Source organism: Ovis aries, chromosome 1 (assembly GCF_016772045.2).
Source record: "Ovis aries strain OAR_USU_Benz2616 breed Rambouillet chromosome 1, ARS-UI_Ramb_v3.0, whole genome shotgun sequence".
Taxonomy (NCBI): Eukaryota; Metazoa; Chordata; class Mammalia; order Artiodactyla; family Bovidae; genus Ovis; species Ovis aries.
The window spans coordinates 271,757,966-271,829,270 of NC_056054.1; the positions used below are offsets into that span (position 1 = coordinate 271,757,966).

The following is a 71,305-nucleotide window of genomic DNA, read 5'->3' on the forward strand; positions in this document are numbered from 1 at the left end:
AGTTCTTTCTGTGATGAGACCTCAAGAAACCAAGCTTCATTAAGTCCTGAGACCAAGTATGTGATCTCAGTTGGAAGACTGTGGGTTTCGGCTGGGTTTCAGTCCAAGCACTGTGGGTTCAAGTCCCAGTCTGAGGGGAATGGTTTCAGATTTGTGGTCCTTCTATACCTGTTGGGTCAGACAAAGAGACTCAAGAGGGGCCAACTCCCTTGCCAGCTAGAAATAGTCTTTGCTTTTCTCATTTTGACAGTCTTTGTTTATTTCCACACATGTTTAACTGTTTTGGTTATTTTGACCACCACTTTCGTTGTTTTTTTTAACATGTAATGTAGTCTGCTACTTCTCAATTGATGGCTTTTTTCCTCACCTATCTTCACAATTAAGAATTCACTCTCAACATGGACTTAACAAAGCCTCTTTGCATCTCCAGTCCCCTTAGCTCACAGCCCTCTTCTGACCTGGCCTCGTGGCAACAGGCGTCCCCTCTTCACCTGTCCTCTACACAGTGGCCACAAAGATGTTCCTAGAATGAGAATTGGCTCACCTCACTGCCTTGACCCACCACCTCCAGCCCAGTCCCCACCTCTGAACCTCTTACTTAGGAGACAATAGCTTAGTCTACATGAATTTCATTGCCTTGTGTGTAAATCTGCATTAACTCCCAAGAGAAAAGTGAGAGCTTCATAAAGGGTAAAGTTAACAGGATCATGGCTGTTTCTGCATAACAGTTGATGCTATCATTTGAAGCCAGGAATGGAGCGCTGGACCAAGTGCTGGGGTTCAGATCTGCCTCCTTGGTTCCCCAAATCTGACATGATGGGAACTCGAAGAAAGATGTCACAGTGTAACCGAAGTCAGACTTCCCTGGGAGGGTGGCCTGTCAATGGGCATTACCCATGCATCTGGGGAAAAAGCCAGGATGAAGAATCTGCCTATAGGAAGAGGAACTAATATTCAGAACATGCTGGCGGCACTTTCACTGGTTAGAGGAGGAATGGGGATGGAGCAAGGTGATCTTGAAATTTGTGACAGTTCCTTTCTGCTGTTGTAGCTACCCTGAGCAACTCTTTTACCACCCACTGCCAGAAGCCTTCCTGGGTCTCTTTGCTCAGAATATAACCTTGTCTGAGGTCAGGTGGCTTCTCAGATGGCACCAGGAGTAAAGAACCTGCCTGCCAATGCAGGAGACATAAGAGATGAAGGTTTGATCCCTGGGTCGGGAAGATCCCCTGGAGGAGGGCATGGCAACCCACTCCAGTATTCCTGCCTGGAGACTCCCATGGACAGAGGAGCCTGATGGGCTACAATCCATACGGTAGCAGAAGAGTCAAACACGACTGAGGTGACTTGGCTCACACACTCGCTGAGCTCAGGAAGACCCTTCCTCTGAGGTGGCACTAAGAGTGAGACCTGCAGGAAGGGCCCCAGTTAGAAAGGAAGACTCTTGTCCAGGATTTCCAGCTTTACTGACTGGATGGCTGCGGGGTTCTGGTCTACCACTTCACGTCTGAAATCGCAGATAGAAAACTTTTAAATGTAAAGGATTAACTTGGCATATTAACTTGAGTGTGCATTAGTCAAATTTGGTTCTCCAGAAAAAAGAGAGAGGAATTTCTCTGTGGAAGTTGTCAGCCCAATCAAGTCCTGATCAGAGAGGAAGGCTTTCAGGACATTAATTCGTTTTCACCCCGTGGTTTACATTGGGCATGCCAGAAACATCACTCATTGCTAACCAAGCGGCAGGTTAAATCAAAATAGTTTCTATTTACACAACTGCAAGAACTCCTTCCGAGAAGGATGAAACAGGCTTTGTTCAAAGTATTTGCTCCAGCCAGCTCTGAGCAAACATTGTCTCATTAATCTTCCCCAGGACAGTAAAGGGAAGCTCGAAGTTTCTTTTTATAAGTAAGAAACAGGCTGAGTGCCCAAGTGGCTACCCATAGCCTGGGGGCTGTAATCTCTCATTTAAAGCAGTAGGTTGATTCACACCATTGTCTAATACAATTAAACCGAACACTTAAAAAATCATTTCTGTGTAGGACAGAACAAAGACCAGAAAAGAATACCTTGTGGTTTCTTCTCAGTTCTCCGTGTTTATTACGTCCTACTAGATTTTCAAATTTCTGCCAATCTAATAGGTTCTCAAATTAGAGACGTAAACAGTCCTACAAAAGCATAAGATCCTACAAAAGCATAAAATCACAATGAGATATCACCTCCCTCAATAAGAAAGACCAACGTCAAAAAGCCTACAAATGATAAATGCTGGATGCTGTGTGGCGATAAAGGGGCCCTCCTACTATTGGTGGAAATTGTAAACCGGTGCAGCCACTATAGAGAACAGTTTCAAAGTTCCTTAAGACACTAAAAGTAGGGTTACGGAATGATCCTACCATCATTGGACGTATGTCTGGAGAAAACCATAATTTGGAAAGATACATGCACCCCAGTGTTCATTACAGCATTATTTACAATTCCTAGGACATGGAAGCAACCTAAATGTCCATCAGCACTTGAACAGAAGATGTGGTACATGTATACAGTGGAATATTAGTCAACCATAAAAAAGAATGAAATAACACCATTTGCAACAACGTGAACGGACCTAGAGATTCTCAAAGGGAAGTGAGTCACACAGATGAAACTGAGCAGGACCCTGTGGGGCTCCTGGGCACAGAAGCCTTCCTGTGTCTTCCACTCCTTGTTTGTAGGGAACAGATTCCAGCCTCCGCGACCTTCTCTGAGTTCTAAAGGGCAGATTTCAACAGTTGCTAATCAGGGAAGGAAGGGTACAGAGAAACAAGGGAGAAGCAACCAGGAGTCAACAGTGTAGACTTGGGGCAGGTCCTGGTTCTACCCCAAGGGATACACATAATGATATCTTTGAGGTCTTTACATATCTAAACCCTGCAACAAATGAAAGATGTAGCATTCTTTGTTCCAGAGAAGAGCACCTGAAATCAGAGGAAAGGAACTAGAGAAACTCATCAAGGGATTATTTCAGGCCGGATTAAGGAGTGCAGGTCCTGCATACACCCTAATCTTAGCAACAGCCTTGAGCCATTGCTGCAAAACTGGTCACCAAATCCTGCCAGGTAGGACGCACGATTTAGAGGGGCACAAGCCTGCTGTGTTCCCCCTTGTCTGGGAAAACAACAAAGCTATTCTTCTCTACTTCACCTAACACTCTGTCTCCGAGATTCTATTTGGCACCAACGCACAGAGGCTGAGTTTTTGGCATCAAAGAGAAACACAAACATCATACGATATTGCTTATATGTGGAATTTTTTTAAAAAAAATAGACAAATGAACTTATTTACAAAATGAAAAAAGCTTATAGACATAGAATACAAACACAGTTACCAAAGGAGAAGGTTGAAGTGGATGGGGGTAAATTAGGAGTTTGGGATTAATGTGTACACACTTCTAGATGTAAAACAGATAACCAACAAGAATGTACTGTATAGCACAAGGAACTATACTTAATATTTTATAATAACCTATAAGTGCAAAGAATCAGAAAAAAATAGATGTTTGTGTCAATGTGTTTATCACTGAATCACTGAGTTGTACGCCTGAGACTGACACATGGCAAATTAACTCTGTGTGTGTGTGTGTGTGTGTGTGCGCGCGTGTGGGTGTGTGTGTGTTAGTCACTCAGTCACATTTGACTGTTTGTGACCCCCATGGACTACAGCCCACCAGGCTCCTCCGTCCCTGGGATTTTCCAGGCAAGAGTACTGGAGTGGGGTGCCATTGCCTTCTCTGTGTGGCAGTTTAAGCCTGTTCAATTAATGAGTTAAACAAGGAGGCCATCAGCCTGATACAGCTTCATGAAATGGCAGCTTCATAAGTAAACTAGAACCTCAGCCTGTAGATGCCTCAAGGTTCTGAAATCTAAAGCTAAGGACAACCAATCAGAAACAGTCAACTTTGCCTCTTGCTACAACCAAGTCTTTAACAGCTGAGACAACAGGGAAGCTCATACTCTTATCGATATTATATATAAAATAGGTAACTAATGAGAACCTACTGTGTAGCTCAGGAAACTCTACTCAATGCTCTGCAGTGACCTCAATGGGAAGGAAATCCAGAAAAAGAGGGGATGTGGTATATAGCTACAGCTGATTCACTTTGCTGTACAGCAGAAACTAACACAGCATTGCAAGCAGCTAGACTCCTATGAAATTTAAAAAAAAAAAGGAAAAGAAAATAATTTAGCTGATTTTACTTAACAAGCAAATTTACTTAACCCTTTGTGAAGCGGACAGTCTCCATCAGGAAAATGTCAAGATGGGGCAAAAGGCGGGAGGCTTGTCCATAATAACGAATAAAAGCTGAGGGCCTGAGCCCGGTGCGGGCTTGGCGCTGGGGAGCAGCTGACTTGAGACACCATGTTTCTGGTCAAGCAGTGTCATTTCAAAAATTCCAAAAGCTGCAGAGGTCAGTGGTCAGCTTGGCCCTCCAGGCGAGGGGTTTGGAGGTTCCAGGGGGGGACTCACGTTATCTTCCTGTGAGGGCCAAGCCAGATGCCTGGGAGCACAGCCAGGTTATGGTCTCTGCCTAACTTTCCCAGTTTTTCCTGAAATTCCTGCTCATCCTGTGTGTCCACCAGTAAGCAACCGTTTAAAAAAAAAAAAGAAATTTATCAAGATGGGAATTTTGTGATAAACTTTGTGATTTAATGACTTTGTAATACATTATTTTTCCTACTGCAACCTCTTCCTGACATTCATTCAGTAAATATTTATGTGTCTGTATGTATGAACTCAGTCGCCCAGTCTTTTCCACCCCTTTGTGGCCTAGTGGACTGCAGCCCGCCAGGCTTCTCTGTCCATGGAGTTTTCCAGACAAGAATACTGGAGTGGGTTGCCACTTATTGCTGACCCAGATCTTCCTGAACCAGATATTGAACCCACGTCTCTTCCTTTCTTACATTGGCAGGCAGATTCTTTACTGCGTACGGCCACCTGGGAAGCCCCCCCAGAGTAAATGCTTATTGACCATCTTCTACCTGCTGTGGAGAAGAGAGTGATAACTCACTCCAATATTCTTGCCTGGAGAATCCCACAGACAGAGGAGCCTGATGGGCTACAGTCCATGGGGTTGAAAAGAGTCGGAAACAACTAAAGTGATTGAGCACACTTGCACCTGATGGGTGAATTAATGCCGGGAGAAACAGGAGCAGGCAGCATTAAGAAGCCTACGTGTTCTCATTCACCATATTATATCACTGGGGAAAACATGGTGTATCTGACTTGGTAGATCTAGAATGTTCTTATGAAAATGCTAAATTCAGTATGGGGTCTGAGCCCTTAGGATACACAGAAGATGGGCATTAACTCTATCAGACAGAAACAAAAGCAAAGCTTCTCATATTACATAGCCCCACAATATTGACCGGATGCAGAAAGCCTGACGTCAGGGTATTAGATGAGTGACTGTCCCCAATCGTAAGTGAGACAGATGAGTGAATGTCACCTATGAGAATATCCAGTTCTTGGGGACTTCCCTGATTGTCCAGTGGTTAAGAATCTGCCATCCAATGCAGTGGGTGCTTGTTCAATTCCTGGTCAAAGAGCTAAGATCCCACGTGCAGAGGGGCAACCAAGCCTACACGTCACAACTGTTGAACCCATGGGCTCTGGAGCCCATGAACCACAGCAAGAGAAGACTTTGAGCCACAACTAGAGAAAGCCCAGCACCACAGTGAAGACCCAAGGCAGCCAAAAACAAGTGCAGAGACATAAGTGTATGTAAAGGCCATTTCAATAGAAGTAAGTCAATAGTTCTTTAAACCACCAATATTTAACATTAGAATTAAACATAGTGTAAAATTAGGTATATATTCTAACTTTTGGCTAGGTCATTTCTCTAGATTTTATAGCAATGACTTCTTTTTTTAAGCTGTCTCATATTGAGCCCTCTCACGAGACAGTAATTACAGGCTCAGGGTTTTTTTTCCATCTATGCTTAATTATAGTACAGCTTTAAAAGCAAGCTTCCCCGATGGCTCAGTGGGGTAAGGAATCCGCCTGCAATCACAGGAGACACAAAAGATTCAGGTTCGATCCCTGGGTTGGGAAGATCCCCTGAAGGAGGAAATGACAACCCACTCCAGTATTCTTGCCTGGAGAATCCCATGGATAGAGGGGCCTGGCAGGCCACAGTCCAGTGGGTCACAAAGACATGACTGAGCGACTGAACTTAGTTTTTTCAGTTTAATCTTTTACAAGCAAAGTGTTGAAAATCTAAAAAGGGAAATGTGAAAATGAGTTATTTTGTAGAGTACGGTGCATTTAATGTCACCTTAAACTTACTCCAAAGTCTCAGTAAGCACGGTAAATATTTAACAATTCAAATTTATGATGGCCATAAAAGCCTTATCAGCCAAATTATTTTATGATATCAAAAAAATGTCCAAAGAAAAACAAGGAACTCAAATCTTAAAATATAGGTCCTTTAGTCAGAGCTGTTTGTTGAAAAAATAAACTTCAAGTCTCTGGAGCTGCTCTTCCTAATTCTAATAACAACTCATTGATTTCTCTTGCAGAGTCCCCTTCCCTCATCCCCAGAAGCCCCTGTACCTTGTCCCCGTGTGGCTGATTTTACATTTTTACAGTCTAAAATGGGGACAGATCACCCCGAGAGACCAGAGGTCGTAGATGAACATAACAGGTCTGGTGCACCAGCTTAGAGATCCCCAGCAGTTCCCTGGACCCCAGTCAGCTGGCGCAGGGGTCAGGCGGCTGCAGGAACACCACCTTCCCCTCCAGGTGGTGAAGTCTTTGCTTGCACAATCCCTGGCGGGCTCATTGAATGAAGGACACCATATGGACTTTTCTGTTTCGTCTCTGTTTGTGTCATCGGTCTTTGATGGAGTCCAGTGACTCACTCCCAACGCAGTCAGGACTTTCTACATCTTGATAACACCTAGATGACTAATGCCTACAACACCTGGGGAGCTCAGAGAAGGCACTACTTGTTCAGACCACACTCTCTCCAAGGGCCTGTCCTTCCAGGAATCAAAATCAAATGTGACAATTAGCAACTATGTCCCCACAGTCCCTGAATGAGAGGAGCTGATCCATTCACACTAGCTGGCTGTGATTAAGCCAAATTGGGGCCTCCTGGGACTGAAGTTGAGGTGTGTCAAATACACCTGTCCAGGACATAAGATGCTCTTCTAAGTGTGACCAACTGACACAGAGCAGCTCATTACCTCTCCTCCTTCCATCTAGACTCGGCTTAAACCACCTCTGCTCCATTCATCAAAGGGAATAATTACTGATAATGTAATGACTCCTCTTACTGTACACAAGGCTACACCTAAGGTACACAGGCTTTTCAGAAAGCACAAAGGGACATTGTGCAAACTGGAGCCCAGTGAGATGGATGGACTAGTAAGCATGCCGTTGACAGCTGTGCTCCGAGGGCCTGTACGGCTTACCTTGTGCTGTGGGTGGCCGCTGCGTTGGTACCTTATTTATTTCAAAACTTGTGCCTTCATTTTGAGTGTGATTAAGTACCTAGGCATTTGCATTTCATCAAAATGATCAAGGAACAAATAAACCTTCTGCTGGGGAGAGAATCTTGGGCTAAGGTAAGAAGTTGTGCATCCGGTCCTCAGTAAGAGCTACTGATCAGCTGTGAGACCTCAGAAACTCACATTGGGACCCTGTTTTCTCATTTGAAATGAAACTGGAATACACCCGAGTGGTGGTTCTCAAAGTGTGTTTCAGGGTGGCTATGGGTCCCTGAGCCTTTTTCCTGGCGTCTGTGAAGTAAAAATTTACATAAATAATTGTTTATTTCACTCTCAACCTTTCACAAATGTCTAGTAGAGCTTTTCAGAGGCTTCATGACATGTGATATGGTAAGGGTTTGAATTCAGAAGCAGATGAGAAAGTCCAACTGTCTTCCGTTAAGCCAGACATTGAGAAGATTCTCAAAAATGTAAATCAGTTGCATGTTTCGTACTAAGGTTTTGTTGTTTTAGAACATAGAGTCACCTTTTATATTCAAATGATCATATAATAGGTTTATTGTCATTTTTAAATAAATAAATATTTCCAACACTTTTCTGCTTCGATTTTTAATATGGTAAAAATGTATAGGATCCACATAAATGATGAATTTTAGAATGCAAAGGTATCCTGAGCTAAGATTTGACAGCCAGTGCACCAGATCTTAATGGTCCTTTGTCACTCATAATTCGGGTTTCCTTGCCTTGTAGTCCTTTCTTTTCTCTTTACCAATCATGCGCTTATGGTCATTTTATTTATTTACATATTTTTGGCTACCCTACATGTGGGATCTCAGTTCTCTGACCAGGGATCAAACCTGTGCCCCCTGCATTGGAAGCCCAGAGTCTTAGCTAGTGGTTCATCAGGGAAGTCCTGCACTTAAGGTCATTTTAATTACTCAACACTTCACTTCCTTGTTATGCTTCTTATTTGTGTATTTGTTGTGCTTCTTATATGTGTATTCCCTTGCTCTTACATAAACTCCATGAGGGCTGAGATATTTGTCAATTTTGTTCATTAATGTATCCCAAGTTGTCTAAAACTGGGGCTAGCACATGGCAGGCACCTGACAGACAGCTCTGGATGGGAGGAAGAGGGGATGGAAAGGAGACAGGGGGATAACCCTTCCAGGATCTGTGTAGTTGACGAGGCAGGTGGCATTATCTCTGTTTTATGGGAGAAACTCGGGCATAAGAAGTGAAAGGCCCTATTTAAGATGCCATGGTGATTGGCAAAGCCCAAACTTCTTTTCATCACTTCTTCTGTCCCAGGGCTCTATAATCTGACCCTGGAAAGCAGCTCCTTCCCCAGTAGAGCTGAGGGGTATCTGAGCCCCCTGGAGTTGGTATTCACAGACAGCCTGGGTCCCATTGACCCCGAAAGATGCTCAGGTCCCCAGGAGAGAACTCAGAGCCCTTTGGAAGAGTTCAGCAGGAAGGTTCGGATCCACACGGTGTGAACGGATCCAGGCCCTGAAATCTACTGAGAACCTTCTGAGTTCAGTGCAGCGATACTGGCCAGGCCCCATTCACCAGCCCTGGCATGTTTCTAGTTATGCTGAATGTGCCCTCTGAGGACCACCCGCAGCTTTGGTTCCTAATAAGTCCATGACTCAGTAAGCACAGCCACAGGCCAGGCCTGGCTGCCTCTTCTGGAAACTTCTGGGAAGGAAGGGATCATCTTGCAACCAGCCAGCCAGGATCCTGATACCCACTGAACTGGTGGAGCCCATTTCAACCTCAACCTCTCCAGCCTGCAAGTGCCTGCCTGCGACCCCTGTAAAAGATCCTGGTGCTCCCTTCACCCAAGGAGGCTCGGTGGAAGGGGACTCTCCAGGACCATAAGGAAGTTTAGTGTCTCTGGGGAGAAACAGGCAAAACTGACCATTACAGCCCAGGAATTAAGATCCAGGAGTCAGCTCAGAGAGCCAGTGAAGCTACTATAAGGCCTGTGTGCAAAATAGCAGAGTTCTCATGACTCAGTTACCTCCTAAGTTGCCCACCTCCAAATACTATCTCATGGGGGACTGGCTTTCAGCAAATGAATCTGGGGGCCACACAAACACTCAGCCCACAGCAATGATGATTCAGAAAGCCCTCAGTGCGTTTCAGTTTACTCCTCTCTGTTTTCCCCTACTCTTGGCTGGACCTTGAGGCTCATGGGGTAGGTGGGAGGGTTAGTGGGAGAGGAGGCTGGCAGTGCAAACAAAAGTCATGCCAAGCTGTTTAGATTTCATTTCAAGAGCAGTGCTCCAATACTTTGGCCACCTAATGTGAAGAGTTGACTCACTGGAAAAGACTGGGAAAGATTGAGGGCAGAAGGAGAAGAGGCCAGCAGAGGATGAGCTAGTTGGATGGCATCACCAACTCAACAGACATGAGTCTGAGCAAACTTCAGGAGATGGTGAAAGACAGGCAAGGCTAGTGTGCTGCAGTCCACGGGGTCAAAAAGAGTCAGACACGACTTAGCGACTGAACAGCAACAAGAACAGTGTATATCATATAATAGCACACCTATACGGAGTCTAGGAAAATGGTATAAATTAACTTATTTGCAAAGCAGAAATAGAGACACAGACATGGAAAGCAAATACTGGTTCTCAAGGGGGTAGGACCTACCCTGGTGACTCAGTGGTAAAGAATCTGCTTGCAATGCAGGAGATGAGGGCTCGAGATGAGGTTTTGATCCCTGGGTCTGGAAGATCCCCTGGAGGAGGAAAGGGTAACCCACTCCAGTATTCTTGCCTAGGAAATTCCATGGGCAGAGAAGCCTTGGAGGCTACAGTCCATGGGGTCACAAGAGTTGGACAGGACTTAGCAAATAACCCACCACCACCAAGGCGGGGACAGGTGGAGGGAGGGATTGGGAGATCCAGATTGGCATGTATACCCTATGTATAAAACAGATAACTAATGAGAACCTACTGTAGAGCTCAGGGGACTCTACTCAATGCTCTGTGGTGACCTGAATGCGAAGGAAATGCAAAAAAAAAGAAAGGATATATGTATACGTACAACTAATTCACTTTGCTGTACAGAAGAAGCTAAAACAACATTGGAAAGAAACTATACTAAAAAAAGAGAGAGAGAGAGAACAGAGCAGGGGAATAACATAACCAGATCAACAGGTTAGGAAGCACAGCACATTGGGCTGCCTGGTGTAGTATTGACTGAGAGGAAGGTGTCAGAAGGAGGGCACCTGTCTGGAAATGATCTGGCTGATGCTATGGTGCTCATCCCTGTTAGATCAGTAAGAATCAGAAAAAGAGACTGAGCGTTAGGGAAATTTCAGAGCTAGAATCCACAGTTTCAGTTCCAGATGGATCTGGAGAGAGCAAGAGACAGAAGATGTTGAGGAATATCCCTGAGCAGCTGGAAAATAGCCTGGGGGAGGGACATATCTCAGGAATGGATTTATTGACAGTTAAGCCTAAGTCCCAACATCACTGAGCCATCAAAACCACCTTGGACCATCTTCCCTGAGTGTTTTGCCAGGGGAGAGCACATTGCTATCTCATTTTAACTCCTGTATTTGTTGTATCATGTTTCTGACATATTTAAGTGTCCTCTTATGTGAAAGAGGAGAGTGAAAAAGCTGGCTTAAAACTCAACATTCAAAAAACTTAAGATCATGGCATCCGGTCCCATCACTTCACAGCAAATAGATGGGGAAACAGTGGAAACACTGAGAGACTTTATTTGGGAGGGGGGGGGGGCTCCAAAATCACTGCAGATGGTGATTGCAGCCATAAAATTAAAAGACACTTGCTCCCTGGAAGGAAAGCTATGGCAAACCTAGAAAGCATAATAAACAGCAGAGACATTACTTTTCTGACAACGGTTCATATGGTCAAAGCTATGGCTTTTGCAGTAGTCATGTATGGATGTGAGAGTTGGACCATAAAAAAGGGCTGAGCTCTGAAGAATTGATGTTTTCAAACGGTGGTGTTGGAGAAGACTCTTGAGAGTCCCTTCGACAGCAAGGAGATCAAACCAGTCAATCCTAAAGAAAGTCAGTTCTGAATATTCATTGGAAGGACTGATGCTGAAGCCGAAGCTCCAATACTTCTGCAACCTGATGTGAAGAGCCAACACATTTGAAAAGACCCTGATGCTGGGAAAGATTGAAGACAGGAGGAGAAGGGGACAGTAGAGGATGAGATGGTTGGATGGCATCATTGACTCAATGATGAGCAAACTCTGGTGGATTCTTTACCACTGAACCGCTAGAATTTCTTAAAAGCAGGTTACCTCGGTGGGAACTGATGGGCTTACTCAGTTCAGTTCAGTCGCTCGGTAGTGTCCTACTCTGCAACCCTGTGGACTGCAGCACTCCAGGCCTCCCTGTCCATCACCAACTCCCGGAGTCCACCCAAACCCATGTCCATTGAGTCGATGATGCCATCCAACCATCTCATCCTCTGTCGTCCCCTTCTCCTCCTGCCTTCAATCTTTCCCAGCATGAGGGTCTTTTCAAATGCGTCAGTTCTTTATATCAGGTGGCGAAAGTACTGGAGTTTCAGCTTCAACATCAGTCCTTCCAATGAATATTCAGGACTTATTTCCTTTAGGATGGACTGGTTGGATCTCTTTGCAGTCCAAGGGACTCTCAAGAGTCTTCTCCAACACCACAGTTCAAAAGCATCAATTCTTCAGTGCTAGAAAGCTTTCTTTATAGTCCAACTCTCACATCCATACATGACCACTGGAAAAACCATAGCCTCGACTAGATGGACATTTGTTGGCAAAGTAATGTCTCTGCTTTTGAATATGCTATCTAGGTTGGCCATAACTTTCCTGCCAAGGAGTAAGCGTCTTTTAATTTCATGGCTGCAATCATCATCTGCAGTGATTTGGAGCCTCCCAAAAAATAATGTCTGCCACTTTTCCACTGTCTCCCCATCTATTGCCCATGAAGTGATGGGGCCGGATGCCATGATCTTAGTTTTCTGAATGTTGAGCTTTAAGCCAACTTTTTCACTCTCCTCTTTCACTTTCATCAAGAAGCTCGTTAGTTCTTCTTCACTTTCTGTCATAAGGGTGGGGGTCATCTGAATATCTGAGGTTATTGGTATTTCTCCCAGCAATCTTGATTCCAGCTTGCTGGAAAAGCAGAAAAGGCAAGTGTAACAGATGTTATTTGTTCTTCAGTAGGATATTTCACCCAATGTCTTAGATTTTCCAGGGCAGTTATACAAAAAGAGTTAATCATCCCTAAGTTATTGTCATCCAGAGGGAGAGTCCTAGTGACATACCGACTGAGTCTTAGTCACTATTTGCTCAAGGACTTCCTTATCAAGGTAATAGGTGACTCAAAGTTGTTAGTAATGGAAGATACTTTGGATAGGAAGGCTTGGGAGTCATAAAGTTCTGAGAGACAGGAATGGTGCCCTGAATTCAGCCAGATTCAGTCACTGATTCACACACTGATTTATTCATTCATTCACTGAAGGCATATTCATTGACACGTAGAACACATCAGAGGTTGTCAAAGGTGCTGGGACATAGCAATGGACCAAATGGACAAGGGTTCTGCTCTCCCTGAGCTTGTGTTTAGTTTACAGGAGAAGCTCTGTCCTGGAGACCAGAGGCGAAGGGAGGAGGAGAGTCTGGTGCACAGGAGGACAGGGACCAAGGATTTCTCAGGACCCAGCAGTGACCCTGGCCAATCTCCACCAGACCATGGGGCTCCCTCTTGGTGTATCTGTAGCTCCTGTTCAGAAGTCTAAGGGGCCAGAGCAGTTCTCTTCCTGACTCAGGAATAGGGACTGGATCAGATTCCAAAGCTGAGGGGCTCAGAGACCCCAACAAGGAGAAACCAGGAACAGAAGAACTGGACAACCTTCTCGTTTTCTTCTAACCTTCAGGCCGTTGATCCCTTCACACCGTTATCAACTTGTAACTGATCTGAATTCTAAGCTCTTATTCTTTTTATTTTAATGATTTTTTTCACATAAATAGGAGATGGTGCCTCACCTCTAAGACTGTTCTTAAGATTTCAACATGTAGTTATCACCATAAACACACATTGGCCCCACTGGCTGGAGTGTTCAAGAAAGCAGTTTCATAAACCTCCTTTTCTCGTTTTCTTGTAGAGAAGGTCAGAGATCCAAATCACTGCCTAATTCAACTTTTTTACCCTTTATCCTATGTTTTCAACGTACTCAAAACTTTCTTACTCCTACTAAGGCCCTTCACTTTCTTAGAAAGCTTCCCATCCCTTAACTTCATCCCTGGTGGCTACTTTCTCTCCTTTCAGTATCTTGTCTCAGGAAAAAAGGTTAGCTGTGGCTAACCTGTTACAGAACCTGTGGCTTCTGTAACACAAACTCAGTGGCTTGAGAAAGTAGACATTAATTCTCTGACAGGTCTGGTGGTCAGAAGTCCAAGATCAAGGTGTCAGCAACTTCTGCGACTTGGAGCAAGTCATTTAAACTGGAAATAGTACTGCTATCCAAAATAAGTAATTTCATAGAAGGTAAGCCCAGGAAAATCATAAAGTACCATGTAAACACAAGGTCTGCCATGATTCTGGTTTTCATTGTTTTAGCAATGTGCTATAAATGACCACTGAACAGCTAAAAATTGAGCCAACATATGACCCAACATTCAGAAAACAAAGATCATGGCATCCAGTCCCATCACTTCATGGAAAATAGATGGGGAAACAGTGGAAACAGTGGCAGACTTTATTTTGGGAGGCTCCAAAGTCACTGCAGATGGTGACTGCAGCCATGAAATTAAAAGACACTTACTCCTTGGAAGAAAAGTTTTGACCAACCTAGAGAGCATATTCGAAAGCAGAGACATTACTTTGCCGACTAAGGTCCGTCTAGTCAAGGCTATGGTTTTTCCTGTGGTCATGTATGGATGTGAGAGTTGGACTGTGAAGAAGGCTGAGCGCCGAAGAATTGATGCTTTTGAACTGTGGTGTTGGAGAAGACTCCTGAGAGTCCCTTGGACTGCAAGGAGATCCAACCATTCTGAAAGAGATCAGCCCTGGGATTTCTTTGGAAGGAATGATGCTAAAGCTGAAACTCCAGTACTTTGGCCACCTCATGGGAAGAGTTGACTCATTGGAAAAGACTCTGATGCTGGGAGGGATTGGGGGCAGGAGGAGAAGGGGACGACCGAGGATGAGATGGTTGGATGGCATCACTGACTCGATGAACGTGAGTCTGAGTGAACTCCGGGAGTTGGTGATGGATAGGGAGGCCTGGCGTGCTGCGATTCATGGGGTCGCAAAGAGTCGGACACGACTGAGCGACTGAACTGAACTGAATGACCCAACAATCCTGCTCCCAGGCATATACTGGACAAAATTCTAATTCAAAAATACATGCACCCTAATGTTCATTGCAGCACTATTTACAATAGCCAAGACAAGGAAGCAGCCTAAATGTCTATTAGTTCAGGAATGGTTAAAGAAGAGCGGTATATACATACAACGGAATACTACGCAGTCATAAAGAAGAATAAAATGATGCCATTTGTGGCAACATGGATGAACCCAGAGATTACCATGCGAAATGAAGTCAGAGAAAGAAATCTATTCACTTTCTATGTGAGATCTTACAAATGACATAAGTGAACTTACTTACATAACAGAAACAGACTTGCAGACTTCGAAAAAAAACTTAGAGTTACCAACATAGGAAAGATGGGGCATGGGAAGGATAAATTAGAAGCTTGGGATTAACACCTATACACAACTGCAGATAGCCAACAACGGCCCACTGTATAGCACAGGGAACTCTACTCAATAATCTGTAATGATGTAAATGCTAAAAAAATTTGAAAAAGAACAGACACATGTATATGTATTAATATCAATATAAATGAATCACTTTGCTGTTATACCTGAAACCAGCTCAACACTGTAAATCAACTAAACTCCAATAGAAAATAAAATTTTAAAAAATGAAAGACTTCACATAATGTATTTATCTCTTTTTATTGGTAAAACTTGTAACAACCGCATCCATACGTACAAACTAACATTATACTTGTTCCTCAGAAAGGTGACAAAAATTCCCTGGAATTCATGAGTGTCATTTACCCCACAAATATTTATTGAGAGCCATGTTAGGAATTGTTCTGCAGAAAAGTAGTGCCTGAAATGGATACAACCCCGCCCTGCTGAAATAGAATTCATGCAGGGGAGAAGAAGAGTTGTTCTATCGCTCAGTCGTGCCCGACTCTCTGAGACCCCATGGACTGCAGCACGCCAGGCCTCCCTGTCCGTCACCAACTCTTGGAGTTCACTCAGACTCATGTCCTTTGAGTCGATGATGCCATCCAACCATCTCATCCTCTGTTGTCCCCTTCTCCTCCTGCCCTCAATCTTTTCCAGCATCAGGGTCTTTTCCAATGAGTCGGCTCTTTGCATCAGGTGGCCAAAGTATTGGAGCTTCAGCTTCAGCATCAGTCCTTCCAATGAATGTTCAGGGAGAGTGAACAGGGTAAAAAAGGAAAATGTCAAAGGAAAATTACATAATGACAAGGGCTTTAGGGAAAAAAAAAAAAAGTCAGGCTGTGTTAGATGAAAAATGGATTAAATTTTAGACGTGGGAAGAGGTTTCCCAGGAGAGGGAGGATCCTGTCTGGTGTTTGGGGGAGGCCAGCTGGTGCCCTGAGGACCAGCAGGACTGGGGCAAGAGGAGAGATCTGAGAGATGGAGGCCTCAGAGCGGGGAGGGGAAACTGAGGGGCCTCAAGCTCTTCCTCTGAGTCACCCTGGGCCACTGGAGGGCTTCAGCTGAGGAGAGGTCTGACAGATGTTTTAACAGGATCCCTCTGGATGCTGTTTTGAGAACAAATACAGTGTTTAGAAGCCTTTAGAAATAAGTATTCAAATGTGCAAGTCACACTGACAAATCATTTTTAAAATGTCAAATTATATTTGCAGCCAATTAAGCCAACTAGGCTCCATTCCCCATGGGGGCTTGGTGTGCAGTGACTGCAAATGTCAGGTAGTATATGCAGCCTGTTGCCTGAGTGGGCTGCCCTAAGGGACCTTGGAAACAGCCCTTTCCAGGGGACATTCGTGACTGGCCCGCTGCCCTCAGTCTAGGCTGCAGACTGGTATGTGCAGTGCCTTTGGAAAGGCCTAGGGCACAATGGCCAGGGTCCACACTGGCCAAGTCATAAAGTCCATCCACACCAAGTTGCAGAACAAGGAGCATCCGACTGAGGCCCTCTGCAAGGCCAAGTTCAAGTTCCCTGGCCGACAGAAGGTCCACATCTCCAAGAAACGGGGATTTGCTACGTTTAACGTGGATGAATCTGAAACACGGTGGCTGAAAAGCCGCTCATCCCGGATGGCTGAGGGGCCAAAGTGAAAGGTGACGTCACTCAGTCGTGTCCGACTCTTTGCAACCCCGTGGACTGTAGCATGCCAGGCTCCTCCGTCCATGGGGTTTTCTAGGCAAGAGTACAGGAGTGGGTTGCCATTTCCTTCTGCAGGGGATCTTCCCAAACCAGGGATTGAACCCAGGTCTACGCCCATTATAGGCAGACGCTTTACCATCTGAGCTACCAGGGAAGATACGAGGGGTCAAATACATCCCTAATTATGGCCCCCTGGACCAATGGTGGGCCTGCACTCATGACAGCCTTGGTACTTTTCCCTGCTCACTCTCGCTTACCACTAAATCCCACTTCCCTGTCAAAATAAAATGTCAAATTATGCCAATTGTACCTCAATAAAACTGAAATGAAGGAAGGATGGAGTGAGTGAATGAACGAGTAAAATGTCAATTTTTTTTCTAATTAAACCAGATCAGGTGGTTCTTTCAGGGAAGTAGTTCACTCGTTTTTCTACATAAACACCAAAGTTAGGGTGAAAATAAAGGAACAAGAGACAACCAGCTAATTTCCTCAAGTATTCTTCTCCCTCGTTATCGAGTGTGTTCAGCTCAGAGAGGGAAGGGCTTCCTTGATCTCCTCCCCTCTTCCCAACAAGGGAGACCCAGCTGTTCCTAGGGTGGCCCACCTCTGGGACAGCCACCATGGGAGAACAAAGGAGGCCTGAATGCAGCCCTGTGACGGACCGTCTGGCACAGCCCGGGGCACCTCCTACACAACTGGCTTTGCGTCTTCCTCTGCTGCCCAGGTTGGTCCAGGAAAAGAGCATCAGCGGTCAGCCCTCTCTAGGCGTTAAAGATGCTATAAGCCTCAATCACGGGCTAGACGTTTCACAGATAGCTGCCAACAGAAACCAAACAATTAGATATAATAAAATATATATTGGTCATAAAGAAAAACGAAATGCTGACACAGGTTACAACCTGGATGATCCTTGAGAAGAGCAGGCTGAGTGAAAGAAGCCAGTCACAAAAGACGCTTGCTCCTTGGAAGGAAAGCTATTATGACAAACCCAGACAGTGTATTAAAAAGCAGAGGTTATGGGGAGGGAGGTGGGAGGGGGGTTCATGTTTGGGAATGCATGTAAGAATTAAAGATTTTAAAATTTAAAAAGAAAAAAAAAAGAAAACGAAAAAAATAAAAAATAAAAAGCAGAGGTCATCGCTTTGCTGACAAAGGTCCATCTAGTCAAAGTTATGGTTTTTCCAGTTGTCATGGACGGATGTGAGAGTTGGACCATAAAGAAAGTGGAGTGGTGAAGAATTGATCCTTTCAAACTGTGGTGTTGGGGAAGCCTCTTGAGAGTCCCTTGGACTGCAAGGAGATCAAACTAGTCAATCCTAAAGGAAATCAACTCTGAATATTCATTGGAAGGACTGATGCTGAAGCTGAAGCTCCAGTACTTTGGCCACCTGATGGGAAGAGCCGACTCATTAGTAAAGACCCTGATCCTGGGAAAGATTGAGGGCAGGAGGAGAAGGGGACAACAGAGGATGAGATGGTTGGATGGCATCACTGACTCAATGGACGTGAGTTTTGAGCAAGCTCTGGGAGATAGCTAAGGACAGAGAAGCTTTGTGTGCTGCAGTCCATGGGGGTCAGAGTGACGGAACGACTGATCAACAAAACAAAAATGGTACACTGCTGTTTATGGGAAAGCATAGAGCAGGCAGGCAGAAGGCAGATCCACGATTACACAGGGCTAGCAGGGGGGAGAAGGGCTGACGGGGTGGCGGCTAATGGGAACAGAGCTTCTTTCTGAGGTGATAAAAATGTCCTAAACATGACTGGGGTGATGGCTGCACAGATTTGTGAATATTCCTAAAACCACTGAACCATATACTTTACATGGGTCAATTTTGCAGTATGTGGATTATATCACAATACATGTGTTTAGGTGAGTTTCTGTAGTATATAGCTTGAAAAGACCAAGTCAGACTGACACAGAGGCTCTGACCTGTTGCCTTGGGAGCAGGGGGCTGATGGCCACCTGCCTGCTGTGTGTTCTGTATGATAGAAGTGCCCTCTGGCTCCCTGCACGTGGGGAAAGTCATGGGAGAAATGTCTCACCAGGGACTGACTACATAATTTGCAGAGCTTTCTGCAAAATGGAGGGAGAAGGCAATGGCACCCCACTCCAGTACTCTTGCCTGGGAAATCCCATGGACGGAGGAGCTTGGTAGGCTGCAGTCCATGGGGTTGCTAAGAGTCAGACGTGACTGAGGGACTTCATTTTCACTTTTCACTTTCATGCATTGGAGAAGGAAATGGCAACCCACTCCAGTGTTCTTGCCTGGAGAATCCCAGGGACAGGGGAGCCTGGTGGGCTGCCATCTATGGAGTCGCACAGAGTTGGACATGACTGAAGCAACTTAGCAGCAGCAGCTGCAAAATGGGAAAGAGCCTCTTTTATATATATATATATATATATATATATATATATATATAATTGTTATTAAGGGAATTCCCTGGAAGTCCAGTGGTTAGGACTTTGCACTTTCACATATGAGACCATGGTTCAATCCCTGGTGGGAGAACTAAGATCCCACAATTCTCGGGTCATGACAAAAAAATAATAAATAAATCAATGAAAATGTAATTTTTTAAAAAATGTAAACTTTTAAAGTATTAAGAATTTCATGATGGCAACTGGGACCTGGTCCCCTCATTGTCCCTTTTTCCAGGTGTGGAGGTGGGGAAGGGTTGTGTCCCTGTGAGTCATCTCTGCTTTGTTTTAATAAGGGGGCAAATATAGGACTGTTTCTTTGCTCAGAGAGCTGGGGCACCTCCTGTAGAGTTCTGTGAGAACCTTCCAGAAGATGAGTCCTGGGGTTCTTCCCCTTGACAGCTGAGAGTGGTGGGTGGTCTCTCCTCTTCATCCTCAACCAGAATAAAGAGGCAAGTTTGAGGTGACAAGTCTGGCATTTAGAGGTAAAGCCAGCATTGGCTGTAATGAGAAGAGGTGATTTTCATAATGACTATAAACCAGAGACACTAACAACTCCTTGGGTCTGAAATAGACACAGACGCTGGAATTCATAAGAGTAAAGAAACAAGGGAAAACGTCTTGCAGCAATTGCAAAGCCATTCCTCAAAAGAACGTGAAACAAGAGGGAGGCAGGGCACAACCTTTGAAAGAATGAGATACCAGTTGAGGATATGGCATACACTGGTTAGAATCATCTAGGTCCAAGATGGCAGAAGACTCAACTTCCAGTGGACCCTGAGCCTTAGTATACGCTCATTGCAATACACAGCTGCTGTTTAGTCACCAAGTCGTGTCTGACACTTTGCGACCCCATGGACTGTAGACCACCTGGCTCCTCTGTCCATGGGATTTGCCAAGCAAGAATACTGGAGTGGGTTGCCATTTCCTTCTCCAGAGGATCTTCCCAACCCAGGGATTGAACCCAACTCTCCTGCATTATAGGAGATTCTTTACCATCTGAGCCACCAGGGACGATAATGCATTACCATAAGCTAAATGACACACCCACAGGTGCCCTGACAGTTCCAAGGCTGATCATAAAAGGCCAAAAAGTGGGCGGTGGCCCAATTCCTGGAAATCTCCATTCCTTCTCTAGAGTAGTTGGAACAATCCTCCCGCTCATTAGCCTATGAAATTTCCCAACCTATAAAACTAACCACCCCATATCTCAGAGCCTCTGGCCTTCTGAGATGGCCCACACTCTGCCTGTGGAATGTGTTTCTCCGGGGGCTATTTCTGCCTTTTAGATGGACCGAATTCTGTCTATGGAATGCGTATCTCTCTCAATAAATTCACTTCTTATCTATCACTTTGGCTTTCACGGAATTCCTTCTGTGCATAAAGAACCTGAAGAACATTAAAAAGAACCTGAGCCTCATTAAGTCCTGGGACCAGGTGTGTGATCTCAACTGAAGGGGTTCAAATCCTAATCTGGGTTTTGACTGGGTTCAAGTCCCAGCCTGAGGGGAGCAGTTTCAAATGGACATAACATAAATACCCAGTTTTAATGATTATTCACGTGTTGCTTTTGTCACATTCCTGGGCTTTATAATGCTAATCCAGGTTTTATGTTGTCACCAAAAGCGGCAACGTAAATTAGCCTTCCTTAATCACTGGCTGGACTGGCTGGTGTAGCAGTGACTAACTCTTCGTTTGTGTGAAGACTAGCAGCTCAGTGTCCAGTTTGCAAGACAAATAGGCTGGTGCTCAAAGCATCATTCAGTCCAGTGTGTACTGTGGGAATCATTTTGTGATTCAGAACACACACACACCTCTGAAATCCTATATCTCCTCAGATCTGACTCACACTGCAGACACATTTATTTGGGGATTATCAATTCTTCAGAATACAACGGGTCCCTCTTACTATTTTTGTTGTTCAGACTTGCCTAAAGCCTGTCATCATGCAGCTTAATATCACAGTGGATTTTGAAGGTGGCTCATATACTCTGAGAGCACTGCCTTATAAGGAAATATGACTGCGTCAGGGAGTCATCGGGGGCAGCTGGCCTGGAATGGGGCCCCAGGTCCACCAGTAAATAGTCTTATGACCAACAGCAAGAATTGATCCTCCGTAGGCTTTAGATTCCTTATAAAAACAGAAGTTGGTCTCACTTATTACCTCTCTTTTTTTTTCCAATTTTAAAATTCAGTGTTTATTCCTTGATATCCTGCCACCAAAGGCCAGAGAATTACAGTGAAACCATGCGCACCTATGGACGGCATTGGTCTTGATCTTATTCCTTGCTATGAGTCAAGATCCTGCTTAGAGTGTAGAACTGGGTGGTCATTAGAGGTGGCTGAAGGGGATGGTGAGATCAACCCTTGCAGGGTCAAGGGAGCTCTGGCTTATTTGTCATAACCTGTACATGCCAGGCATTGTTCTAAGAGTTTAAGAAACTTTAACTCACTTAATCATCCAGCAGCCCTAGGAGAAAAGCACAGCTATTATGCAAATGACGGAGAAGGAAACTGAGGCCCAGACAGTTTATGTAGCTTACCAGGGCCGCAGCTGGACAGCTAATGAAAGGCTGAGCTGGGACTGGACCCCAGGGAGACCGGCCCATCAAAGGATAAGATCACGGGCTTGCTCTATCTAGTTGTCCTGCCTTCCTGCCCACAAGGATCAATCACAAGGGACCAATTTTTGGGACCCCAAAATCACTGCAGATGGTGACTGCAGCCATGACGCTTACTCCTTGTAAGGAAAGTTGTGACCAACCTAGACAGCGTATGAGAAAGCAGAGACATTACTTTGGCAACAAAGGTCCATCTAGTCAAGGCTATGGTTTTTCCAGGAGTCATGTATGGATGTGAGAGTTGGACTATAAAGAAAGCTGAGCACCGAAGAATTGATGCTTTTGAACTGTGGTGTTGGAGAAGACTCTTGAGAGTCCCTTGGACTGCAAGGAGATCCAACCAGCCCATCCTAAAGGAGATCAGTCCTGGGTGTTCATTGGAAGGACTGATGTTGAAGCTAAAACTCCAATACTTTGGCCACCTGATGCAAACAGCTGACTCATTTGAAAAGACCCTGATGCTGGGAAAGATTGAGGGCAGGAGGAGAAGGGGACGACAGAGGATGAGATGGCTGGACAGCATCACCGACTCGATGGACATGAGTTTGGGTAAACTCTGGGAGTTGGCAACGGACAGGGAGGCCTGGTCTGCTGCAGTCCATGAGGTCACAAAGAGTCGAACACAACTGAGCGACTGAGCTGAACTGAATGAGGCTGCCAGAAGCAGATGAAATTAACACAGGACATTAGGGGCAGTTTTTGACCTTCCATAGTCGCATGCTGGCTGTTTTGAGGAATCTTAAAGAGAAGTATAGAAGCAAACTACCTGCTCTCGAGTAGTGCGGGACCAGCCTGGGGGGGTCCAGTGGTGCTGCTAGGGTGCTGAATCACCCCAGGTTGGCCTGGATTCTGGGAACCTCTGCCAGCAGACGGGCATGAGTAGAGGGCAACTGCATGGTGTACACATCGTGTGCCTAACTGCTGTGTGAGGTGAAGGGAGATGGGGGTGCTTTAAAATTTAATTTCATTTGTTCCTTTTTAAAATTATCTTCCATTTATTTTTGGCTGTGCTGAGTCTTCAGTGCTCTTTGCAGGCTTTTTCTCGTTGCAGAGAGCAGGGGCTACCCTAGCTTCAGTTCAGGGACTTCTCATTGCAGTGGCTTCTGTCGCAGAGCGCATGCTCAGTAGTTGAGGCACATGGGCTTACTTGCTCCACAGGATATGGAATCTTCCAAGACCAGTGATGGAACCCACGCCCACTCCATTGGCAGGTGGACTCTTAACCACTGGAACACCAGGAAGTCCTCACCTGTTCCTTGACCCTAACATGTATCAGTAGAATAACTCCTGCCAGACATGACCCAGCGACTGCAAGGTGAATGGTCAGTAAAGGAAACACAGGTGGAAGAATATGAATGAATTTTTTTCAGTCACTCAGTCGTGTCTGACTCTTTGCGACCCCATGGACTATAGCACACCAGGCCTCCTTGTCCTTCACAATCCCCCAGAGTTTGCTCAAACTCATGCCCATTGAGTCAGTGATGCCATCCAACCATCTCATCCTCTGTCATCCCCTTCTCCTCCTGCCCTCAATCTTTCCCAGCATCAGGGTCTTTTCAAATGAGTTGGCTCTTCATATTAGGTGGCCAAAGTATTGGAGCTTCAGCTTCAGTATCAGTCCTTCCAATAAATATTCAGGGTTGATTTCCTTTAGGATGGACCTGGATCTCCTTGCAGTCCAAGGAACTCTCAAGAGTTTTCTTCCACACCACAGTTTGAAAGCATCAATTCTTTGATGCCCAGCCTTCTATATGATCCAACTCTCACATAACTACTGAAAAAACACAGCTTTGACTAGACAGACCTTTATCCACAAGGTGAATGAATGAATTAAATTATATCTAAGTGCATTTCCTCCTCCACTGCCTACCCCCTTCTAGGATTTCCAAAGTCTCGCATTTGTGTATGGTATTTGCAGAACTGTGGACTTTATTTTTACTTCTCCAAGAGCAGGGCCTAAGCCTTTACTCATCTGTCTTCTCAGCAGCTGACACTGTTTGCTGAATGAATAAATGATATACCTCAGACCATATGACGTCTGCTGCAGCTGGAAACTGCTTCAAACTGTATATTGCCTATTGATTAAGATTTCAAGGTAAATACAGACATGTTTCGAAGGAGCCATTTTTGTTGTGGTGGTTTTTACAGGATGACTAGGTAAGCTAATCGTTTTTAATAATTACGTCTGGATTCTAAAGAACTCTATGTGGATTTTACTCTCTAGAAATTTAGTGCTTATAATGCATTCATTCTGCTATAATTCCTCTTTCTTCCTCTCTTCGATGAGCTTCCTTCTTTCTTAAAGGAAGAGTTAAGGCTACTCCTACACTCAGCTTGACATGGTGTATCTGGTCATTTCAGCCCATGCACGTCCCAACTTTTAATTTCCTTCTAACACCTTCGACTTTTGATCTTGAAGCACAAGGGTCATACTTTTATTGGGTTTAATTCACTGGAAAACCCGATGTTCCTTGTGAATCAAGCCATAATAGTCAATGAATAATCACAGGCTGCAGCCATGCCGGGTTTTAGTTCTGCTGAGTAACTAGGAAACCGACTAATAACAGGAAGGTAAAAAATGTTAGGAACCCCGGTACAGCCCCAAAACTAGGATAAGCCATTTGATTATGGGCCAGTGACCCAGCCAAACATAGAGGGGGTTAGTTACTGAGTAGGACCCAGGGTAAGGGGGCTGCTTGGCTGAGCCCAGGGCTCCTGGGAAGAGGAACAGGGAGTGCCAGAAGTCTGGGTGGGAGTCAAGAGTCCAAGCTGTGGGTAACCTGAGCTTCCTCTCTCTCTCTCAGCTGCTGTACCTTTTCCAGCTCTGCACTTATGCTCCTGGCTAGATTATTTTCTATAAGTTTTCATGCATTTATATCTGAGAGGGTAGGAATGATTTTTTTCATATATTAATGTATATATTTTAAAGGATTTTTCATAAAATGCTCCCAGAGGGGAGCTTGGAAAAATACATGTAATAGCTATATCATTTTGAACCTCTCTCTACCAGGTGATGGACAAATCTGCAAATTTGGCTCTGTGCTGAGCTCCCATCACAGCCTAATGATATAGGTGGCATAATCACCCCTTGCTTCTATACAGTTGAGAACCGCCCCAAGGTTTAGCAAGTCAGAGCACAGGGAAAGCTCGTTGTCACAAGCGGACTGTCTTCAAAATCCTGTGACCCTTCTTTTGATGATGTCTTTCTGCTCAGATGTGCTGGAAACGCCCCTCCTCTCTGAGCTCTTCAAGGAAGAAAGATGTCTTCCCAAAGATCACTGGGTCTCAGGGGCCCCCTAGCCCTGATACCCATGGATACGGGAGCAGCTGGGCAACTGAACTTGACTTAATGGCTGTGTTTTCCAAGTTTCTCAGATGCTTTCAGTAGCCTAGGGGGAAAGTCCCTCTGTTAGCTGAAACTGCAGCCCGAATGAGTCAGTATTTTCCGGTACAGTTAAAAAAAAATAAAAAGGTAGCATACTCTTCATGTCTCCATGGTAACTTACTATGGATCTGTATCCCACTTATGAAATTCCTTCCTGATCTATCCATCTATGATTTCTGATCCAGGCCTGAATGTACACAGAGAAGCCATTAAAATCCGTTCAATCTGCTGGAACTATCAACCGTTTCTGCTCCTGGTGATTTGAGCTGTATAGACCCGGCCTCTGACCTATGCAATGGTGAGTCCTGGAGACCCTCAGGTACCTGTAAACATTAAGGTGCAATACTATCTCAGTTATCTGAACAACTCCTGGGTTCAGGGTTGCCATGGAAACCGGGAACGTTGGCAACAGAGAAGTGAAGGCTGTCTCCCTCTCCCTTCACAGCACTGCGGTTTCTGAGATGCACCAACTTCCAGTCCCTGGCCTTGCCTAAGCTGAGCTATTTCATTCTACACCCACCTTTGGGAAACTAAATCTTCCACCAAAATACTGAGAATCTGATCTGAATCTGAATAGGAAATGTGCACATTTCTAGCCAGAGACTCAAGTATTTCCTGCTAAAAATGGAAACGGGAGGTACCGGTCACAGTTTTGACCATAGTTGGAAGTCAGATAAACTGGAGTTTCAACCCTGAATCTCCCATTTGTGTGTCTTCTGACTGGGCAAGTTATTTGCCCTAAGGGTCAGTTCTCTCATATATAAAGCGAGGACAATGAGGCCTTGGAGAATTATCACGGAGGACTAGCCCAGGCGCTAGAGGTAAAGAACCCGCTTGCCAATGCAAGAGATGAAAGAGATGCTGGTTCAATCCCTGGGTTCAAAGATCCCTGGAGGAGGAAATGGCTATGCTCTCCAGCGTTCTTGCCTGGAGTATTCCATGGACAGAGGAGCCTGGCGGGCTACAGTCCAGGGGGTCGCAAAGAGTCTGCACGACTGAAGCCACTTGGCACAACCCAGGGAAGCCCAGCCAAGGCTGGTTATCACCAAGGCACCGCTCAACTCTAGGGGCGCTTCTCACACGGAGGCTGCAGGATTGGGGCGAGGGGGGTGCTTCCCGGAGCAGGGGGACTTCGTGACTGACCGAGGGTCCACTTCGTACCTTTGTCATCTCAGCGTGTTTCCCGACAGAACGCTCGGAATAAAAACTATCGGAAATCATAAGTCCATAAGCATGTCCAAGAATGGGGCCACAGTGAGTCCCCCGGTGGACCAAACCCCGCGGCCACTCGGTGGCACCAGCGCTAGCTAGCTACTCCGGTCCTGCCAGGGCACCTTTGGGGATTAAAGCGGCGGACCCGGGAAAGAAAGAAAGAAAGATTCGTCCTGAGCTCCCGGGACACACACGGCTCGGGGCGCAGGACTTTCGGAGGCCCAGACCCGCAGCGGCCCTGGGTGAGCGGCCGCCGAGCGACAGCAGGCGCCGGGCGAGGTCCGACTGGGCAGATCCGGCTCCGCCTCCGGCTCCGTGCTCCTCCCCTCCCCTCGGCCCCTCCTCTCCGCACGCAGGCTCCCCGCCTGGCCCCTCCGCCGCCCCTCCTCCTCTCTCCCCTCCCCCTCCGCCCCGCCTCCTTGTCCCTATGTCCCCTCCCTCCTCCCTCCTCCCTCCTCCCCCCGATACCCCGGCTCCAGAAGAGCGCGCGGCGGAGGGGACCGGCCGGTTACTTCCTCCGGCGGCGGCGCTGAGCGCGGTGCAGCCACAGCCCGGATCGCCCCGATCGCCCCGAGCCGGCCCGCCGGCCCTGGCCCGCCGAGGCCTCGCGGATCTCCCGGAGCCCGCCCGCCGTCCCCGGTCCGCCCCGGCCTTCCCGAGCGCCCCGAGCCCGTCCGCCGCCCCCGGGCTCCCCGAGCACCCTACTCGCGCGCCCGCGCCCGCGCTCTCGCCGGCGCGCACCGAGGAAGCCCGGGCTTCGAGCCCCGGGCGGCCCTGCCCGAAGCGGCGCGGTAAGAGCGGGGTCGGGCCGGGTGGGGTGGCTGGGGTCCGGCGGGGGTCGGCGGGCGGGGAGCGCCCTGCGGCGCTCGCTTTTCTCCCGGGGAACCCAGGAACCGAGTTGGGGACGCGGGTGGCGCCCCAGATCCCCGGGGCGCAGCTGGTGTCCAGGCAGGGTGGCGACTATTCGTGGGATTCTGGGGTCGCGCGTCCAGGATCGGTCCGCTTGGGGCTCTTTCCCTGGGTGGCCGAGTGGCTTTGGGGGTAGGTGGGTGGGCGGCGAGCAGGGTTCGAGGTGGGCCCGGCCGTGACGCGCGGACCCGGCTCCGAACTTGGGCCGCGGGGCCTGGGGTCGCCGAGGCGGCTGGGGCGGGCCGGGCGCGCCGGCTTGTTTCACTTGCTTTTGTTTTAAAAGGAAAGGCAGGCGTGAAGGCGGGGGTGGCTCCTGCCGGTGGGCGCCGGGCGAACCTGGTTTCGCCTGGGGGCTTGGGGGACGCGCGAGAAGGTGTCGGAGGGGCCCTGGCGCGCCCCAGTTTGCCGGTGACTTACCGGAGGGCGCCGGGCCCGGCAAGATCCGGGGCGCCTGAAACACCTGAGGAACTGCGGCTCCCACCCCCGCTCCCGGTCACCTGCGCTGTCGCGTCCGGGGCCCGGCCAGGGCGGCAGGCGACGGGGGCCCGGGGAGGGTCCGGCGGCTCTACCGAGACCCCCGCGGGCTCCCCAAGACCTCTGCATTCGGGCCCCTTGATGCCGGGAGGTGAACGTGGGGACAGTGTCGGAAATGGGCTTATGGGTGCGCAAGGCTGCCTCCAGTTTCGGGATCTTACAGCATTTTGGACGAAGGGGTAACAGCGCTTGTGCGTATATGGCCTTTTTTTTTTGTAAGCACTCGAGACTTTTGTATTGGCCTGTATTCAATTGTAGGGTATCCTAAAATAGTATTTGACCTGCAGTTTATTTAGGGAATAAAGAAATGAGCAGCCCCCTTTGGAGATAGGGGTAATTAATTTTAATTTACCGGTAAGAGATTCATCTTGTTCCGTGCAGTGGAAGCGCCTGTGCGATTTCTGCCGTCTCACACCGCCACCAATCAGGGAGATAAATCTCTAAGTTAAGGTTTATTAAAATTATGAATAATATCACAGTACAGTAAACTAGAGCACTGTGTGTCCTGCAGGGAAATAGTCTAACACTCATTTCTGGGATTAGTCTTTCCTCTCCCTAAATTGATAGCTTTCAAAGGAAAAAAGAAAACCAATCTTCAAAAGTGCGCTTAGGGTTTGATTTTTTTTTTTTTTTCCTTTTTCAATTTGCCTAAATGCAAACCTGTGCTCTAATCTCGCAGAAGCAATCACTTGTTCCCATAAGGGTCCTGTTGTTGAGCAAGTTCTACTTGTTTTAAAATTGAACATGTCTGCCATTTACCCAATTTTTTTTCTGTTGTTGCTCAAGAGCAGCGATCAATAGGGCAATGGCAGAAAGGCCTGAATGTGAAATTGATTTATGTGGACTGATGTGGCCTGTCTGCTATCTTCACAAGCCATGTTGAGTAGAACTGTTGTTTAGACGCTGTCACGTCTCACTCTCTGCAAACCCATGAACCCCGCCAGGCTCCTCTGTCCATGGGATTCTCCAGGCAAGAATACTGGAGTAGGTTGCCGTTCGCTTCTCCAGGGGATCTTCCCAACCCAGGGGCTGAATCTGTGTCTCCTGCGTTGGCAAACAGATTCTTTACCACTGAGCCACCTGTGAACCTGTTGAGTAAAACGGGAACTTAAATTTGATTAGCTAAGTGTTTGCCAGAAACCACTGGTAGAGCACTCTGATTCTACATGGTTTTTACAAAACAAATTAAAAGCCGGACAACAAAAGAATTCTATTCCGCAGCTGGTAATTAGAGCTCTTTATATGGGAGTGGTAGACTGCCTTTCCTCGCAGAATTTGTACACAAAAACCAGGCGAGGCTGCTCCATGGCCTTCCACATCTATTCTCGGTCCATCTCCGTGGAGCTCAAGAATGTGGAATAAAGTCTGCCCATCTGGAGAAGGAGATGGGTAACTGACGACACCCCAGATATCCTTTCATTTTGATCTCCTGTTTTGAGGCTTGCTGATGTCATCAACAGGTGACAGGGCTGCTTTCATGCAGATTGGTGGCATAAAGCTCTCCATTAAGGAGCATTTTGCATCTGTGCAAAGTCTTCGAGCAGGAGTCTAGTCTTGTGGTATCTGTGTGTGATCTCTGCTGTTTACTGCTGGGAGGAGGGTCCAGGCCTCACCATTCAGGGGATCCTGGCTCAAGGCGGAGCTCAGGTCGCACCATACCCCCAATGGGATTTGGTCTGCTCCGTGCTCCTGAGGGTCCCCCCGCCCCCAGTAGTAGCCCTGAGATCCTGGGCAAAGTCCTGGGACAGGGGGGTCTCTGTAGCCTCTCAGTCAGATGGCATAACATCTACCTCTCAGGGATGTCAGACTGTTGAGTAAGGTGGCAAGGTGTGGTCCCTCAGCTCAGGCTTAGGTCTTTGAAAGGAGGAACCTACTAGGGCAGTGATCATCCATAGTGTATATTGATATTTGATTGGCCACCCTGATGATGACCTGCCCTCAGAGGTTTTTAACAACTCCCCCCAGCCCCCAGGTGGCTCGGTGGTAAAGCATCTGCCTGCCAGTGCAGGAGACACAGGTTCCATCCCTGGGTCAGGAAGATCCCCTGGAGGAGGAAATGGCAACCCACTCCAGGATTCTTGCCTGGAAAATTCCATGGACAGAGGAGCCTGGCGGGCTCCAGTGCATGGGGTCATGGAGTCTGACACGACTGAGCGTGCACACCACCCCCACCCACATACACCCAGTGCCTCTGGCCTCCCCTGTGGCAGGGACTCTCCTCCCACACTGCCTTTCTAGCCAAGGAGGTGTGTCTGTGTCTGTATGCTGAGTCCTTAGGAGGTCTGGTTTAGCCATAATGTTGACCAAAAAGGGAAAATAAGAAAGGACAAACTCGAATTAAGTAGTTACAGGAAAATATGCTGTTTGCCTCTGCTAGTCAGCCTTAGCCATTGCACAATATTTTAATTACTCAAAGTTTTGGTTGAAACAGGTAGCAGCACCTAGTGGAGACCTCAGAGTGGGCAGTGAGAGATACCCCTGAAGTTCCCTATTCTAGATCTCCAGTTCCTGGTCCTGAAGCCAGGAGGGTGGGTTGCTGTCGTGGGGGCTTTCCCAGGGTACTCGAAAATCAGCTTCAGTTGCTCTGTTTTTTTTTTTTTTCATCTAATGCTCTGGCAGGATTACCTAAGTACTTTTCTCATGTACTAATATTTAACTTACCCTGGCAAACAGTAACGTTTTAGGGCCCCAGATAAGTTTTCAGTTGATTACAGCAAATCACAGGTCACTTAGGGAACTGTTCAATTGCAGGTCATACATGTAGCTCTTAAGTTTTCTAAGGGCCGCAGTTAAATACAGTGAAGTAGATGAAATTAATTTCAGTTAGCCTAACACATTCAGAATATTACATAAACACACAGTAAATAAAGAGTCAAAACTGAGATAGTTGACTTTTCGCTGCGAAATCTTTGAAATCGAGGGCAAGCACATCTGAGTCCGCCCTCGTCCAGGGCCAAGTGCTCAGGAGTCACACGTGGTTACCACATGGGTCAGCGCAGATCCAAGGTAAAAGCCCAGGGCATCCGAGCAAGTCAGGCAGGTCTGCAGTCGGAGTTACTTCCTCTTAAAGAAACAAACAGCTGAGCAGCCCGAAAACGCAGGATTTTGAGCTTGTGTGCTCAACGCTGGAGAATCTAAGATAATGCAGGAGGGTTTGATCTCAAGCCGTGGTTCTTCCTTATTCTATGCTTCCTGAGCTTGGAGAGGAAAGGGCGCCTCCTAGGCAGGTCTTCCAGTGGGCTTTCCAGGATTTGGATCTGCCCAGGAGTGGCGGTGGCGGCTGGCTCTGGAGCTCCCAGATTGAGCTGACTGCCCCTTGCATGCAGGAGGTGGTCCACGGCTGGGCAGCCCACCCGCCCACAGCCCCCAACAGCTCCTACACCCTGAGCTGACCTTGAAATTGACGATGAAAGACAGATCTCCACTCCTGTCCCGTGCTATCCCAGTCAGCCCGAAGGCAGCTTTATCTGAGCGCCTCAGATCCTAAGGGAATTCTGCAGGTGGCATTATTATTTAATTCCTTGAGTAGCATCACCTTTGTGAGAAGAATTCCTGGCATTCAGTTCTGAATGACCTGTTAGGGCTGGAGCACTTGAACTGAGGTGTGGATGCGGGTTTAACAATCACCTTGGTTTGTTGCCTCTTTCAGCTCTTAATTTTTCTTTCTTCTTTGTTAAAGATGAATGATTTTGGAATCAAGAACATGGACCAGGTGGCCCCTGTGGCCAGCAGTTACAGAGGGACACTCAAGGTGAGTGAACGAGTCTTAATAAAAACTTAACAAAAATTGGAAAGCTCAGTTTCTTGAAGTGAAAAAACAACTGGCTCCCAGGAGACTGGTTCTAGCTGTGAGACTGGTTGTGTGACTCTGGACTGTTTGCTTAATCTCTGGGTCTCAGCGTTTTCATCTGTTAAATGGTTTTCCTGGTGTTTGTTTGACTTATCCTCCAAGATATGAAGGAAACCATTCAATTTGCAGATGGTGCGGCCTTGGTAGTTGATTTCTGAGGCTCCTACCAGGTGGAACGTTCTATAAATTCTCAAGAGAACAGAACTCCAGGAGCTATCTGTTCTATCCACCCAGGAAGTTTCCTCAAGTGATGGCAAAGAGCTGAAAGAGCTTAGAGGAGGCAGGCAGGCCCAATTATTGGCTGCTGGTCCTACTCTGATCAGAGGGGTCAGTGCCCATGGGGTTCAGGCAGTCTGTCCTTCCTGGGACAACTGCGGCTGTTTAAAAACAAAGAAAAACAGATTAAACAGCCTCCTCCCTTGTAATAAACATTTCATGTAGCTTCTATCTCGCTCCCTTTTGGGAGCATTCTTTAGCAACACAAGTTGATAATTTCCCATTTGCCTTCTCCAAGTGTGACAGCGAGATTTGATTTTTTTTTTTTACTGTTCTGTGGTAAACATGTCTCAGAGGCAGTGGTTTTAGATCGGTAGTGTTTTGTATAATATTGTGTCTCTAGCACGTTCTGCTTTTCTCTATCGTTATGAGGCGGTTTGTCTGATCAAACCCCAGGAGGCAAAAACTGACACAGGTCCTTCCAGAGGATCATGAAACTGATCAGATTTCAAGCCAGTGAGGTTTTTGTTGTTGTTCAGTCTGGTCAGACGTTTTCACTGTGGCCTAGCAGAAACCATACAAGAAATTACAGTAATATTAAGTTTGAAACGACACCTCTAGAGAGAAAATTTCTCCTACAAACTCAAAGAGCTTAGGCCTGTGTGATTTCTGGGCTTGGAGAAGAAATCGTTTTTGCTGAAACTGATGTGTTGAAATACGCAGTGGGAATTTATCTTGTCTTTTGGCTTCTTGGTTTTAAAAACAGAATAGAAGCACAGTCAGGAAAGGAAAGGCATTTCTCAGTCACCTGGGCCGCGCTTTGTTGTTCGGTTGCTTAGTCCTGTACGACTCTTTGCAACCCCTTGGACTGCAGCATGCCAGGCTTCCACGCTAGGAATTTTAAAAATCTATCTGGTATGTCACCCAAATTAGCATTGCTATAAGCCATTTTATAAGTTGAGATGAGCATTTCACACATGCATGACTGGCCTCTCCCCGTCCCCCCTCCCCCCCTCCACCCTGTGCGTCTTGGGCAGTTGGTATCCCTGCTTTGGGTTTTCTGGGGGGCTGGGCGCCAACATCATTGGGCACAGCTCCAACTTCTGTCTACCCTCTTACGCCATGCATCATTCACTGTTCTGCATTTCTAAACAGAAAGCACACCAACCACTGGATCTGTGAATGTGTTACACACTTTTTAATTGATGACTCAAATGAATGGGTCACTGTATTACACATGACATGGGATTTCCAGCTTATGTTGGAAAAATATAGCCGTTCTTCACGTTTTTCTTCCACAAGTGAGGCAATGATGAATCAGGCCTTTGTCTGTTACTTACAAATGAGTCTTACAGTACAGGCTCTTCCATTTGTATTTGAAATTCTCACAGCTCCAAGCTTATCTTTCTGTGTGTGTCTCTTCCCCTAAATTGTAGGTAGTTTAACTTTAAATCTGTTTTCTTTGGAAATCTTTCCCCTTCATAGATGATGGGAGGCAGTGACGGAGTGACCTTTTCAATACACTACATTTTTACAAAATTAAATCTTAAGGAATGTTCTCATAAGTATTTTGTTTGATTTTTGTCATTTGATTTTTTCCTTTCCCTGCCTTTCATCTTAATTGCAGTGAGCTGAAGCTGTTTTGCCAAGGATCTTTTTTTTTGTTTCTTCCCTCCCCCCCTTATTTATTTTCCTTATATATTGAAGTATAAATATAGTAGGGCTTCCTAGGGGGTGCGGTGGTAAAGAATCTGCCTGCTAAGGCATGAGAGGCAGGAGACACAGGTTTGATCCCTGGTTCTGGAAGATCCTTTGGAGGGGGAAATGGCAACCCACTCCAGTGTTCTTGCTTGGAAAATTCCATGGACAGAGGTGCCTGGAGGGCTACAGTCCATAGGGTTGCAAAAAGTCAGACACAATTACCTGTACACACACATAGTTGATTTACGTTGTTAATTCCTGTCATACAGCAAAGTGATTGGGTTATACATATATATATTTAAACGTATGTACATAGATGTACATTTTAAAAATATTATTTTCCATTATGATTTCTCATAGGATTTTTTTCTTTTTAATTAGGGGATAATGTTACATTGTTGCTTTCCTTATGCACACGGCCTGCCTGTCTCACCCATTTAGCTGAGAAGGGCCAGGTGTTTCGATTGAGGTGGTTTCTGAGTCCCTCCAGGCACTGTTCTAAGATTCTCTTGGTTTTAGGTTTGTTTGCTTAACCTATACATTTAACTTGATTAGGCCATTAAAAGTAAATTCCCAGTCATTCTGATTCTGTGGTTGATGACAGGCAGACCTTGATAGACTGCACTTTGCTATACTGAGGTGGTGTGGTTTTTTTTTTTTTTTTTTTTTTTACAAATTGAAGGCTTGTGCTAACGCTGCAGTCTAGCATTGATTGGCACCATTTTTCCAACAGCATTTGATCACTTCGTGTCTCTGTCACATTTTGGTAATCCTCGACATATTTTAAACCCTCTGCTACCAAAAAGATTACAAAGTAAGGCTCAGATGATGGTTAGCATTTTTTAGCAATAAAGTATTTTTTAATTAAGGTATGTGCACACTTAATTTTTTAATTAAGGTATGTGCACAGTTTTTAGACAGCATGCTGTTGTTGCATACTTAATGGTGTAAGAGTAACTTTTGTATGTATTGGGAAGCCAAGAAATTTCTGTGACTCGCTTTACTGTGATAGTTACTGTATTTTGGTGGTCTGGAACCAAGCCTGCAGCGTCTCCAAGGTGTGCCTGTAAGTGACCCAGAGTAAAGAGATCCTTTGGGTCACTTGGATCTTCTTAGAAGTCTGCTCAGAGTACCAACTGGTCGATTCCATGCGTGGCTTTATAACTGGCAAATTGAGTTTTAGGGTGTCTTGGTGAGGCTGCCCATGGACCACTTTTAAAACAGGTCATTAACTAAGTGTAAATGCCAACGTTTGCGTTTTCTTTCCCTCTTGCCTTTTGCAGCGCCAGGCCGCCTTTGACACCTTTGATGGGTCCCTGCTTGCGGTTTTCCCCTCCCTAAATGAAGAGCAAACACTCCAGGAAGTGCCAACTGGCTTGGATTCGATTTCTCACGGTAATTGGTTACTCAGACCTGATGAATTGAGTGTGATGTCCCTAAGGATCTCAGTTCACAGATGACCGTTCGTAAGGGATGCACGTTGATGCCTTGAATCTGTATGAAAAGTCAGACAGAGGCTGGGATCTGGGAGAAAACAGTTCTTTTTATGCGGCTGGTGACTGTGAAGTCCTTACCCGCCAGACGCACCCCAGGGAGAGGAGGTGCCCTGCGGGGGGCAAACCGCAAGGGGCCCTGAGCGGCTCCTTAGGCTGCTCCAACTCTGCAGCCAGCCCAGGCCCCATCTCCCAGTCCCCTCTGTGACGCAGACCAGTGGACCTCACAGTGCACCCCACCTTTTCATCCTAGGTTCACATCCTTAGCTTAGATTTTCCCCCCATTACCGCCGGTTTTGGGGCAGCAAAGTATTCCTGCTCATCTTTAATCATCTGCCTTTGTGCCTATAGCTCTTCACATCAGTGTTCATTCTTTTGAAAGGAATAGCCCATCAGGTGATGCCTCTGTGATTACTATGATAAAGTTATTAGGGGGAGACATTCCAGAGGTGACTTTGTCACATGAAGTCAGTGCTAAAAAATACAGCCCAGAAAATTAATTAAAACGCATATGCTTGCGTAAGTGTGCTGTCACGTGACAGCCATTCATCATTCTTGAAATTGCTGAGGGAATGCAGAGAACGTTGTTTTCCCAAAAACTGACGTCACAGGTGCTAAGTACTATGTGTTCCTGTGACATCTGCTGTCCCTTTGCCTGCAGCTTAGTTTAATGGATGGAAGTCGCTTTCAGATTAGCCATTTACAACCCCTTAAGGCTTTTGGTGAGAAACCACGCAACTTCCTCCGTTGTCAAAAATGTAAGACTGGCTGGCCTGCAAGAGAAACCTTACCTAGGCATTGATCGCTGCTTTCTGAAGTTTGGCAAAAATTCAACTCTGGAGTGTTGCTTTACATTTTTTTTCCAAATAAGGGTAGTTATTAAATCGTAAGAAGTATAGTTACAGAATGATTAAAGTAATACGTGTTTTATTAAATTATATTTTCTCAGTTTCGTTCAGAAACCGTTTTGATTCATATTAATATTTACGCTCCTCTGGGGAATGATGCTGAAGACTGAGGATTCTCATTGTTCTTCCATAGGAGCTAAGACTCCCTCCCTCCTCCCCTATCCGTTCGCCCTGTGTTGTGGCCAGCTGGAACTCTTTAACGTCCCCGTGGGGTTTGTTTTCCAGACTCAGCCAACTGCGAGTTGCCTCTGCTGACCCCATGCAGCAAGGCTGTGATGAGTCAAGCCTTAAAAGCCACCTTCAGTGGCTTCAAAAAGGAGCAACGCCGGCTGGGGATCCCAAAGAGTAAGTGCTGCTTCTTGGCGCTGCATTCTGCCCTGCGCCGTGCTAGACCAGGGAGGGAGTCGGGCCGCCATAGCTTGAGATGGCGTCATTTCAAGCATGCACCTAGGGTGTCTTGCAAAGAGAGACAGAAATCTCATGAAGCTGAGCCAGTTTTTATTTCAAAACCCACCCCTCTGAACACTTCTTCCAGCACTGCTGTTAGCACCTCAGCCTCTTCCTGGGTATCTGCTGGCTCATCACCCTGAGCCCTGGTGCCCATCAGGGCTCTGCAGGTAAATCAGGAGTGCGTCTGGCCTCACCGCCTTTTCTCCCCTCCCTGCTAGGTCCATGGCTGTGGACTGAGCAGCAGGTGTGCCAGTGGCTTCTCTGGGCCACCAACGAGTTCAGTCTGGTGGATGTAAACCTGCAGAGGTTTGGCATGACAGGGCAGGTGCTGTGTAACCTCGGCAAAGAGCGCTTTTTGGAGCTGGCGCCCGACTTTGTGGGCGATATTCTCTGGGAGCATCTGGAGCAGATGATCAAAGGTACCTGTGAGCAACGGGGCGATTGTGGTGGGAAAGAGTGAAGAGGGGAGCTGTGCATGCTAACTGTAGGGTCGGCGATTCAGTGATGGAAGGCAGATGGACTGAAAATGGCATTGCCACGAGTCAGCTCTGTGGTGGTGATTATAGATTTCAGTTCCACTTAAGTACGTGTGTGGGGAGCATTAGCCACAAGGTGGGAGCCTTAGTCACCAAGGTGTTCAGTGTCGCCAGACCTCATGAGTCGGAGGCATACATGTGGCTCTGACGTCAAGGCAACTGGGATGCCTGTGTTTGGGGGCTCACTTTACAGAGCCTTAAGAAATCATTTGGTCCCAACAAAAGCATGCCTTTGATAAACTGGGAATTTTACAGTTATTTTCCCTAAGACCAGATGGGATCCCACAAAGACTTTTTGTTTTATGTTTATAAACAAATGTAGAAGTAATTGAAGTATATTTTATACACTGAAATATTGTACAGAAACTGCCCTTCAAGCAAAAGAACTCTCATGTAGAAAATGTTGATTTAGACCTAAAAAGAGCATTGAGACTAGTGTTAAAAATACATTGAGCCTTACTGGCAGAGACGCCCTCCCCATGAGCGCGTGCCTCTCGCAAAGGATCTCCTTCATCCCTCTCCAGAAGAGAAGAGGAAGCAGGAACAAGCGCCTTGTGCAGAGCCCCAGTTCCTGTTTCATGGGTGTGAAATGCCCAGGATGCTACAGAATCACCCTGTCTTTACCCGTGCACAGGCAGTAGTTATGTGTGCTCACGGCTGTGCTGTCCTTGGCCAGCCTTCAGGAGGAAGAGCAAGGCTTACAGAAGGCTGCTCCTTCAGACCGAAGCAGCACTCGACGTACCCTGTATCAAGATGAATGGGAGACCTTCCCAATACACATTTTGGATAAAAGAAAAAAAAAAAAAAAAACAACACTGAGTTAAAAAAGCAAAACGTAGGAATCCTTCAAGTTAAAAATATAAGAAAATAAGCTCGTTGGTAGAGGTCAGAGAAATATTTCTCATTCAATTGATTTTAAACTCTGAGTTTCAACATCTATTACAGACTCAGCATCTTAAAAAGATCTCAGGGCCCCCTACCAGCTCTTTGTAGTTATGACTTCTGAGGGCCAGGGAAACCTAAAGACCCTTAAATTTTCCCTGAACCTGGACAAGTCTGATCTGACAAGTTTCTGTTTGAATCTGTTTGTTGGCATGTTGGACCCATTTTGCGATTTCTGTGTGTGTGTGTGTGTGTGTGTGTGTGTGTGGTTGTATGTTTGTAGAAATAAGTTCACACAGAGAATGCCAACCTTTTCCTTTTTAAAGTTCCTGGACACATGTGTCCCATTTGGACACCCATGGCACTCTTTTGACCTCTCTGTAGCTCTTCCCACCCGTGGACACACCTTAGGGTTTGAGGTGATGGATCTGAAGTATCACCAGGGCAGAGAACCTGCCCAGGTCCCTAATTTGCTGTGTTCCCAGCCCCTGGTGGAGGGGGTACTTCATAAGCATTTAACCCTTTGTGGACTGCATGGATGAATTCAATACATCATCTAGATCGCTTAAATTATACAATAGAAAATTTAACTTTGCCAATGGCAGCACTAATTTTAGAAGTCTTTTTCTAGTTATTAGGAAAATACATTGCTGTCTCTAGTACTTTTAAAAGACATAATGGCGCAGAACACCATCGGATTAAGTATGCAGCTGAAATGCATTTCTTTATGCTGGAATAACCGTAGAACAGTAATTCAGAAAGGAACTTTTTTTCCTTGTGTCATTTAAAACCTCTCAATTTGTAATTTTCTATCTCCTCTGTCAATTTTTCAGAAAACCAAGAAAAGAACGAAGATCAGTATGAAGAAAATTCGCACCTCAACTCAGTTCCTCATTGGATTAATAGCAATTCGTTAGGTCAGTGCAATGAATTCTGCCCTTAAGAGCTTGGTTCTAAGACTTCCTGTTAGATTCTCGAAGGGTTCGAAGCCAGGGTCTAGACCTGCACTGTCCCACACAATGGGCACACTCACAAATCCAGGCCACTGGGCACTTGAAGTGTTGCTGGTCCACACTGAGATGTGCAGTGAGATAAAACTCATGCCCACCAATCTGCAAGTCTTAATATAAATGTCTCCTTAATAATTTTTATAATTATATGTTAAAATGGTAATGGATTTCTTGCATACATTCTAATCAGTTGTATCTCTCTGTGACCCTATAGACTGTAGCTCACCAGACTCGGAGAAGGCAATGGCACCCCACTCCAGTACTCTTGCCTGGAAAATCCCATGGGCAGAGGAGCCTGGTGGGCTGCAGTCCATGGGGTCGCACAGAGTCGGACACAACTGAAGCGACTTAGCAGCAGCAGCAGCACCAGACTTCTCTGTCCATGGGATTCTCCAGGCAAGAATACTGGAGTGGGTTGCAATTTCCTCCTCCAGGGGATCTTTCCAACCCAGGGATAGAACCCACGTCTCTTGCATCTCCTGCATTGGCAGGTGGGTTCTTAACCGTCTCCTGGGTCAAGTAAAATGTTCAAACTCGTTTCGCCAGCATCTTCCTAGTTTTCCAGTGGGGCTGTTAGAAAATCTAACATTGCATTCTGGTGGCTTGTGTTACCCTTTGCATTGGCCAGCGTTGGTCGAGGCAATTTATAATGCAAGGGCGCAGAATGGAGTGATCCGATCGCTGGGGTCAGATCAGGGTAATAGATAAAGGTAGCAGGCGCAGGAGGTGTGTGAACAGCAGTACTCCCATTTGCTCTGAACTTGGGATATTACGGAATTCGGGTCGGTGTTTCTGATGGTTGACGCTGGTGAGCGCAGCTTAACGGTGGTCCCCTTGGGCGTGGGCAGGGTGACTGGACAGGCTCACTTACGGGTCACAGGCTGGATGGCAGATCGCTTAGTTGGTCTGGACCTCAGTTTCCTCAGGAGGCGAAAGAGCCAGTGACCCTGTCATCCTGAGGCTCCCGTGGAAGCATTAGGAATATCCACCTGCAGCACTGCCCCCAGGGTCCGGAGGCCGCGAGCCTTTTAGGAAAGGGCCCTGGACTAAGAAGATGGACAGTTAGGTCAGAGGAGGACTCGGTGGAAAAGCTGCCCGTCAAGCCTCAGCGTGTCCACTGAGGTCTTGCAGAGGGAGGGCTGGAGTGGGCGGGTCTGCTCGCGTTCCCTCTGTTTGGAGGCGTGTCGGGCCTCTGGTCTTCACACTGATGTCGCCTGACAGCTGTGTGGTCTGCGGTCCTGTGTTGTAGGTTTTGGCGTGGAGCAGGCACCGTACGGTGTGCAGACACAGAGTTACTCTAAAGGTGGCCTCCTGGATGGCCTGTGTCCAGCGTCCTCAGCGCCCGGCACGCTTGGGCCAGAGCAGGACTTCCAGATGTTCCCCAAGGCCCGACTCAGCACCGTCAGCGTCAACTACTGCTCGGTCAGCCAGGACTTCCCGGCTGGCGGCTTGAACCTGCTCTCCAGCACTTCTGGTGAGGCCCAGGCTCCCGAGCGCGCCTCTTGGTGGGACTGCAGGTGTAATTTCCCGGGGCCACAGTCAGACCGTGACCTGAGTTTCTTAATCAGTCGGCCCCTGCTCTGCTCCTGGAGGAGCTTAAGGACTGGACTGCCAGGACATGGCCACAGCAGCGATGCTCAGCGAGCTTGTTCCTCACGTGCCTCCAGCTCTGGTCCGGGGCCGGGAGGGTTTCGAAGAACCAGCAGAGTTCCTGCTCCCGGTGCCGGAGTCCTCCACCCACCCAGTGGGCTGTTGGAGGAGGCAGTGTAGGCAGGTGATGGGATGTCTTTGTGGAGATGAAAATGCATATTTCCAGGTGTCATAAAGAACCCGCCTGCAGTGCAGAGACATAGGTTCGATCCCTGAGGTGGGAAGATCCCCTGGAGGAGGGCATGGCAACCCACTCCAGTATTCTTGCCTGGAGACTCCCATGGACAGAGAAGCCTGGCGAGCTATGGTCCATGGGGTTGCAAAGAGACATGACTGAGCGACTGAACACACTCGCAAGTGTGCAGTAGACAAAACTCAGGTTGGATTTTTTTTTTTCATATGCCCCTGGGTGACCACCATGCAGATTGAGATGGAGAGGGTGCCAGCATCTCGCACGGCTCCCTCATACCCCCTCCCACTCAGTAGCACTCCCCCTGCCCCCAAAAGATGCTGTTGTCCTGACTTTGCTCATCACCGTCTTTCCGGTTCTTGAACTGGATACAAAGTGTTCTCGTGTTGGGCTTTTGCTCACGTTGTGTCTGAGATCCATCCGCGTGGCTGCTCATTGGGGTGCGGTGTAGCCCTCCGCTCGGAGCTACACAGTCTCTGTCCTGCCTTTGATGGAAGAGGCGCTTGAGTAGCGTGTTTATTCATAAGAAACAGACGCCTCAGTGAGAAACCTGAGTTGCTGTACTCCGGCGGGGCGAACGCCTGGAGGGGCTGGTGGTCGTCCCTGACCTTGCGTCGTCCTGGAGGGGTCAGAGCCTGTGCTTGTCTCTCCCAGGGAAGCCCAGGGACCACGACTCGGCGGAGACGGGCGGCGACAGCTTCGAGAGCTCGGAGTCGCTGCTGCAGTCCTGGAACAGCCAGTCATCTCTGCTGGACGTGCAGCGGGTGCCCTCCTTTGAGAGCTTTGAGGACGACTGCAGCCAGTCCCTGGGCCTCAGCAAGCCGACCATGTCCTTCAAGGACTACATCCAGGACCGGAGCGACCCGGTGGAACAGGGCAAACCAGTTATACCTGCGGCCGTGCTGGCCGGCTTCACAGGTGCGTGCAGCCACCTTGTTTATCAAGGGCGTTTCTCGCTGGATGCCTCGCATTGGCGCTCCAGGTTTTATGCGTGCGGTGTCATCCTTAAGCCGTGCGAGCTGTCTCTCTGCATCCAAAGAGGCCACATGGACAGGGATGTTCGTGGTCGCTGAGCTCAGCATAGTGGGTGAGAATCCCCAGGCTGCTCCCTCACCTGGTCAGTCCTGGCTGGTCCCCAAAAGGAGAGGAGAACAGTGAGGGACACGGACCCTGGAGGAGGCTGAAGCTCTGACTCAGCCACGCCGGGAATTTCAGAGACTGTAGCCTGGTGGGGGAAGGGGCACAGAGGGCCTCCAATAACAAAGGGACTGTTTACCTTCTTCTGCTTCTCAAACCCATCTTATTTTGAAGGCTTGGGTAACAGCTATTCTAGGCAGGGACAAATATTAAAGCTGTTTAAACCAGATATTTCCAGGTTTTTTTTTTTTTTTGGATTGCTTTCTGTGTCCTTAAATGTGCTTTTTTTTTTTCTTTTATGCCCCCCACCTCCATAGTTTGACCATATGGAGCCACTGGGGATTTAAAAAATAGCTGCTTTAAAAAATCCAATAGGTTAAAATAAAAATACGCAGGCATCCCATTTCTTTTCTGTCCTGTAAAACAAACAGCCGTGAAAATTACTTGGAGAGTGAAAATAGCTGTCGTTTTCATACATGGGCGTTAGGGCCTGATCAGAAGGGAAACAGCCACAGTGTGGGTGGTTTTTCATTTTAACATTAGTGACCATCCGTTGCCTTGCCAGCTCTGTGGTTGACTAGGACAGTACTGGGACCCTAGGGCAGCCTAGTATGGCTGGTACTAACCCATTTCACAGATGGGGAAGTGGGCTTGGAGGGTGCTAGCTGTGGTCACTCAGGTCACAGCTGTATCCATGATGTGCTCACTGTGCTTTGGGGAACAGCTCTTGGATGAGCTTGTGATCCAGGGCGAGCCACCTGGCCGCTGGGCCCATCTTATCCTTCATCTTTGAAATATCGATACTTTCAAGGTGGTGGTGGTTCCAAATATTAATCAAGAAAAGATATACGGAGAGCACTTTGCAAAGCTTATACCTCACCGAACACATGTTGAGGCCCTGGCTACTCCCCTAGGTGCCCCAGTGACCGCTCAGTAAACCAAGTCTTGGATCAAGCAATTTAGCCGCTGTCATCTGGTTGGAAAGCTACGGGTGGGGTTCCGAGAATGACATGCCTCACTCTGCTGAAAGGCCCCTTCTAACGCCCCCACCCCTGTCCCACGAGGTGTTTCTAGAAATAAACCTTGAAAGTTATTACATAAGGAACAGTTAAACAGAGGGAAGGATTTTGATGCCAGGAGATGGTGGCCCAGAATTTGTTTTTGGTTTTTTCCTTTTCTCCAAAAGACCAAGCCCAGAGATCAAGGGCCCAGTGATCTCTTTCCCAAGAGCAGGAGGTGTGGGGGAAGAAGCCCTCACCTTAGGGTCTGGCCTCCTGCCGTTAACGCGTCCAAGGCTGGCACCAGCACCCAGCACCACGCCTTCACCTTGATGCCCACTTGATCCCACTTGATCTCACAGTTCTTGTTTCAGGAGGGTGACTCTAAAGCCTTGCTGTGTTTAAAGACGTCTAACCCACCCCCTTCTCCCCTGCAGGAAGCGGGCCTATCCAGCTGTGGCAGTTTCTTCTAGAATTGCTCTCCGACAAGTCCTGCCAGTCATTCATCAGCTGGACAGGGGACGGGTGGGAGTTTAAGCTCGCTGACCCCGACGAGGTACGTCCAGACCTGGGGACTCAAGCCTCCAGGTTCTCAAACCCGATTCCATCACATGGGCTTTGCACAACCAATTCCCCACGTGCAAGAAACGGGTCCCAAGTATATACAAATGAGAGCACTTCTGCAGGAGACATTTCTGGCCCTTCAAGAGTCTTATTGTGATGATATGCAGTTTAATACACTGTACTCAGTGGCCCAGTCGTGTCCAACTCTGCAATCCCATGCACTGTAGCCCACCAGGCTACACCCACAAGGTTCCTCTGTCCGTGGGGTTCTTGAGGCAAGAACACCGGCGTGGATTGTACAGGTGGCACTGTCGGGCTTCCCCATCTTGCTCTGTCATCGAGCTGAAAGGCGCAGGCTGGCTGTAAACTGAGGCTCTTGCCTGACCATCAGAACATGTCGTAGGAAATTTGCCTTTTTCCCTTGTTGGGGGAGGGAGGGGAAGCTGATACTGAGCCCCACTCCTCAGTTGAGGTGGATGGAGCTATGCCAGCCTGTCTGGATGAGAAAGCTGAGGATGGGTCCCATACCAGCCCTTCAGGGACAGCACAAGGGGCGCCCCTGGTCTCTGGCACCTGTGGGGTGTGGCGCATCACCTCCCCAATAACCCAGGGCGGCAGAGGCACTGAGGAATGCAAACGTCCACATGACCTCGGGCCCACTGCAGCAGCTGCGGATGTGGGGGTCTTGGAGTGCGAACCCAGGAGGTGGGGGCACATAGCGTTTCCTTTGTCTCAGGACCGACCCCGTGATTCTGAACCCTTGGCTTCCGAAGGTGTTACTGAGGGAGAAGCCTCAGCAGATGAACCTGTGGGTCAGGGGACCCGTCTCCCTCATCTGCCTGTCCCTCCATCCCCAGATAAATAGCCAGGGATTCAGAGCAGGAAAGCAGACGGCGTCTCTCAGCCCCTTTGTGGTGGTCCAATAAGCTATGCATCCCAATTGTCGTCAGGGCAAAAGCGGTGCTCTTTCTTTCTTTCTTTTTAAAAAATTAATTTATTTTGATGGGAGGATAGTTTTCTTTACAGTATTGTGAGGGTTTTTGCCAGGACGAGGGAGACACGGGTGCTTTTTTCAATCGCGGAATTAAATGACACTCTTTCCCGTCCCTGCCACAGGTGGCGCGCCGGTGGGGAAAGAGGAAAAACAAGCCCAAGATGAACTACGAGAAGCTCAGCCGCGGTTTGCGCTATTACTACGACAAGAATATCATCCACAAGACGTCAGGCAAGCGCTACGTGTACCGCTTCGTGTGCGACCTGCAGAACTTGCTGGGCTTCACGCCCGAGGAACTGCATGCCATCCTGGGCGTCCAGCCGGACACGGAGGACTGAGCCCGCCCGGGCCGGGAGCGGGCTGTCAAAGCGACCCGTCCCAGGACCCTGAAAGGCCGGACCGGCGCATCCAGCACGCCTCTCGGAAGCAGTGGCCTTACTCCATCCGACACCGCCGGAAGCAGCTCGGTTTCTCGCTTCTGAAAGCCTGCTGCCGGGAACCGCCGCTTAACGATGCTATTCCATTCGATCGGCCCAGGAAGAAGCTTGGGGCCCCCTGCCTAGCCCTGGGCGGGCTGTGTGGTGACAGGATCGTTCAGGCAGTTGGGTCTTCTCAAAGGAGCGAGCGTGTCACGGACGCACACTTCTTGGATTTTTCTTTTGCCTTTTTGCAGCCAGGAATCCCACAAGAGCTCTCTTTGGTTCTGAGGGGGAGGAGGGGGCAAAGACACATGCTGTTTCTGAAGTTAGTTTGTATATATGACTGTAACCTTGTAATTGTTATTAGAGTCCCCTAACAGACCTATTTAACAGAAATTGTATATTGTAATTTAAAATAATTATATAACTATGTGAAAATAGGAATGCAGATGGTATTTTGCAATGTTCGCTGGTTTTCAAGAGCACTGGCGTCCTTTTGCAAACATTTAATCTGCCGGCGCAGATTAAGAGAAATTGTAAAGTGTATATTATTTACATTTAATGTGCCTACAGGAATAAGGTCTAAGAAGGTTCCTTCCTGTTTTGTTTCGTTTTGCCTGGGTTATTATCTATGGCAAGGACTTTGTACATTAGGGAATTTTTATAAGAAACTTAATGTTATTATCTGGGGGCCTCTCCTGGCCTCTCTGCTTCTCCTTTAATTGTAATGTAAAAGCTATAAAGCAGTATTTTTCTTGACAGATGGCATATGTTTTCCATTTCTATGCATGCCTTGAAATAAGTTTATATACAAAATTTACTTTATTTTTTAGTTCAACTGTGTTTTCCCCAGCCACTCACCTCCCCTGACCAGGCATTTCCTTCCCCAGCCCCATCCCCACACCCCAAATTATGCTGTATGATTAAAATAGGAATACTATTTTTGGAACTATGCGACTCCTTTTCAGAGATCAGGAGGGATTTATGTAGCAGCTATTTTTACTGCAAAAGTAATTCACTGGAAAAAAAAATGTAATTTGTAAGAAAGTTTTACTTTTACTGCAGCACTGTGGAAAGTGAACCAACCGTACAGAGCTGAAGGTGCAGGGGCAGGGGAGGTTTAATTAATAAACCTCTCGAGCATGAGTGGAGCCTGATTTTGTCCCGTCTTGCTTACCTGTGGAGTCTCAGGCTTTCCGGACACCAAGCTGCTCCTTTCTGTTGAGTGTCCACAGTTTTTATTTTCTTGCACACAGAATGATGCCCAGAGGCAAATAGAGGGTCAGCAAGATGGGAAAGAGAAGGCATTGGGGTCGTTCATGTGAAGAAAACGTCTTCATCGTGATGGAGAATTTCACAGTCCTTTCGAAGGAACCCCTGGTTCAGCCTGTGTTCCTGGCTTTTGTAAACGGATCGAGTTGGTTTCCAAGTCAGACTTCACTAGCGTCGTAGGGGGACCAGTGGTGACGTCTCTGAAGACAAATCCTCCATGTGATGAGATGGGGGAATTGGGTGGTAGGGTGAGCAGAGGAGAGCCGGAAGGGGGACCACTGAGTCTAGTACCAGACAAGACTGTTTGCACTATGGCTAAGCACAGGATGTTCTTCTCAAGCAAGACCTGTTTATCTGCTGGACAGCTGTTTATAACATCAACAGACATGCGGCTGGGAACATCTAGCTGCTGAAAGAAATCAGCCATCCGCTCGCTCATTTTATTTGGGCTTTGACCGCATGAATTTGCCAGTATTTGTCTGTTTTTATCTACAGAGTTGGCAATTTTACATGGCTCGACCCAAGAGTCATGGAAAATCAAATCCATGGTAAACCTTTGGCATGATAATAAACAGGACTTATATATCACAGTTTTGTAATCTGGCCTTTTCTTTCTCAAATAATAAAGTATTTTGTTTACATCAATTCCTCCTTGTAAGAGTCTTCATGCTTCAACCCTATGCCTACCTCCCCCAGCGTGGAGGCGGTGGATCCAGAATGCTGGGCCAGCCCCTCGGTGGCTGTCACTTCAGGTCACAGCCCCTTTGAACTGACTTTACGCGCTTCTCCCCCAGCAAATCAGGACAAAGCTGGAACCAACTGTGAACCTTCCTGAAGCAATTCCTAAAAAGTGTTCCTTAAAGAGAAGGTTTTTCAAGGAGAGATTAGAAAGATTTGGGTATCTTGTCTTCACCTGGGCTTTGGCAGAGATCACAGAACAGACTTCAGGATATTTTTGTTAAGAACACGAGGGTAGCAACATCCGTGGTGGTCCAGTGATTCAGTCTCTGCTTCCATGCAGTGGGGTGCAGGTTTGATCCCGAGTCAGGGAACTAACTTCCCACATACTGTGTGGAATGACCAAAAACCTAAATAGGTTTTTAAAGATCCAATTAAAGAAAGAAGAACCTTAGGGTTGGAAGCTCAAAGACTTGTAATTGAGGCCTCGACTCCCCTGGAGTGCTGACGTAACCGAGACGAGGGTGGTGATCCTAGGATGCCTGAGCGCAAACTCATTCTTGGACCTCTTTTCCACTCTCCAGAATTAGTGAGGATTCCAGAACCTTCAGTTCAGTTCAGTCGCTCAGTCGTGTCCGACTCTTTGCGACCCCATGAATCACAGCACGCCAGGCCTCCCTGTCCATCACCATCTCCCGGAGTTCACTCAGATTCACGCCCATCGAGTCCATGATGCCATCCAGCCATCTCATCCTCGGTCGTCCCCTTCTCCTGCTCCCAATCCCTCCCAGCATCACAGTCTTTTCCAATGAGTCAACTCTTCGCGTGAGGTGGCCAAAGTACTGGAGCTTCAGCTTTAGCATCATTCCTTCCAAAGAAATCCCAGGGTTGATCTCCTTCAGAATGGACTGGTTGGATCTCCTTGCAGTCCAAGGGACTCTCAAGAGCCTTCTCCAACACCATAGTTCAAAAGCATCAATTCTTCGGTGCTCAGCCTTCTTCACAGTCCAACTCTCACATCCATACATGACCACAGGAAAAACCATAGCCTTGATTAGATGGACCTTAGTTGGCAAAGTAATGTCTCTGCTTTTGAATATACTATCAAAGTTGGTCATCACTTTTCTTCCAAGGAGTAAGAGTCTTAATTTCATGGCTGCAGTCACCATCTGCAGGGATTTTGGAGCCCAAAAAGATAAAGTCTGACACTGTTTCCACTGTTTCCCCATCTATTTCCCATGAAGTGATGGGACCGGATGCCATGATTTTCGTTTTCTGAATGTTGAGCTTTAGGCCAACTTTTTCACTCTCCTCTTTCACTTTCATCAAGAGGCTTTTTAGCTCCTCTTCACTTTCTGCCATAAGGGTGGTGTCATCTGCATATCTGAGGTTATTGAGATTTCTCCCAGCAATCTTGATTCCAGCTTGTGTTTCTTCCAGTCCAGCGTTTCTCATGATGTACTCTGCATAGAAGTTAAATAAGCGGGGTGACAATATACAGCCTTGACGTACTCCTTTTCCTATTTGGAACCAGTCTGTTGTTCCATGTCCAGTTCTAACTGTTGCTTCCTGACCTGCATACAGATTTCTCAAGAGGCAGGTTAAGTGGTCTGGTATTCCCATCTCTTTCAGAATTTTCCACAGTTTATTGTGATCCACACAGTCAAAGGCTTTGACATAGTCAATCAAGCAGAAATAGATGTTTTTCTGGAACTCTCTTGCTTTTTCTATGATCCAGCGGATGTTGGCAATTTGATCTCTGGTTCCTCTGCCTTTTCTAAAACCAGCTTCAACATCAGGGAGTTCACGGTTCACATATTACTGAAGCCTGGCTTGGAGAATTTTGAGCATTACTTTACTAGCGTGTGAGGTGAGTACAATTGTGTGGTAGTTTGAGCATTCTTTGGTATTGCCTTTCTTTGGGATTGGAATGAAAACTGACCTTTTCCAGTCCTGTGGCCACTGCTGAGTTTTCCAAATCTGCTGGCATATTGAGTGCAGCACTTTCATAGCATCATCTTTCGGGATTTGAAACAGCTCAGCTGGAATTCCATCACCTCCACTAGCTTTGTTCGTAGTGATGCTTTCTAAGGCCCACTTGACTTCAGATTCCAAGATGTCTCGCTCTAGATTAGTGATCACACCATCATGATTATCTGGGTCGTGAAGATCTTTTTTGTACAGTTCTTCCGTGTATTCTTGCCAACTCTTCTTACTATCTTCTGCTTCTTTTAGGTCCATACCCTTTCTGTCCTTTATCGAGCCCATCCTTGCATGACATGTTCCCTTGGTATCTCTAATTTTCTTGAAGAGATCTCTAGTCGTTCCCATTCTGGTCTTTTCCTCTACTTCTTTGCATTGATCACTGAGGAAGGCTTTCTTATCTCTTCTTGCTATTCTTTGGAACTCTGCATTCAGATGCTTATATCTTTCCTTTTCTCCTTTGCTTTTTGCCTCTCTTCTTTTCACAGCTATTTGTAAGTCCTCCCCAGACAGCCATTTTGCTTTTTTTGCATTTCTTTTCCATGGGGATGGTCTTGATCCCTGTCTCCTGTACAATGTCATGAACCTCATTCCATAGTTCATCAGGCACTCTATTTATCAGATCTAGGCCCTTAAATCTACTTCTAACTTCCACTGTATAATCTCGTTTCCAAGGCAAACCATTCAATATCATAGTAATCCAAGTCTATGCCCCAACCAGTAACACTGAAGAAGCTGAAGTTGAACAGTTCTATGAAGACCTACAAGACCTTTTAGAACTAACACCCAAAAAAGATGTCCTTTTCATTATAAGGGAATGGAATGCAAAAGTAGGAAGTCAAGAAACACCTGGAGTAACAGGCAAATTTGGCCTTGGAATGTGGAATGAAGCAGGGCAAAGACTAATAGAGTTTTGCCAAGAAAATGCACTGGTCATAGCAAACACGCTCTTCCAACAACACAAGAGAAGACCCTACACATGGACATCACCAGATGGTCAACACTGAAATCAGATTGATTATACTCTTTGCAGCCAAGATAGAGAAGCTCTATACAGTCAACAAAAACAAGACCAGGAGCTGACTGTGGCTCAGATCATGAACTCCTTATTACCAAATTCAGCTACAGTCCATGGGGTTGCAAAGAGTCAGACACGACTGAGCAACTTCTCTCTCTTCCTTTCAGATAACTGGATATTGTCATATTCTACACCTAAGCTGACACATGGTAGTTTCTTAAACATTAACTGCAGTTGGAAGATGAAGCTATATCAATAAACTTGTCAATAGTGAAATTCCGTGGGTCCATCTTGCACTTTGAATGAATCTTTTTACCCAAGTGTGATTTTGTAACATGCATTAGTCATTGGAAAATACTGCCTCAAAATGTTGACTCATTTCAACATACACTGTAAAACGATCACATTAGTTACTCTCCCCACCAATTTCACCAGAAAAGTCCTAAGAAGCTATCAAGTGCCCAGTGGCAGACACAAATTTTCAAACTTTCAGATTTTTCACCTGAGAGCTCAAATGTTATCATCAGCAACAAATAATCTGTTGTTCTTTTGGCACTGGCTGACAGGCTCACTTAATTTTCCTTTGGGGAAATGCTTGTCAAACACGCAAATCTGAATAAACATTGTTTGCCAGTTGTTCTTTCAAACAACTGATGGTGCTTGTGTATCAAGTGGTTAGTTTAGCTTGCAACTCAAGTGCACCCCTCAACTGCATTTCCCAGGACAATGAAACTACCTCAGTAGCCCCAGATCTTTGGTATATTCCCCAGGTTGTTAGCCAGGAACTAAAAAGATGTATCTTTACTTATTAAGAAAATTAATTTTTACTGCTTATTCAAGAACATTTTTAAAGGAAACTGGTGCTTTTTGCCTGTAAGTGCATGATGAAAACCTCTGGTATGGTTTAGTGCCAAGGCTTCAAGGGTTTTAAGGCTTTAAGGGTTTAACTCATGTTGCAAGTGTCAACACAGTTAAAAAAAAAAAAGAAAGAAAGAAAGAAAGAAAAATGAATGTCTTAATGTTATTATAAATATCATTTTGATCCTGAGGATCCCCCGAGAGGGTGTTGTCTGCCGACCTCACTTTGAGAACTATTCCGGAAAGTGGAGAAGCTCACCCAGAACAAAAGAGCTGGAACTGGGGCAGTGAGGATGTACAGGGAGGAAATATTTTTCTTTTGTCTCTGTGTCCATGCTTACAATCTTACCCTTCCATAACCAGTTTAGATGAAGCATATTCCATTTAAAGCAAAAAGAATAGTCTTATGTCTCCATGACAAGAAAAAAGTTCATTCATGCAGGCTGAACTGGATCTTTTCAGTCTTCCTATCAGCAGCACTCTTCTTTTCCTTGTTCCACTCAAATCCCAAACCTTTTAAAAAATGTTTATTTTATCATGATTTAAAAAAAAATAATAATACTTTTCCCTAACATGGTCAGATCTGAGATCATAAAGAGATGAGGTATGTGTGGTCCATATTCCAGCTTTTCCACAAGGTGGAGAAGAAGCAGAACTAGGAGCTGCCCTTAGGGCCCCCACTCCCTGAGTCCTGGCTACTCCTTGTATGAGGGGCCAGAGAGCCCCATGTGGTGAGTACTCAGGGGGTGGGGATGGGAGCTTGGTGGCTGTGGGAGGCACAGGATGTGGTGCCAGAGGAGGTGGGCAGGGCCCAAGTGTGGGGCAGGGTGGGCTGTTTTATCACCTCTTTGGAAATATCGAGCAAGCTGGCCATAGGCTTTCTGTGCTTAGGAGCTACACCTCTAGTTACCACTCTCGTCCAGCTTTTGGGGCACTGGTATGTGATCCTGGCCGCCTGACTTACTCCATGTCTCAGTTTCCCCTCCGTAAAGTGGGGAGCGAGTGGATGATCCGCCATTGGTTTAGGGCTGAGGGAAGTCAGTGGCCTGGATGTTCCACTGAAGTCATGGCCAAAGCCTTCCAGCAGGAGTCCTGCAAAGAACAGATGGCTTCTTACAGCCACGCTCTGTTTCCAGAAGCAGCGTAGGTTCAGAGTTCAGTGATAAAGCTGACATTGAGCAGAACCGGGACTCAAACCCAAGTCTCCTGTTTCCTGATGCTGCTCCCTTGCCAAGATAACCAGACCAAGTTTTGTTGATGTCATTGAAACTGCTATCCAGGACTCCCCCAGGCTTCTGTGACTGCCCTTCGCTTTGAATTTTAAATGACCTAGGAGCCTCCAACCAGAGCATACAGAGTCCTCGGACACACAGCAGCTGGCAGCAGCTCAGTCCTCTGAGCGGATGAGAGAGTCCCATAGCCTGGGCCAGATGTTAATCTGTCTTTTCTGTAAGAACGCAACAGAAGGGTGAGACTCAAGCAGGGAAGGAGGAAACCCCTTATTGTGTAAACCCTTTTGCAATTCCTGGGCAAGGTTAGAACATGTGATGATGCTTGAAATCTAACTTTAGGGGAGAGACCATTTTTGGTCATGGCTGATGTGTTGACACCTTTGCAACTGGAAATGGCATGGCCTTTGTCCACGTGCTATGAGTAACTGACCCCTCCTGCTTGCCAAATTTGTGTGCAGTTGGCAAAACAGCCTGAGATTGCTACATTGGATCCCTACTGGTTGTTTCTGTGTCTGTGGCTTTCTATGCTGTGTACATATAACCAGGGCTTAGCACGCACCTGTGTGTTTGCCTGGCAGCGAGCCAGTTAGGCTGATTCAAGGTGGACCCATGGCCTGGGCAGGCTGGAAGGACAGAGACAGTAATGGAGGGAAAAGGGTGAATAGAAAATGGACAAAAATATTGTGTGGTGAATAGAAAATGGGCAAAAATATTGTGTATCAGCCATGATTCATCTCCATGTAAAGCCCTTCAGAAACAATTTTATCATTTGCTGGTAAACTCCACCAAATAAGGTCTGGAAGAGGTCATTCATCATCGCAATGCAAATAGGACCGGGTCCCACCACTTTGCACTGAGTTGCTCTTGTGCTCTGACCCCCTAGGTCTGCTGTAGGGCAGGTGCGCCTAGAGGGCCCAGCTCCAAGCTGAGATCAGCTGTTTCCACCTCCGCCAGGGCCTGTGGAGGGGATGAGCTCACTCACTATTTCAGAGCACTTAGGGAGAACTGTTTTCTAGAACCTGGCTGGCCTCCACTCCCCCAGCCTAGCTGGATCAGCCCTGATTGTCAGGCACCTGTTTACCTTGGAGACGGAACAGTTCGCAGGGCTCTGAGTGGTCAGTTGAGGCCCCCGGGACACTGGCTCTCAGAGACAGAGCAGTGGGGCCCTGGCAGACATGGGGGGCCTGCTGCCTGCCCTGGGATCCGCCTTCCAGCTGATGCTGGGGCATTTGTGGGGCACTCTGCTGGTGGTTTGTGAGAACTGGACACACGACTCAGGTCTCCCTGAGTTTCCCTGGGAGATCCTGGTATGTGCTATGCTGCTGGTTCTCACAGGAAAGAGATGGCACCATTTAAGAACTGTGAAGTCACTAAGGAAAAAGTCTTCTGCCCATGAGGAAATCTGCGGAAAATGTAGTGAGAATGTTGGACCACGGGCTCAGGCTGACAAAGCCCTCAAGCCGCCTCGGGTGGAGGCCAGTCCTCCCATGTTACTAACCTTGTGCTTGTCTGCCATGAACGCAAACCTAAGCGGGTCTTTGTTTCAGGACACGGTAGACTTCCTGGAGAATGCATGGAACGGCCAGTCTTCTTCCCTTTCCCAAGTTACTGATGGAAAACACACCTTGCAAGCATCAGAGGATGGTGGAGAACGACCTCAGAAGAAAGAAATGAGTGATTTCAACAGCAATGTTGATTTTCCAGAAAGTCCAGAACCATCTGACCAAGAAATTGAGAGAGAAAAGCAGCAAGTCCAGGAAAAGGAGGACCTGGGAGGAGGTCCGGAGCCGTCCAAGGCCTGCAAGGAGCCGGTCCTGGCAGACAGGGTGAACCGACGAAGATCCAGAGCAAACCTGTTGACCATCTTCCCCTTGCCTGAACTCCTCAGAGACTGGGGGGATGAAGGGAACCCAGACGTCCAGGAGCCCAAGAAGGAAGCAGCAAATGGCCATCCCCCAGTCCAGGGCTTGAAGGGTGAGCTGAAGGGCATCCCTCACGATGCTGACTGCAGTGTGTCCCTGGCACGTCCCGAAGAGGAGCAGCAAGCGACAGCCAGACACCCAAGGGGAGATCAGCGAAGGAGGGAAGAGCTCCCAGGATGAATCACAAGTCTCCACACTGAGGAAGCGTCCCTGCAGTGTGAAAATTCACAGCTCGACAGTGAGATCCAGCTGCTGAGGTGGAAACTCCAAAGCCTGCCTGACCCCCATGACAGCCACGTGATGCAAATTCACAGAAGACTGTTCAAGAAGGAAGCGCCCTGCTTGCAATCCAAGAAGAAACTGCTCAGCATCTGCAGAGAGCTGAACTCCGTGTGTCAGATCCACAACCTCTCCAAGAAGAGAGCTGGAGACCTGAGCGAAGAATTGGAGACAACCGCTGCCTGCCATCGCCAGGAGGTGCGCCTCTGCGAGGAAAGAGCTCAGGAAAGCTGGGTGGCCGCCGAGCGGATGCAGAGAGCGCTCAGCGAGCTGACCGGAGAGAACGCCCGCCTCAGGCAGCTGCTGGCCCAGGTCGAGTTCAACTCCCAGCTCTCCCCGAGGGGCCTTCATGTTCCTGCTGCTCCACCCACAGGCCCCAGGGGCCCGCAGGGCTCAGGAGAGCCCCTGGGTCACGAGGCCCCCCCCCACCCCGGCGAGGGGGAGGGTCCAGCCCTGAGGACGCAGGGGCCCTCGGTCACCTGCAGGCGCGACTCAGCTCAGCGCAGCCGGGTACCCACACTCACAACCAGGACACAACATCAGCCTGTGTTTTCCCTGTTTAAAGTAATTTTGATGTTTTATCTTTTTAGTTTAGCTTCTGTTACATCATTGATTTTTATTCATATAGATGGTGCATTATAATTTGTAAGATTTTTTTCTGAATAAAGTTTTATTTAATATATTTCTGAGGAATAACTTATTTGTATGTCTTGCACCCTCTAGAATAAGTTAGTATAAATTCTAGAATAAGGTAGTATAAATAATGTATTTTAATTTAAATCAAAAGTCATGATTCCTTAAGCCATCATTGAAGTTTAACATAGAGATGTTTGAAATAACAAAGACCATGTCTGTATGCTATGAACGGTTATTAGAAATGGATACAGTTAATCTGAAATTTGCCCCCAATAAACTGAATTGGTTTTAAAACACAACGCAAAAAAAAAAAAAAACCCACGAATACAGTATCCCTGAAACTTCATAATTTTTATCAAATAGTCTAAATTCATTAAATAATTTAGAGGAGTTGACATTTTGCAATCATTTTCGGTAGGTTTTATTGTATTTCCAGGCTTCCCCCAGTGGTTCAGCAGTAAAGCATCTACCTACAATGTAGACACAGGAGAAATGGGTTTGATCCCTGGGTTAGGAAGATCCCCTGGAGAAGGAAAAGGCAACCCACTCCAGTACTGAAGAATCCCACGGTCAGAGAAGACTGGCAGGCTACACAGTCCATGGGGTCGCAAAAGAGACACCGCTGAAGCGGCTGAGCACGAACACATGAACTTCTTCTGTTTAGACATTTTTCTACTTTATGAAGCGAAAAGTTTCTATACACACATGTACACACACATACACAGATATACACACACACACCGAGAGTACAATGCAGGTTTAAGACAATTCTGTTATTCTAGTACCTAGGGGAAAGTGTACGTGGAAAGGAAAAAATTTAGTTATACAAGCAACAATTAAAATCACACTTTCTTGTGAACCTAGCTCAAGGATGCATCAGCTTTGGGTCTGACACCTGCCACCTCACTGGGCCAGAGTGTGATCGTCACCTCTGAGCCAACGTGCCGAGGCAGGCTCCCCACCAGACTTTCTGAATTTGAGTTTCAATTCTGCCACTTACTGGCTTTGGGTCCTGGGGAAACTTACCCACTTGGTGAACCTCAATCTTTTCATCTGTAAATGGGGGGGCTTCTTTATACCTACCTCACAGAGTAGCTGTGGGGAGTCTCTTAACTCTTGTGGAACTCACCGTGCAGGGCTGGCACTTAGGACACGCTGTGACTCCCAGGGGCTGGTGGAGATCAGGGGCCCCCTCTCAGAATCCTGTGTTTAGACAGACGAAATTCAGAGGATGACAAATGAAATCAATGGCTGTACCCTGGATTACAGCTGTGGAAAAGTGATCTACACTTCTTTCTTAGCATTTTGTAGAATAAGATCAGTGTCGGGTCTCATAACTATTACAATTTCGAAGCAGTATTTCAAGATTTCACAACCGTGTCCGTGTGGGAGGAAATATGTGTTGTTTAGATTGATAACCCCATCAGAAGTGCGGCTAATCCTGCTGTAATGTGTGGCCTCCATTCAATTAATGAAGGAAATGCTGCATTTTATGGAATTCTCCAGGCCAGAATACTGGAGTGGGTAGCCGTTCCCTTCTCCAGGGGATCTTCCCAACCCAGGGTTCAAACCCAGGTCTCCTGCATTGCAGGCAGATTCTTTACCAGCTGAGCCACAAGGGAAGCCCAGTTGGAAGCCAGTGAACATTAAAAATTTTGTGGGTTTTTTTTTTTTAGTGTCCGCTGGCTTCCAACTAAAATGCAGCATTTCCTTCATTAATTGAATTCAAGTTCATCCAACTTCAACTTCATTCAAGTTCATTAATGAACCCTGAAAACTCAAATCTCTGGGTTCTCTGTGGCTCTGTCCCAGGATCCCAGACTGTCAAGGGAGGAGCAGAGGTTGCTGGCCACCCACAGAGGTGGGTGTGTGCAGGGTGGGTGGACTGTGGATGATCTATGAGGAAGGGGACCCCCGGGAACTAGGGGGACCATGGTTGGTGTGAGACGGTTACCATGGCAACCTTCTCACCAGCCCGTGTCCTCCCCTCCTATGCTCACCAGACACTTCTTCCAGAACCCATGTCCTGAGATGCCCTTCCCTCAGGACGTGGTCACAGGCTGGTTTTCCTGCCTATTCACAGAGTGACAAAATTGATAGAGACACTCGGTGCTCCTGCTAAGTTGAAGAGCATCTCCCCAAATTCATGTCCACCTGGAACCTCAGGAGACCTTATTGGAAATGGGATCTTTGCAGATGTCATTAGTCAAGATGAGGCGGCACTGATTAGGGCTGGTGCCTCATCCTGGGTAACCGAGGTTCGTAAAGAAGGGCAAACAGACAGACTCGTGGGGAAGAAGCCACGTGAAGACAGAAGCAGAGCTTGGGAGGGTGCGCCCACCAGGGGCTGGGAGAGAGGCCTGGAAGGACCTTTGCTCAGGACTTCAGAAGGAACCAGCCTGGCCGGACACCTTGATTTAGACTTCCGGTCTCCTGAACTTGGGGGAGAATACATTTCTGTCCTTTTCAGCCTTTCAGTTCATTGCAGCAACCACTGTAAACCGATACAGTGTGGCCGGATACTTCAAAATATACAGCTTGCAAAAACTTGAAGCTGGGATTCAGCTAGCCGGAACCTGCGGTAATATTAAAAATGTATGTATGTCTGATATCCATACCTCATACTTTTAACAGAAAAATAACATGCACATACATCCTTAAATATTTCAAAAATAACCTTCCAGGCAATGTGCTGGGATTGACACCGATTCATCGTGAATTCCGCCAGGGACCTTGAGTTCACAGTTCGCACCTACGTGTAATCCTGCAAAGGCTCCATGAAAACAAACTCCATTCTGTTTTCTGTGCCAGCTCCTGGGGGTGGGGGTGGGGGGTGTCTCTGTGGCAAGAATGGCAGGAATGAAAGGTGCCGAGAGACAGGCCTGCTGCACCTGCAATCCCCATCATGTGGTCATGTTTTCACAAAGGGTGCCTTGTCGACTGGGGCTCACAGTCTGTCCCACTGAGTTTCCTACGTGGCCCTTCGCCTCCCTCGGGGGTGAGTGGGGAGGCGGCGCGAAGTCAAATCCCCAGGAATAGGCGTTCAGGGGCCCGCCGAGCCTCGCACCCCGTTACCTGAGCGGCTGAGAGGTGCTCCACCTGTGCGGTGATGGGGGAGGTCCCCAGGCGGGCCCCGGGTAAGTCCACCCCTCTGCCCTCCACAACCCCTGAAACCTGGGGAAATTTCCGAGCCTTTCCTGGGGACTGTCGGAGAGCAGCACAAGTCCCAGCCGCTAACGGGAGACGTTCACCTGCTTGGAGACCCAAAGGAGCTGCCTTAGCTTTCCCTCCTTCACACGTCCCGCGTCTGCCCGCCTGCTGTGCACCATGCGGGCAAGGACACTTTACTTGGCCGAAGTATGATGGGGATCCCGTGTTTGTGCCTTAAGGTGGGGCTTGGGTTCACCTAGAAATACCGCTGGGACCCCGATGGGACCAGCTCACCCTGGGGAGGCATCTCTGCCTTCCGGTGAATAGGATGGGTCTCCATCACCACCAGTGCAGACCTGGCATCAGCCCGCGTCCCCGGTCTCCGCAGGAGGACTCACACACACACACACACACATCCCCAATGGGTGTCACCTTAAAACACACCTACATCAGGGATTAGGCTGGGGCCAGGTGAGCCCACACTTAGTGTCCTGGGCTTTGGTGAATGTCCTGGGCTTTGGTGAGAGGGGATGGGGAGAAAAATGAGTTTCTGGGAAGGACTTCAGTACATTCTGGAATGTTAACCCTCTTCAGGGCCAAGTTTAGAAGGTGTTATGGTTTCACCTCACTGGGCAGTGGACTGCTGCTGGCGTTAAGGTCCAAGTCCAAAGGCTTCCCAGTCTGTCTTCTTTCTTTCTATTTTTCTTTTTTTAATTGAAATATAACACTTCCACTGCAGGTGCTTGAATTTTGGGGTCCCATTCAGAGACCTTCAACATACATCTCCAGCATGTGATACCTTCCCCGGCAACATGCAGAACATTCTAGGTCCCAGCGGGCCCTCGTGGTCAACAACCAACCCCCATCAATAATCCCCAACCTGGAGATGACTGCTGTATGGAGCCCCCAACCCATATGTTGCTAAACTCCCTGAGGGTGGGTTCACGCAGTGCACACCCTGGCACCTGCCTTCTTGAATCTGCACTGTGATGCGTCCTTGCCTCTGTGATAGTTTTTTTATTGCCGTGCACCATCCATCCCATCACGTGAATAAACTACATTGATTCACCTCGGGCCCACAGCTGATGACCATTTGGCTGGTTCCTGTTTGGGGCTATGGTACCTAAAGGTATCATGAGCATCCTCACAAGTGTCTCTTGGTGCCCTGAGTCTTCATCTCTCTTGAGTCCCAGGAATCACTGGTCATGGAGCCACGTGTGTTTTTCTGTATTGGACGCAGTACAACCGTTTCCAGGATGGTGTCAGTCTGCACTTCAGCCATGAGTGCTAAAACCAGGAGCCCCAGTTACCCCATCATTGTCACAGCGGTCAGGCTCTGGGGATTTCGCCATTCTAATGGGTGCATAAGGGTGTCTTACTGTGGATATGGTTTAACACGTTCCTCTTGGCTATTAACATCGGGCACCTTTTCATATGCTTACTGGACTCAGAGTTCTTGCATCAGTCCCCAAGCTTTTGGCACCAGGGACTGGTTTTGTGGAAGACGGTTTTCCCCCAGACTAGGGTGAGGGTTGGTGATTTGGGGATGATTCAAGGGCATTGCATTATTGTGCGTTTATTTCTATTGTCATTACATCAGCTCCACCTCAGGTCATCAGGCATTCATTCCCGGAGACTGGGGATCCCTATATTACAGGATCTTCAGGTTTTTCTGAAAGGGGCTTATATGTTCCTAGCAGCACTATCTACAATAGCCAGGACGTGGAAACGACTGAGATGACCGTCAACAGATGAATGGATAAAGAAGTGGTGCAGATATACAATGGAATATTACTCAGCCATAAAAAAGAATGGATTTGAGTCAGTGCTAGTTAGGTAGGGTGGCTCAGATGGTGAAGCAACTGCCTGCAATGAGGAAGACCTGGTTTGGATCCCTAGGTTGGGAAGATCTCCTGGAGAAGGGAATGGCAACCCACTCCAGTACCCTTACCTGGAAAATCCCATGGACAGAGGAGCCTGGTGGGCTATATAGTCCATGGGGTCACAAAGAGTCGGACACGACTGAGTGACTTCACTTTCACTGTTAGTTAGGTAGATGAACCCAGAGCCTGTGATACAGAGTGAAGTGAGCCAGAAAGAGAAAAATGAATATCATATGTTAATGCGTATACATGCAACCTAGAAAAATGGTATTGATGAACTCATTTTTAAAGAAGGAACAGAGATGAAGACGTAGAGAATTGTGGACACAGTGTGGGAAGGGGAAGGTGGGAGGGATGGAGAAAGTGGCATCGACATATATGCACTGCCATATGTAAGACAGATAGCCTGTTCAGTTCAGTCACTCAGTCATATCCGACTTTTGTGATCCCATGAACCGCAGCATGCCAGGCCTCCCTGTCCATCACCAACTCTTAGAATTTACCCAGACCCATGTCCTTTGAGTCGGTGATGCATCTCATCCTCTGTCATCCCCTTCTCCTCCTGCCCCCAATCTTTCCCAGCATCAGGGTCTTTTCCAATGAATGAGTCAGCTCTTCGCATGAGGTGGCCAGAGTATTGGAGTTTTAGCTTCAGCATCAGTCCTTCCAATGAACACACAGGACTGATCTCCTTTAGGATGGACTAGTTGGATCTCCTTGCAGTCCAAGGGGCTCTCAAGAGTCTTTTCCAACACTTACTGTTCAAAAGCATCGATTCTTTTGCACTCTGCTTTCTTTATAGTCCAACTCTCACATCCATACATGACCACTGGAAAAACCATGGCCTTGACTAGACAGACCTTTGTTGGCAAAGTAAAATCTGTGCTTTTTAATATGCTGTCTAGGTTGGTCATAGCTTTTCTTCTAAGGAGCAAACATCTTTTAAATTCATGGCTGCAGTCACCATCTGCAGTGATTTTGAAGCCCCCAAAAATAAAGTCTGCCACTGTTTCCACTGTTTCCCCATTTGCCATGAAGTGATTGGACCAGATGCCATGATCTTAGTTTTCTGAATGTTGAGCTTAAAGCCAACTTTTCCACTCTCCTCTTTCACTTTGAAGTTGCTATGTAGCACAAGGAACCCAGTCTGGTGCTCTGTGATGATCCAGAGGGATAGTATAGGGGGACGGGAAGGAAGGTCAAGAGGGGAGGGGATATTTGTATAATTATGGCTGACTTGCCTGGTTTTCTGGCAGAAAACAACACAACATTTTAAAGCAGTTTCCCTCCAATTTAAAAATAAATAAAAAATAAAATAAAATTTAAAAAAGTAGAGAAAGTAAAAAAAAGGAGTGTGGGGTGGCACTGAGAGTAACATCTTTGGTTTACAGGCAAGAATACTGGAGTGGGTTACCATTTCCTTCTCTAGGGGATCTTCCTGATCCAGGGATTGAACCCAGGTCTCCTGCATTGGAGGCAGATGCTTTAACCTCTGAGCCACAGGGAAGCTCAATTTAAAAATAAACAAAAACTAAAGTAAAATAAAATAAAGTAGAGAAAGTGAAAAAAAGGAGTGTGGGGTGGCACTGAGAGTAAAATCTTTGGTTTACAGGCCGCATAGTCTCTGCTCCAACGATGTCAGCCTCACTGCTGGAGAGAAAAGCACCCCTTACTTACCATGTGGGAGTGAAGTGGGTGCGGGGGAGGGGGCCTTCTTCCAATAAAGCTATTACTAAACCAGGCTGGGGAGGGGCGGGACTCGGCCTGTGGGGCCTTCCTTTGCGGACCTCTGCTCTATGATAAAGCACTTGCTCAGGACTTCGACGCAATTTTTAATTGGTTCGTTTGTCTTTCTCTTAGCGGTTTGTGCAGGTTCTCTGTGGGCTCTGGATCCCAGTCTTGTGTTGTTAATTATCTACCATGGTCTGGAAATTGGAAGCAATGATGGTATTTTAATGGAACGCTGCTCCAGCCTTGCTTTGGAAGTTTCTACCCCAACGCCCCTGAGGGATAGACATGGGTGGTCACAGGGAGCTGCCCCCCAACACATGGGCCCGGGAGGGCTGTCCCCCGCTACATGCACTATGAGGGGCACGCCTGCACACGGCTGCACAAGCCTGCACACAGCAGCTAGAGCCCGAGTCCCTCTGCTCCTCTTATTGCGTGTCTTGGAGCCAGGAGAGGCCACGTGATAGATGTCCCTGACTTGTTCTGCTGCTGCTGCTAAGTCGCTTCAGTTGTGTCCGACTCTGCGATCCCATAGACGGCAGCCCAGCAGACTCTGCTGTCCCTGGGATTCTCCAGGCAAGAACACTGGAGTGGGTTGCCATTTCCTTCTCCAATGCATGAAAGTGAAAAGTGAAAGTGAAGTCGCTCAGTCGTGTCTGACTCCTAGCAACCCCATGGACTGGAATGGGGTGCCATTGCCTTCTCCACCTGACTTGTTCAGATGGACCCATTTCCCGAAAGGAATGTCAACTCCGTGTGGATTTGCAGCTCTTCCCACTACGGATGATCAGAAGGAGACAGGGGAGTGGGACGCCTTCTCTGTTGTGAGCCACACCTTTCAGGCTGGGCCTTGGCTGAGAGGGCGTTCGGAGGAAATTGCCCACTTTCCTGGTTGCTTCACAAGCGAAACGATTACCGTCTTTGCAATGCAAAACTTTTTTCACAGTTAAGCGTCCCGGGGGTAGCCACAGCCAGGTCAGTAGTGGAGTGGCCGTTTTGCTTGTGGGGTCTCATTTGAGCAAGTGTGATCATCTCATTTTACAGCAAGAAAATGGAGGCTTAGAGAGAAGTTAAATGACTTGATCAAGATCAGAGATTCAATACTCAGCAACCCAAATACTTGACCTCAAAACCCGGGCCCTTCCCCACTGGACTGTACTTAGATATCCCCGTACAAAGACCGGACCAGAAGGACTGTAACTGGAAATCTGGTGAAGTTTTCACACCCAGTGTATGAGACCTCTAGGTCTGGGTTGCGTGAGAGGGGGTGTGTGTCAAAAGACTCATTACTCAGGGTCCCCCAAAAGCTAGCTGCAAAGCTGAGATGAGAACCCAGATTTTCTGGGTCCAAAGCTTTCCTCACAGCCTTTTTTTTCCAATTTAAAAACTTTGATTGTATGATACCAACCAGGATGCAAGCTGCTTAAATCAGGAATTTATTCTATCTTTGTCTTGCACCTAGTGGTGCCTATAGGGCATTCATGATGGAGCCGCTCCATTTCTTGAACAAATGGCTCATAAAAAAATAAGTAGCACGCTGTAAGTGAATTTGGACTTCCCTGTAGCTCCATCAGTAAAGAATCTGCCCGCAGTGTAGGAGACCTAGGTTCAATCCTGTGTTGGGAAGATCCTCTGGAGAAGGGAATGGCAGTCCACTCCAGGACTCTTGCCTAGAGAATCCTGTGGACAGAGGAGCCTGGCAGGCTACAGTTCGTGGGGTTGCAAAGAGCTGGACGTGACTGAGCAACTAACCCCTTGTGTAAGTGGATTGATTTCATCCTGCAAGAACGTTTTTTTCTAATATTTTGGGGGAGCGGTTCTGAGTCTTTGTTGCCGCACATGGGCTTTCTCTAGTTTTGGAGAACAGGAGCTACTGGAGTGGGTAACCTTTCCCTTCTGCAAGGGATCTCCACAACCCAGGGATCAAACCCAGGTCTCCTGAATTGCAGGTGGATTCTTTACTGTCTGAGCACCAGGGAAGCCCAAGAATACTAGAGTGGGTAGCCATCCCTCCTCCAGGGGATCTTCCCGACCCAGGAATCGACTGTTGCAGTTCTGGGGTTTCTCATTGTGGTGGCTGCTCTCATCGCAAAATAGAGGCTCTAGGGAAGAGAGAGTGGTCTTCAGTAGTTAGGGGGCATGGGCTTGGGCTTCCCTGGTGGCTCACTGGGAAAGGATCTATCTCCAGTGCAGGAGACTTGGGTTTGATTCCTGGGTTGGGAAGATTCCCTGGAGGAGGGCATGGCAACCCACTCCAGTATTCTTGCCTGGAGAATCCCCATAGACAGAGGAGCCTGGTGGGCTGCAGTCCATGGGGTCGCAGAGAGTCGGACCCGACTGAGTGACTAAGCACAGCACAGCACGTGGGCTTACTTGCCCCACAGCATGTGGGATCTCCCTGGACCAGGGATCGAACTCATGCCCCCTGCATTGGCAGGCGGATTTTAACCGCTAGACCACTAGGGAAGTCCCACCATCCTGCAAGACAGTTTTGATGCTATTCCTCTCTCTGGCTCCCTCGCAGGTCTCCACTCAGAGAGGGCGGCTGGATGCCCAGACGTCAGCCAGGACCAAAGGCCAAAAGGAAAGTCACGTTACCAAGCCTCTTTTCCTTATAGCTTACTAAAATCATAAGCACGAAATAGTTTGTCTCCTTGACAGAGCCTCTCATCACAAAGAGATATATAGAAATATGGGAAATTCTGCTTGTCTCATCCCAAGTGGCTTTAGATGGTCAACTGTTTTTTGCTTGCAATTCTACCCATTTAAAACACTCAGCTCCTCAGGAATGAAGGAAAGCTGTTCTCAGTCCCTGCGTGTGGGGTTTATCAACTCAGCGTGTTGCTTATTCTTGTACAATTAGCAACATGATTCTGTAAAAGAAAAAAAAAAAAAGGACTTTCAAGACTGAAAAACCTATCTCTGTCATTTTCCTAGCAGCTATTATGTTTCTTTCTGCCTGCTCTCATTTCATACCAAACTTGGTTTACGGGAAGTTTGGGTAAACAAAGCTCTTATGAGTAATTAGTATTTAATTAGGCTGAGTGTCATGTCTGTGTGAGTCAAGGCCTCTTTTTCCAACCTCTGGGAAGAATTAAATATGTCAGGGCTCTGTTTACAGAGCAAGGCCCAAAGCAGACTGCCCTGGGCATTTTACAAGTTGTTTAGTGGCTGGACCCCTGGATTAAGCTACTCGGTATTTTTGTTGGCTTTTGCTGCTGGTGAAAGGCTGAAGACTAGTCACCCAGTGATCTAGGTCCTTCTTTTCTGTGTTTGTCTTTTGGAGGTTCCACAACCCACCAGCGTCTCCACCAAGAAGCTTCACCCTGACACAGAGGGAAGGTCACAACACTGCCTTCTGGGCAAAAAGGTTCATGACCCTGCCTTTCCCACCATCAACTTATTTCAAAATGAGAATTTGGAATGAGAGCTTCTTGGCTGACAAGCATTTATGCCTGATCAATTTTTCCCAACTTTGAATTATGAACACATTCCAAGATACAGAAAAGCTAAAGGAGGAAACACAGCGGGACTTCCCGGGAGGTCCAGTGGTTAAGACTTGGCTTCCAAAGCAGGGAGCTGGAGCAGGGTGGCAGTTCCATCCCTGGCCATAGAGCTAAATTCCCACATGCCTCGCAGCCAAAAAACCAAGACATAAAAAAGAGAAGCAATATCATAACAAATTTAATAAAGACTTTTAAAATGGTCCACATCAGAAAAATCTGAAAAAAAAAAGAAAAGAAATAACACTCACCAATTAGAGTCAAAATTTCAGCCCACCGATCGTCAAAATTGTCCCAAACTGTTTGAAAGTGAGCTGTGCTTCACATATTTCTGCCTGTATATCCTGAAAATAAGGATATTCTTTAATACGCTAAGTAATACCATGGGAAAAATTATCATTTCATTTACATTATTGAAGTAATCGGTGTAATATTGCTCATATTTTCTATTATCCTTTTAAATCTTTTAGTATCCAGCGATGCTTTTATTTCGTTCCTGAAGTGGTCATTTGTGTTTTCTTTCTTTTTGCCTGAACAAGTCTAGTTAAAGGTATCAGTTTCATGGTGTATTTTTTTTCAAAGATACAACTGTGGGTTTCATCCATATTGTTATTTTGTTGTTTTTCATTTTGTTGATTTCTACCTTTATGTTCATTATTTCCTTTTTCCTATTTTTGAATTTAATTTGCACTTTTCTCGTTACTAGAATTTTAAGGTGGAAGTTCAACTCATTTTTAAATACTGTACCTCACAAATTTTGCTTGCATTTTTATTCTTATTCAGCTCAAAATATTCTTAATCTCCCTTGTGGTTTCTCGTTTGGGCCATGGGTTATTTAGAAGTATGCTGTTTAATTTCCAAATATTTGAAGATTTTCCAGATACTCTTCTGTCGATGATTTCTTATTAAATTCTGCTATTATGCAAAGCATAAATGTTGTATGATTTCAGTCCATTTAGAGTTTGTTGAGGCTTGTTCTGTGACACAGCACATAGCCTGTCTTGTTGTATGTCCCATTAGCACTTGAAAAGAATGCTTTATTCTGCTGGTGTGGGGAGACCTTTTTTTGTCAATTACGTCAGGTTATGAATAATATCCTTCCTGAGTTTCTGTTTACTTCTTCTATAAATTGTTAAGAAAGGAATGCTAAAACTTCCAACTAAAGTTGTTGATTTGCCTAGTCTATCAGGCCTGTTCGTTTTTGCTTTATTTACTGTCTGTATACACACATTTAGGATTGTTATGTTTTTGTGGTAAATTGACCTCTGTCAGTATGAAATATTTTTCTTTATCCATGTTCATAATTCGTTTTCCAAAATCTATTTGCTTTTATGTTAATGAAGTGAAGTGAAATGAAGTGGAAGCTGCTCAGTTGTGTCCGACTCTTTGAGACCCCATGGACTATACAGTCTATGGAATTCTCCAGGCCAGAATACTGGAATAGGCAGCCTTTCCCTTGTCCAGGGGATCTTCCCAAGCCAGGGATCGAACCCAGGTCTCCTGCATTGCAAGCGGATTCTTTATCAGCTGAGCCTCAAGGGAAACCCAAGAATACTACAGTGGGTAGCCTATCCCTTCTCCAGGGGATCTTCTCGACCCAGGAATGGAACCGGGGTCTCCTGCATTGCAGGCAGATTCTTTATCAACTGAGCTATAATAAAGCTGCTCAATTCATTTTGTTTACTATTTTCGTTATCTATCTATTTCCATTTTTTTACTAGTACATATCTTTGTCATCACATTTAAAGTAGGTTTCTTGAATATCATAATTTTGTCTTTCTTTTTTTATCTTAGAAGCTCTATCTTTGGAGTGTAGACTATTACATTGTTGAATTTAAATTTATTATCTTATCTTATTTATATTTATTTTAATCTTATTATCTGTTGCATTTTCTGTTTGTCCCATCCCTTCTATATTTCTTTATTCTCTTTCCTTTCTTTCTTTTGGATTATGTGTTTCTTTTTTGCTATTCTATTTACATGCATTATTGCCAATAAGCTAGTCTTTTCATGTTTTATTACTTTTAAAGTGATTACTCTTAAAGTTTATAATATTCAGCTTTTATATATCACAATCCACATAGAAATAATATTATGCCACTTCATGTATAATGTACAATTATTAAAACATTATACTTCTATTTTCCCCTGCTATTTGTTATTGTCACATTTTATGTTTCATATATTAAATACATAATACATTTTAACAGTTTTCTTAAATATTCAATTATCTTTTAAAAGAATTTTTAAATGAGGCAAAAAATATATATTAACCACATATTTGCCAATTTTTTTAACTCTCCATTTCTTTATTTAGATCCAAGCTCTCGTGTGATTCCAAGTTTCATATTCCTTTGAAACAAAGAACTTGGCTTTAATTTATTGAACAGCAGATATCCTGGAAGTGAGCTTACTGCAGCTTATGTTTGTCTGAAAAAGATTTTATTTTACTTCCATTTTCAAAAAGATTTTATTTTGCTTCCACTTTCAAATTCCTGAATATAGAATTATAGGTTGACAAGGTTTATCATCTATTTATCTGTCATCCCTTTATCTCTTTTCCTTTGATATATCGTTCCTTTGACTGCAGCCGTTCTTACCTCTGCTCCTTTGAATGTATGCCCATCTTTTCCCCCTACTTTTAGAGTTTTCCTATCACTGGTTTTCAGCTATTTTATTGGGATGTTTTCTGGTGTAGAGTCTGTAGGTGTTTGTTTTTTTTTAATTGGAGGACAATTGCTGTACAATATTGTGTTGGTTTCTGCCATACATCAGCATGAATCAGCCACAAGGGTATGTATGTCCCCTCTCTCCCGAACCACCCCCCCCACCTCCCTCCCCATCCACCCCTGCATGTGCCTTTGTGCTTTTATCCTACTCTGGATTCATTGAGCTTCTCTGACTGTACAATTTTCATCAAATTTGGAGGCATTATTTCTGCAAATACTTTTCTGCTTTCTTCTCTTTCAGAGATTTCAACTACCATCATGTTCAGTTCAGCTCAGTGGCTCAGTCATGTCTGACTCTTTGCGACCCCATAAACTGCAGCACGCCAGGCCTCCCTGTCCGTCACCAACTCCCGGAGTCTACCCAAAGCCATGTCCATTGAGTCGGTGGTACCATCCAGCCATCTCATATTCTGTTGTCCCCTTCTCCTCCTGCCTTCAATCTTTCCCAGCATCAGGGTCTTTTCCAATGAGTCAGCTCTTCACATCAGGTGGTCAAAGTATTGGTGTTTCAGGTTCAACATCAGTCCTTCGAATGAATATTCAGGACTGATTTCCTTTAAGATGGACTGGAACTAAATTTCCATTTAGTTCTTTTAAATGTATCTCATGTCTCTCCTCATTATGTTTTCCTTTAAATATTAAAATCTATGTGTAATTCCTGATTTAATGTCCTCATCTACTAATTCCATCATCTGTACCTTCTGCTTTGCTTCTAAAGATTGGAATTTCTCCTAGCCATAGGAATTCATTTTGTAATTTTTTTCAGGCTACTGTAAATGTTGTGTTTTAATGTCTAGATTTAGTTGTTTTCCTGTATAGAGTGATGGACTTTGTTTTGGAAGGAGAAAAGTTACTTGAAGGTCAGATTGATCCTTGTGAGCCTTTGGTTTGCTAGGGAAGGGCTAGAATAACTTGATTCCACAGAAAGTTCAGTCCTACTGGTATGGTGTGGCTGCTCTGGGCTCTTCAATGAGTGCCCCAGGTTGTAACTGAGGACTCTCCACTCTGACTGGTCAGAATTTAATATTGCACTTCCTTCCCTGTGTGACTCCGGTACTCGGTCAGCTTACAGCACCTGGCCAGTCTTTGCCTGTATCCACAGTATCCAGAAGCAACCCAGGACTTAGCAAACACTCAAGGAGCCTCGATATTCATTCCTGCAGCTTTTTTTCTGAGCAGCTCTCTCCTGTTTGGGAACCTGCCCTATGATGTCATCTAGCCCCCAGTCTCCCTGAATTTTGACCTCTGTCTCTTTAAGTGACTGGACTCTGTCTTGGTTGCCCCCTGTCACCTATGGTCAGAAAAATGTCTGGAGTTAGAAAGCTGGAGTGATCGACAGGCTTATCTCTTTTGTTTCTCTGTGAGTAGGGAGGATGCGAACGTGACGTCGCTTCAGTTGAGTCTGACTCTTCTGTCGAGTGCGACCCTGCAGGCTGTAGCCCGCCAGGCTCCTCTGTCCGTGGGATTCTTCGGGCAAGAATACTGGAGTGGGTTGTCATGCCCTCCTCCAGGGGATCTTCCTGACCCCTGGGATGGAACCCTCATCTCTTGCACCTCCTGCATTGGCTGGCAAGTTCTTTACCACTAGCGCCACCGGGGAAGCCCACTAGGGACTGTAGATCTATGCTATCTATTGCCTAATGTCCAGAAACAGTTGTGTAATCAATTTTGTCCAGTTTTCAAATTGTTTACAGTGAGAGGGTGAACAGAGCTTTGTCTTCTCTCGTGGCCAGAGGTGGCTCTCATTACATTTTAGCTTCCTCTGCTTTGTTCATTACTTCCTTTGCCACCTATGTGATCATAGTTGAGTCTCTCCCGCTTTTCCTAAGCAGAGTTGTCAATGTTCTTCGTTGTGGTTTTTCTTTTTTTCCCATGAACTACATTTGAATTTAGTATGTATGCTCTGATTTTAAAATTTCTATTTGATTACCTATTGCTTCTATCTTTTTTATTTTCTTTCTTCTGCTCGCTTTTGGCTTGCTTTCAAACACTTCTTTAATTGGGAAGTTCAATTTCTTATTTTCTTTTTTAGTTAATTCTTTTAGCTGAAGCTAGGACTGTACTTCCTGCCATGAACTTGAAATTCAAATCTCATACATTACTTTTTAAATAAAATTTTGTTGCGATATAACTCACATCCCCCCAAGTTCATCTTTTAATAATGTGTAATTCAGTGGCTTTTCATGTACAGTTGACCCTTAAACAATGCAATGGTTAGGGGAGCTGACCCACTGCATCTGAAAATACTTGTATAACTTCATGGTCAGCCCTCTGTGCCTGCCATTCGGCATCTGTGGATTCAGTCAACCATGGATCGTGTAGTTCTATACCATTGAAAAAAAAAAATCCATGTATAAGTAGACCCACACAATTCAAACCTGTTTTATTCTAGGGTCAACTGTACTTACAAACGTGCGTGACCAACAGTTATTTTGAACCATTTCCAGCACTCCCAAAATTAACACTGTGCTCACTACCAGTCTCTCTTTTTTCCCCTCTTTCAAGCCTTTGGTGACCACTAATCTGCCCTCTGTCTCAACGAATTTGCCTCGTATGAACTTTTAGTACCAGTAGTACCACACAGTATCTGGTATTTTGTGACGAGCTCCTTTCACACAGCATGATGCGTTCAAGTCATCCATATTCATCAAGTGTCAGTACTCCATCCCTCTTTTATTGTTGCTGAGTAATACTCCAATCAGTAATTGTTTATCTATTCACCAGTTGGTGGATATTTGGGCTTTTCTAGTCCTTAACTAGCACAGATAATGATTATATAAGTATTAGTGCATAGATTTTTGTGTAGATATATGTTTTAAATATGAAATAGGTCCTTGAATTGCTGGGTCATATGGTAACTTTATGTTTAAATTTTTGAAAACTGCCAAACTGTTTTCCAAAGTCACTGCCACCGCACTATTTTAAAATGCTATCAACTAAATCATACTTTAATTAAAAACAAAAGACAATCAATAAATGCAATTCACTATTTAAAAAATAAAATAGTACCATCTATGAATGAGAGGTCTAATTTCTCCAAATGCTTGCCAAATTTTGTCTTTAAAAAATTTTAATCTTCCTACTGGGTGTTCAGTTCAGTTCAGTCGCTCAGTCATGTCCAACTCTTTGCAGCCCCATGGACTGCAGCACACCAGGATTCCCTGTCCATCACCAACTCTTGGAGCTTGCTCAAATTCATGTACATTGAGTCGGTGATACCATCCAACCATCTCATCTTCTGTTGTCCCCTTCTCTTCCTGCCTTCAATCTTTCCCAGCATCAGGTTCTTTTCCAGTGAGTCAGTTCTTCACATCAGGTGGCCAAAGTATTGGAGTTTCAGCTTCAGCATCAGTCCTTCCAATGAATATTCAGGACTAATTTCCTTTGGGATTGACTGGCAGTCCAGGGAACTCTCAAGAGTCTTCTCCAACACAGTTC

At 46.4% G+C, this 71,305-nt stretch overlaps 1 protein-coding gene and 2 pseudogenes across 2 annotated transcripts; all 3 read left to right on the forward strand.

The window, feature by feature from the left end:
• Nucleotides 1-16,427: 16,427 nt before the first annotated feature.
• Nucleotides 16,428-16,554, forward strand: LOC114111268 (small nucleolar RNA SNORA70; annotated as a pseudogene).
• A 10,507-nt stretch (nt 16,555-27,061) lies between these two features.
• ETS2 (ETS proto-oncogene 2, transcription factor) lies at nt 27,062-46,913 on the forward strand. Of its 2 annotated transcripts, XM_015092709.3 has the most exons (10): nt 27,062-27,346; nt 31,678-31,749; nt 35,049-35,160; nt 36,392-36,511; nt 36,835-37,035; nt 38,868-38,951; nt 40,294-40,518; nt 41,539-41,802; nt 43,457-43,575; nt 44,700-46,913. In XM_015092709.3, exons 2-10 carry the CDS (start codon nt 31,678-31,680, stop codon nt 44,913-44,915), a joined length of 1,413 nt encoding a protein of 470 aa, XP_014948195.3. In that variant the 5' UTR covers nt 27,062-27,346; the 3' UTR covers nt 44,916-46,913. The 2 variants fall into 2 exon arrangements, with proteins under 2 accessions (XP_014948195.3, XP_027817592.1); XM_027961791.2 differs by lacking the exon at nt 40,294-40,518.
• Nucleotides 37,043-37,987, forward strand: LOC114110640 (small ribosomal subunit protein eS27-like; annotated as a pseudogene).
• Nucleotides 46,914-71,305: the final 24,392 nt, after the last annotated feature.

What these genes read in the sequence shown, in the direction of transcription:
- ETS2 (XM_015092709.3), top strand. Translation starts at nt 31,678, where the DNA reads ATGAATGATTTTGGAATCAAGAACATGGACCAGGTGGCCCCTGTGGCC. An exon ending in CCTGCTCTCCAGCACTTCTG is followed by an intron (nt 40,519 to 41,538) that starts GTGAGGCCCAGG and finishes TGTCTCTCCCAG; the next exon opens with GGAAGCCCAGGGACCACGAC. An exon ending in AGCTCGCTGACCCCGACGAG is followed by an intron (nt 43,576 to 44,699) that starts GTACGTCCAGAC and finishes TCCCTGCCACAG; the next exon opens with GTGGCGCGCCGGTGGGGAAA.